At 43.5% G+C, this 72,089-nt stretch overlaps 1 protein-coding gene and 1 pseudogene across 2 annotated transcripts; one reads left to right on the top strand and one right to left on the bottom strand.

Annotated features, from left to right (window-relative positions):
• Window positions 1-30,311: 30,311 nt before the first annotated feature.
• LOC110288578 (secretoglobin family 2B member 20-like) lies at window positions 30,312-32,090 on the bottom strand (annotated as a pseudogene).
• A 299-nt stretch (window positions 32,091-32,389) lies between these two features.
• Window positions 32,390-39,306, top strand: LOC110288579 (major allergen I polypeptide chain 1). 2 transcript variants are annotated; one of them, XM_021154892.3, is made up of 3 exons: window positions 38,122-38,182; window positions 38,304-38,491; window positions 39,277-39,306. In XM_021154892.3, exons 1-3 carry the CDS (start codon window positions 38,122-38,124, stop codon window positions 39,304-39,306), a joined length of 279 nt encoding a protein of 92 aa, XP_021010551.1. The 2 variants fall into 2 exon arrangements, 1 of the variants encoding a protein (XP_021010551.1); XR_015047757.1 differs by lacking the exons at window positions 38,122-38,182; window positions 39,277-39,306 and adding an exon at window positions 32,390-32,471 and having other exon boundaries at window positions 38,304-38,355.
• The last annotated feature ends 32,783 nt before the right edge of the window (window positions 39,307-72,089 follow it).

Raw genomic sequence — 72,089 nt, 5'->3', positions numbered from 1 at the left:
AGTATGTGTCATCCTCATGGGACAGGGTCCACAGAGCAAATATATGACCTCTCCAAGTGAACTCCCCAGCACCATGGAACTGAGTAAAGCCAGTGACACCAAGGGACTCTTGAGGACCACACAGGCTCTAAATTGCAGAATCTGGCCCTGCTTCCCTCTGTTTCACACATGAGCCATTTGGGCAGTGTCTGTGTATTACAGTGTGTCAAATCTAGAAGACAAAAATAGAAGTACCATTTTCGAAGGCTGTCTTTTGGTTCACATCACTCACAGTGAACAGAATTTCAGCCTGGAAATCAGTGTGGCACGTGGTCAGAACAAAAACTCAGTTTATCCTAATATCAACTACCCAGTTCTAAACCCAGTTACTTCCCCACTTGGTGTACACAGAGTGGGGATCCAGAGTCCTTTAGGACCTTTAGGTCCTGTCCTGTAGCTTTGCTCTGTGAACATGGCAAAAACGTCCTTTCCCACACCAGTCACCAAATAGTTGCCCTGTGGCCAGTCCTAAGGCCCTGTGCCTCAGATCCACCAATGAGCCATGTCCTCGAATGGGTCCCAGGCTCACACCATGAAGCATACCCAGAAGAATATATATAGGTTCCTCATGATGCAGAGGATGTTGGAAGACCCAGCAGGTGCACGTTCTCTCATTAGAGAGTATGCTCTGAAAAGAGTAAAGGGTGTTGTTGGGGCTGGCCTACGGCTCCCATGTCCGGGATCGAGCCTGGGAGGCAGCCTGGAGCTAAAAGAGAAGAGCAGACCTAGGCGGGTCGAGAAATAATGGAACCAAGACAACTAGTCTGCTCAAGGTTCAAATGTTTAATGGCAGACTCGCTTTATAAAGGAGGAGGGAGGCCCATTTCTGCCAATTCATCCTTGGAGTCCAGCTGCAAGTGACCACATGTAGTCTCCGGAATAGCTAGACCAACTTCCCAGCAGGTAGCAGCGACAGTGGCTGAACATTAGAGTGATCTAGGGAGGCAGGATCCACCCTAGGTAATCTCCTTAGTGGCAGCAAAGGCAAGGTCTGGTTCAGCAAGCTTCAGGTTGCAGGGGGAGGTTACAGGGTGTTATACTTTTTCATAAGGCTATGATAAAATAATGATGGCTGAGTATTTATAAAGAAAAACTAATCATTTCGAAGGCTCCAGGTCCAAAGTCCTGAAGCCTCATTTTTTACCCTCTGTTGAGGACCAACTCACCAGCATAGAGACAGAAAATACCATGAGTCATATGGCCAAGTCAGTGTGTGGGTTGTCTCCACCACTCACCCAGTCTATAGCATTTGTCCCTTCCCATGACAACACCCCAGAGATCTAATCACCTTTCCAGTTGTCTCCTGCTTCTCCATCACATCATATCTTGAGACCCTATCATGGGAACTAAATTTTGAGCACAGGAACTCTCAGGGGACACAAGGAACCAGATTCAAACCAAACAGCACATTAGGAGGCCATCTTGCATAGACTAAGACCTGATATCTGTGATCCAGGCCTCCAACTCACCATTGTCTTGCCAGAGCTTGTTTCTGAGTCAGGTCTCCTGCCTTCTGAGAGCTAAGGGTGGTCTAGAGACTATGAATGCTGTGACCTAATTCTCCTCACTACACATGTAAGTCAGAGAAAGCTATTCTACCATCCTTCTCTCTGCAGATTAAAAACACCAGAGCTTCTCCATCTAGTGCATGGCTCTATTTGGTTAGCTAGGATTTTGTAAAATGCTAATGGATTTTGATGAATACTTTGATGTAGGGTATTCATCTGCCAAAAAGTTTATTGTTGGGTAAGGTAACTTGTGGCCTCCCTTCCCCCCAGCCTGGAACCTGCCTGCTCAAGGGTGGAGCTACTGGCTCATTCGTCCTGCCACGCCTACCTACTGCTGGAACCTGCCTTTGCCGTCTGAAGGCACACACGTGTTCGTCCTGCTACTGGACCCCGAGTTACTTGGCGGGAAATTGGGTTCCCTCCCCCTTCCTTTATAAACTGGGTGTCTGGAAATATTAAATTGAGCCTTGATCAGAGTCTTGTCTTGACTTCATTCTTTTCTTCCGCCCGTCTAGTTACCTCTCTTTCAGCCTGAACTGCCTTTCTCAGTGTACCGTTCGTGTTGTGGACCGCGGGCGGGCCGCAACAGTTGGCGCCAGAACTGGGACCTGAAGAATGGCAGAGGGACGCTAAGAGAAACGACTGCTGTGTGGAGCTCCACAAGTAAGGAAAGAATCTTCGTATCGGAGGAGCATCGGAGCAACGGACAGGTACACATGCTAGCGCTAGCCTAAAAAATTTCAGTTTTGTAAAGTGTTGCTGAGGATGCGGTAGGATACGAATCAAGTTTGAACCAGTGCTGACCCAACACTGCTTCTGCTTGGGGTCAGCAGTTCATAAATTGGAACTAGATACGGAGACAGGCGGTGTGCCGCAGTTTTTTAGAAAACTGCTTAGGTGGAAGAAGGAAGGGTTCAAAGTCAGAAATCCTTTAGATAAGATAGATAGCTGTTGTCCATGGTTCAAAGAAGAAGAAACGATAGATTGTGGAACCTGGGAAAAAGTTGGTGAGGCCCTGAAGCGAGTTAAAGTTTGAGATTAAGCTTCAGAGGCTGAGTCTCTTAAGATATTTCTAGTTTAGATAATGATTAATGTGGTTCCTATCCTAAATAGTAAAATTTAAGATAAGATATAAAGCAATGCCTCTTTATTAAAGCGTTAAAACTTGCTTTAATAGGTATTCATTGGTATTAATTGATATCCAAACTTCGTAATATGATAGTAATGCTTCTAATATTGATTTTAACAGTGATAAATTGTTTTAAACATAGGTTTTGCTTTCCCAAAGTTGTAGGTATTATCCTAACCTTGCACAAAAACTTAAAAATTATGGTTAAAACTGCCATTGTTCCATTGACTGCAGCTTGCAGTTTGATTGAAATTTAAGATTAATGCTCAGATTAAAAAGTATTTTACCTTTGAGTCAATACAGGGCTCTGGGCAGTCCCAGAGCGGCTTGTGGCCCTTTCTTTTGTTTTGCAAACAATGCCTAAAAAAGTTTTTCCCTGTGTTCAAGAAAATTTCTTTTTAACAGTGTTACAGATCTATTCAGATGTTTAAAATAATGCTTAAATTCAAAGATTTTTGCTTCTAGTAAACTAGTAATCACTAAAAATTTTTGCCTCTATGTATGGCTAATATAGCTTTACATTATGTAAAAAAAATGTTTATTGTTTCTGCTTCTTTACAAGAAGCCAAAAGTTTTAATCTTTCAGTATATATTGTTTCCTAAGTGGAAAGTATTTTATTAACTAATGCTTCTCAAGGGAAGTTTACCTTAAATCCTTGCTCTCACCCAAAAGATTCAGAGACAGTATCCTTTTATTATTTAGTGTTTTAGTTTATTACAAAAGGTTTTACAAAAAATAAAGAAAGCTTTTATAATTGTTGTTAATTGGTAATTAAAAATTAGTTGTGCCCAAGACAATTCTTTGGCCAGAAAAAACATTATTGTAAAGTCATTTTTCTCATCCTCCCAGCCGATCGTTAGCCCACGTGGGCCCAACTAGCTGCTGTGGAGCAGAGTCTTAAGACACACAGTTGCCCCTATTCCAGCACAAATAATCTGGTTGTGTGCTGTAGATGGTGTTTTAAAATGCTGAACAATCAAACCTTAATTTATATATTAATAGTCAATTCTATATCTCTGAGCTCATAATTACTTAAAATTGTTCGTCCCTCAGATACTATTAATTCTCAAATTTACAATTGCTTATACATATTTCTAGTTAATAAATAAATAAATTATGCACGTGTGACTCTTAATAACTTTTCTAGCCTTCTAGTTACAACCGTTCCTTAAGAAAAATGATTGAAAGTACAATTAGTCACTGCCCCTTTACAGCCAAATATTTAAAATGTTTTGTCCAAAAAGTTATTAATTCAAAAGGTTAGATATTGTAAAATTTTAAACTTTAACCTCTTAAAAGACAAAAGAGAGAAATTGTATCCCCATATATACTATTTAGTGCATTTCCATGCACACTATTTAAAACATACCTTTATTTTCAAAATTTGAGATTAAAATGTCAAATTTAATAAATGCTTTTTAGTATCTTAAAAGGATCTACTTATTGGCTTATAAATTGATCCTAAAACAGCTACCTTATTAAGAAAGAGAAAAACAGGTTCTCTCCACAGAACTCTACAGAAGCATATTGGTAATTCGTGTGCTGAGCTGACAGGTAAGTTAACTCAGTGTCCTGATTAAAAGGACTAAAAGATTAAATTCATGTTTTAGATCCATCCTTGCTTGTCATTTTTCCAGTTTAGACTAGCTTCTAGCCTTTTAACTTTATGGCAATAGTACATCAGAGACTGTATATTCAGACTTAGTAAAATTAGTCATTTAATAGAGTCATAATGATTTTTCACTCTTCTTCAGTGTGACCAGCCATTCTAACTCAATCTTAGACTGGTCTAATATTCAGTTCAATTATTAGAGATTCCTATATTCTAAATTACCTAGCAAAGTTAATTCAGAGCATTTCCCCAAGGTCACCAAAGGCTCATCTTGCCTTTACCTTATTTGTCCTAAACTTTTTGCAAACTGACATTAAAGGTCAGTCTGCAGCGGAACGCCACTGGCACCCAGTTACTTCTAATTCTTATGCATTGGTAAAATGGAAGGACGTCCTGACTAATAAATGGAAGGGTCCAGATCCAGTTCTAATCTGGGGAAGAGGCTCAGTTTGTGTTTTTTCACAAGATGAAGATGAAGCACGGTGGCTACCAGAGAGATTAATTCGTCAGGTAAACACAGATTCTGTCTCTCCTCGTAAGTATCATTCTAAAGACTAAAATTCCTCTTGTGCTGGGAGTGGAAGCTCTCAGAAAAAATTGTTTTCCTCTGTTTCCCAATTCCCCTACAAGAGGCCGGAGATTAACTTTAGCTTTACAATTTGCATCTAAATAAAGTACCTTGACTTCTCCAAACAGAAAATTTACATTGCTACACTCTCATTGTTTAGAATTCTTCCTTCTCTCAAGCAGGTCAATCTACATTCTCCGGTTCTCCTCCCCTACGAGCAAAAAGGTGGTATTGCTAATCTCCCTTCCAGAGACATCCCAGCATGTGGCTTTTCAGTCTAAGATAGGATTTGGATTTAACAGGAGAGCTAGGGAAGTAGAAATTTCATATATATTTACAAAGATTAGTTCTTATTTTGATAGATATAGGCTTAGTCCCTTAGCTGGCCTCTGGCTTTTCACCCTTGCTGTTACTGCAAGGTGTCCTTAGTTCCTCAGGCTACTGGGATTAACAGGGATGAAGAGGAAAGACTTTCAGCTCCTATTTTAACCAAAATTAATGGTGTTAATACTGACATAATTCTTGTCTAGGCCTTACTAAATCTGAGGTTGACAAGTCTCATATAGAGACCTCGCAATAACTCAGAATTGCGCTACTGATTCATAATCATATGAATACGGTATGGGTACCGCTTGGCGCAGAAGATTACTGCGGAGGGAAGGTCCAGTTTGACCGTTTCTGAGTTCCCTGTGCGACACACCTGATTTGAAAGAGGTTGGTATCCGATTCCAGCTAAAAACGAAAAATACTTAAGGCTCTGCCTCCCCTCCCCAAAAGATACCAAGAGCCACAGATGTGAGTTGTTACAATGCTCACGGGAGGAATCAGGCCAATGTCCACCCAAGTCAAGGTTAAAGGCCCACTCATCTACGGATGAGAAAATCATTTGATCACCTCTGTTAAGCATTGCCTATTTAAACTTAATTAATAGGGGGGGGGAGAGATTGGAGACCTTGCTGTTGTAAGAGCAGGCCCTTCACTGCCTCCCACCCAAATAATAAAAAAGCCAATTGGCCTTGTACTAAAGAGCTGGTCTTAACCCCTTCTCACTGTTCCCCTGCCTTTTACCCAAAATTGCAGAGGATTATCAGTTCAGTGTTATTCTAAAATTGTTTAGTTAAACTCAGCCAGGGTTCCAACGCCCTACTTAAAATGTAAACAGGTAGCTACCTATTCAGTACTAATTAGCATTATAAAGTCAGAGCCTACAGCCCAGCGCTGCTATTCAGTCAGTGCCTTAAGACAGTCTTAGCCAGATACAGTTTACCATTAGAATAGTTAGGGAATCCCACGGAAATAGGTTTTTTTTCTTTAGCCCTAGGAACTCAGGCAGAACTATTGAACATAGATAATTTTTCTGCCACAGGCCACCCCCTTTTTTATTTTTGTTTTGTTATCTAATGGGGGGAAATGTGGCCTCCCTTCCCCCCAGCCTGGAACCTGCCTGCTCAAGGGTGGAGCTACCGGCTCATTCGTCCTGCCACGCCTACCTACTGCTGGAACCTGCCTTTGCCGTCTGAAGGCACACACGTGTTCGTCCTGCTACTGGACCCCGAGTTACTTGGCGGGAAATTGGGTTCCCTCCCCCTTCCTTTATAAACTGGGTGTCTGGAAATATTAAATTGAGTCTTGATCAGAGTCTTGTCTTAACTTCATTCTTTTCTTCCGCCCGTCTAGTGACCTCTCTTTCAGCCTGAACTGCCATTTTCAGTTGAACCGTTCATGTTGTGGACCGCGGGCGGGCCGCAACAGTAACTCTTGTACCCCTGAGACAGTTAAGAAGAAAGCTTCCTTACTCCATTCATTGAAAGAATTTAACATTTGTGAATCATTGTCCTAACACACTTGATTGGCCAGTGTTCATTTTCATCACAGAAAAATGTTTATCCTCACTTGTTATTCTTTGACTATTGGGACTAAAGTGATGTTCTTGCCTTCTTTCCTGATGTTATTTGCTATTTCCCATTTTAATCTTTGATTTGATTGAGACAGATATTCACTAAATATACTAGACTGTGCTCAAAAGTGGAGCAAACTGCCTGCTTCTGCCCCTTTGTTCTAAGATTTAAGAAATGTACCACTACAACCCACGCATTTAAACTTCTTCTTCTTCTTCTTCTTCTTCTTCTTCTTCTTCTTCTTCTTCTTCTTCTTCTTCTTCTTCTTCTTCTTCTTCTTCTTCTTCTTCTTCTTCTTCTTCCCCTCCTCCTCCTCCTCCTCCACTTCCTCCTCTTGCTCCTACTCCTTCTCATCCTCTTACTTTGTCCTCTTACTCTTACTCCTCTGCCTCCTGTTACTCCTCTTTGCTTCCATCTATTTTTCACTCCTTTTCTTTCTTCTTTTGAGTTATTTTCACTATTTATTCCTGGATAGCTGAAACTTGCTGTGTAGATCATGCTGGCCTCGAACTCACTAGGATTCACATGTATTTGCCCCATGAGTGCTTGGATTAAAGGCATTCACTCTCTTCTTAAGCATCTCTTTTAATATCTTGAGCAAACTCACTACAGTTTTATCAGTGTTATGAACCTAGTATCCACAAAGGATACTTACTTGGTACAAAAGAGAGTATAAGACCAGGAACTAGACACCCCCAATCAGCAGGAAGTAGACAAAATATATCATCCCATTTAAACCCCTGATTTTATTTGGGGATGTCTTCTTTCCTCTCACCTTTTTTTCCTCTTAACTAGTGTTATACCAAGAAGATGTTCCAACTGGTAATAAGAACACATGCTCCACTATGTTCATAGCATCCTTATTTATAATAGCCAGAAGCTGGAAAGAACCCAGATGTCCCTCAACAGAGGAATGGATACAGAAAAGGTGGTACATTTACACAATGGAGTGCTACTCAGCTATTAAAAACAATAAATTTATAAAATTCTTAGGCAAATGGATGGATCTGGAGGGTATTATCCTTAGTGAGGTAACCCAATCACAAAAGAACTCACATGATATGCACTCACTGATAACTGTATATTAGCCCAGAAACTTAGAATACCCAAGATACAATTTGCAAAACACAAGAAAATCAAGAAGAAGGAAGACCAAAGTGTGGATACTTCATCCCTCCTTAGAATGAGGAACAAAATACCCATATAAGGAGTTGATACAGAAGGAAGGACTATGCAGAGACTGTCCCATCTAGGGATCCATAACATAATCAACCACCAAACGCAGACACTATTGCATATGTAAGCAAGATTTTGCTGACATGACCCTAATATAGCTGTCTCTTGTGAGGCTATGCCAGTGCCTGGCAAATACAGCAGTAGATGCTCACAGTCATCTATTGGATAGAACACAGCGTTCCCAATGGAGGAGCTAGAGAAAGTACCCAAGAAGCTTAAGGGGTCTTTACCTCTATAGGAGGAACAGCAATATGATATAACCAGTACTCCCCAAGCTCATCTCTCTAGCTGCATATGTAGTGCAAGATGGCCTAATCAGCCATCATTGGGAGGAGAGGCCCTTGGTCTTGCAAAGATTATTTGCCCCCAATACAGGGGAATGCCAGGGCCAGAAAGCAGGACTGGGTGTGGGATGGAGCAGGGCAGGGAGAGGGTATAAGGGACTTTCCGGATAGCATTTGAATTGTAAATGAAGAAAATACCTAATAAAAAATTATTTAAATAAAAAAATAAGGGAAAAATAGTGTTATTGGATTGAACTGGTGGAAGAAGATAAGGGGAAAAGAGAATAAAGTAGAACACATAAAGTAGCAAAAGATGTGATGGAGCTAAGGCAGAATTGGAATGTGATTTCAAATGCAGTAAACAAAAAAAGCAGGGGATGAAAGATAGGATATTTTTTCAAGGCACCATTAAAAATTTATTGCAGCCACAATTACTGGAGAATCTCCCAATCTACTCCCAAATAGGATTTTCTGTTTGTTCTTTTTCTTCGTCATAAATCTACATCAAGAAGATTGAGGGAATGGTTGTGCTGGTGGAAATGGAGATCTAGGAAACAAAAAAAAAATGGCTGAAATGGGCAAACAAAAGATCCAATCTGCTCTTTACTTTCTAAAAGGGTAGTCTGTCCCTGGGCATAGACCAAATAGTGCTCTGTTAACTTTACATTTTATGAATGGTGATGAGAAAGGAACAACAGCATTCAAGAGACAATGAGTTATAGAAAAGACTGAGGAATAAAACCATCCTATATACATGAAGGATGTGTTAACATCTGAATGAAATTCCACAAAATCTTTGCACGGGGGACAGAGATTTGTTTATATTTTTTCAGGAAATGAAAAACTTAGGATGCCATCAAAACTCATAAAGATTTGAAAACCTTGGTCAGTAAACCAAAAAAAGCGCTTATTTCAGTGAAAATGTCTCTGTTTATAATTTCCTACTAAACACAGCACAATTCAAGACTTAAAACAGATACAGGGAAATGTGGTATGAATTTTGGAATTTTGGATTCTTTAAAAACCACAGAAATATTATGGGAATGTGGATTTGTTTTAATCCCAGGTGTAGGATATGGGGGTGTGGGGGGGCTCAGATTTTCCACAGTAGCTGACTATGATTTGCTTCATGCTCTAGCACAGGAATAATTTTGCCAGCTGTGTATAGTTTCTGTTATTTGTGATGTGTACAATTCTGGGGACCTTTTAGAGGCTATATAAATGTGATGGCCCTGAGAGGGGTGGTTGGTTGATTGTTGTTGATTATAACCTTTTAGTAAGGTGTAGAAACAGTAAAAAGAAATTTGATATCCTGACAGCAAAGATCAAACTTGTCTTAAGGAAATTAATGCCCAAATCAGCAGGAAGTAGTCTAGTGATAATGTTGCCCCTTTCTGACACATGACTTTATTCTAGGCCCTATTTCCTTCCAGTTCCCCTCTATGCTTTTTCAAAAAAACAAAAAAACAAAAAAAAAAAAACCCTCTCATCTTGTGTTAGGAGTTTGAAATGGTGGAAGAAAGAGGATGGAGAAGGGTGGAAGAAAGAAGAACCCACAAAGTAGCTAATGAAAGGTTAACTGGACCCGTCTCACATCCCAAAAGGCCCATCTCCTAATACTGCCCCATTAAGGTAACTTTGTATGGAAATTGTCAAGGAGTCATGAAACATTGAACTTACAGCTGGAAAAGGCCTGGTGTTCCACAATAGCTTCTTATTAGCCTAATTCAGTTCCTACTTTTCAGCCACATCCTACAAGATCATTATTTTTCTTGAATGTTTTGGAAGTTGCCTTAGAAGGATCAGATCTTTTTCCATTGACAAAATCCTGTGCTAGAGAGAATCCATTGCTGAAGCTCTACTTCTGTTCCTGTGTATTCTTTAGCCCTATGCATCCTCTGCCAGCTTTGCAAAAGCAGCCATGATAGTGAGCTATACAAATGGGTCAACATCCTCAGGAAGCAGAAGAAAATGGCAAATGCCACCTGTATATTGACAGATATTGAGATGAGTTGTTCTAGAACCCCCTGAATTGCTGGGTGACACTCAGAGAAAGGAAAGCCCTAAAATGTATATGGACATTCACGGTATTTTATGTTTTGGGGCAGATAATGCCTAAAGTTTTATGCATACAGAGAGAAAGAGAGAGAGAGAGAGAGAGAGAGAGAGAGAGAGAGATACATATATGAGGGCAGTGGACATGCAGCGATATTGGCCAGGGCCACTGTCAGGGGTGGGGGAGGTCTGTGCACAGCTACTCTGGTGCAGCGGGGAGCCAGGTGGTGCCAGAGCGGGCCCTGCGGGCGGGTGGGGATGTGCAGTGGCGGTGGTGGGGAGGGCACCGGTGGAGTGTTGCACACACCATCTCGCTTGTGGCACCCAGAGCCAGGCCGTTGGGGATGTGCACCCACACAGCTGGCCACCGAGGCCACACACCTACACAGCTGGCATCTGCCACCCCAGCGCCTGCAGATCCCAGAAGTGAACAGCAGACGATGGGAATGTTTGTGCACTGCTCCTCACCAAGCCCCAGCTGTGCTCAGCCACCTCCTCCGCCAAAGTCAGGAGTCCCCACTCTGACCTGTGGCCGCATCCCAGAGTGCCGCCAGCACTGCCAGGTCTGTGTGGGCCTGGAGACTGGGGAGCGTGCCCGCCTGTGGGAAAACCACGCCAAGTTGGTTTTCTTAACTATCACTGACAAATTTTGTCCTCTTGCTCTAACTAACATCAGTCCAATAGTCCACAGTCAGAGACAAAGGGGTTGACACTGTCTATCCCATAACAAAAATCAGAAAAAAAAAAAACAGGAACAAAACAAAGACACAAAACACTAGTATGTCTAAACACACGTGTCCGCAGAAGGGGTGGGATTCCACGTCCACTCTGGTAGAAGGAGCAATCCATCTCTTTGGTTCTGAGAGACAGCAGCCAGGCTCTCCTGACCTTTTTGACGGGGCGTGAGGTTCCACATCCACCCACCTCCACCCATGGAACGTCTTCCAGGGTTTCAGCCTGCAGCCCTAGGGCGCCTCCTTACGCAGCCACTGGGTCCTTATGATCCACAGTGGCAAGCTGTCAGCAGCATGCACTCAGACAACAGACAACATATAAGACTCACACAAACATACTTCCAAGGGGTCTTCGGGGTTCCTGGTGTCACGCACATCTCAGTGGGACCTCCAAATGAAATACCGCAGTGGGAATACCCCCACTCAAGATGGCATGCACACCCTAGGAATCACGAGAGACCATCTTGATGCAAACACACGAGGTAGTTTAATGACAGAGCTCCGGGCTGACACCTGTCTCACGCAGGAGACAGAGGAATCGACCACGAGGCTCAGAAGCTAGGGGGTTATATACAAAAAAGTTGGGGGCACAGGAAGAATTGGCACAGTTACACACAATTGGACAGTTTAAAAATCAGCAAATTGTACATGCAGAGTGAGGTAACAGCAATTCTGACTCAACTGAGATAGTCTGGACATCTTTGTATGCCTCTCTCCTATCTTTATGGCTAGCCAGTTCCTGGAATGACTTAACAGCAACAGCCTTTGTTCTTTGCCCTTGGCCCAAAAAGCCCTCCTAACTAGTAAGCCACATGAGTCATGAACCTTGAATTTAATTTTCTTTCAGATGAAGATACGATTGATGTGTTCCAGCAGGAGACTGGAGGTGTCAACTAGAAAGGAAGCCATGCTTCTTTATTCCAGAATTCTGATATAGACCAAGAATATATTCTCAATTAGAAAGCCACAACTTAGTCCTGCCACATCCTGACTACTACAGTATAGTTTTCTCTCTTCTTTCATTTCCCTGTCCCCAGTTCTTTATTACATAAAGTGACTGATGTACACAAGCATTTTGCTCTCTCTTTTTTTTTCTTTTCCTTTTTTAAACTAAGTGGCCAATGTTCTGTTCTGGTTGACATCAGATGGAGATGGTCTGGGGGAAAGTACTGGGTCTGTGAAAATACCCCATTCTCCATTAGTAGCCTGCTCATTCAGCTCTTATCTTTACATTCCAGTAAGTTATTTTGCTCTCATTGTTTTAACAAAAGAATCCAACAACACCAAATCCTTGCATACCTTGTTCAATTGGAGAATTTTAATGTTTTTCATTTATCATTGTAAAACCAAGGACAGTTTTAAAACTTTTTTGTATGTAGCTGTTACATGTAAGTCAATCTGTCTTGTAGTAGGGATAAATTACTCTAGAACAAAATGATCCTAGATAGTTTTCCCTTCAAGTCAAGCATCTTGTTGTTCAAATGAACTTCTTGTTTTAAAAAAAATTGGTCCAGAGAGCTGCCAATTGGAGTTAAGAGCAGCCCAGATGTAACATGAGTAAATAGTAAGTAATAACCTAGGGGCATCAGAAGGAAAGTAGATTCTAAAACCATGGAGGGTAGGCAGCTGCCCAACTAGTGTGGTGCTTAAGGTTTATTGTAAATATAAAGGGCATAAGAATGACTTTCATATGACAACTCAATGATCTAGGCAGTGTCAAAACACGGGATTTTGTTAATTTTTACTACCGATGAATCCACTTATTGTGTGGAAATGTTTTAGCCAAATACCCACCCTTAATCTGTATTAGAGAGTTCATACTGGGGGGAGGCCTTACAAAGGCAGTGAGTTCAGGAAATCCTTTAGCTTTATATTAACACTTGTTCAGCATTAATGGAGAGAAACCTCACAGGTACAATGTGTGTGAAATGCTCTTCACAGGCTCCAAAGCTAGCATCTTTGTTTGTTTGTTTGTTTGTTTGTTTGTTTGTTTGTTGTTATTGTTCTATTTGGTTTCTTTGTTTTATTAATTAATTTGTTTATTATTTATTCCCTTTAACTCCTCCACACTACCCTGTACCACAATCCTTCCTCTCATTCCTCCTCCCCTTCTTGTCTGAGCAGGTGGTCCTCCCTGGGCTACCTCCTCCCTTCCACTACATCATCTCTGCAAGGCTAGGTGCATCTTCTCCCACTGAGGCCAGACAAGGCAGCCCAGCTAGAAGAACATAGCCCACAGATAGGCAACAGTTTTGAGAAAGCCACCACTACAGTTGTTCCAGACATTCATAAAGACCAAGCTGCACATCTGCTACATATGTACATGGAGGCCTACGTCCATTTTCTGTGCTTTTTGATTTGTGATTTAGACTCTGTGAGCCTAACAGGTCCAGGTTAGTTGACTCTGTTGGTCTTACTATAGAGTTCCTATCCCCTTTGGGGCCAGCATTCCTTACCCCTCTTCTATAGGAGTACCCAAGCAGGGTCCACTGTTTTGCTGTGGGTGTCTTCATCTGTCTGAGTCAAAGGCTCTTTGGAACTTCTCAGAGGACAGCCAGACTAGGATTGTTTATGCAAGCATAATAGAGTATCATTAATAGAGTGAATGATTGGTTCTTGCCCATGGGATGGTTCTCAAGTTTGACTGGTTATTGGTTGGCCATTCCCCACAGTGTCTGCTCTATCTCTGTATCCTAGCCATGTCTCTGTTTTAAAAGGTGTCTTAGTTAGGGACTTACTGCTGTGAACAAACACCATGGACAAGCAACTCTTATAAGGACAGCATTAAATTGGGGATGGCTTACAGGTTCAGAGGTTCATTATCATCAAAACAGGAACATTGCAGCATCCAGGCAGACATGGTGCAAGATGAGCTGAGAGTTGTACATCTTAATCTAAAGGCTGCTAGAAAATTCTGGCTTCCAGGCCTACTCCAGGACCACACTTACCACAACAGGGCCATTGTTTCTAATAGTGCCACTCCCTGGGCCAAGCATATAAAAAACATCACAAAAAGACAGCTGCTTAATAAAACAAAGATCTCACACTGAAGGAGACCTTCAGCTACTGGCTCTACCTCCTTTGATGTGAGAAGATTTGCTTTGGACTAGGACCTTGGAGTTCATGGAGTGTGCGACCTGTTCACAAAGCTTAATGACAGACAGCAGAAATGACTCCCAAAGTGGCCTTTGTGATACATCCATCACCATATGTTGACTCATGCCTAGACATGTGCAGGGAGACATGAGCTATGAGGGACAGGTATGTGGGGGGTGTCAATAGCCCCATTGCTCTTGTAGTCTGCGTAAATTCCTTTCCAGAGACTATCACTATTGGTCCGTGGGGCTGAAGCTGGTTCATCTCTGGCAGCTGGTATGTATCATGTCACACAGGGCTCGAAGCCTAACATGTACAACTTCATGTATAATCCTTCAAGGATATCAGGTATACAATAAGCCCATTACATTTTACCACAAATATATCCATACACCAGGTTTGATTAGTAAAATTTGAGGGCAGCAAACCCAAGAAGGCTGTTAGAATTATACTGTGAGAGATGAAGGCACAGAGAGGCTCTCTGGCCTTCTCTGGTTATTTCTCTGTAGGAAAATATTCAAACGGTTCTGGTAACATGGACCAGAAAGTGAAGAAAGAAAAAAGAGATGATAGTCCCTTGACCAGGAACTCAAAGCCAGTCTTTACTGTTCATGACGCCTTACTTCGATCAAAGTAGATATCTCTTCCAAAAACTGTGGGACCCGAGGGCATTTGTCAAACTCTGGTTTTCCAATACACAGAATAAATCAGATTTTTCTGATGGTTTTAAAAATAATTTCTTTTGTACTTAACCATTTCTTTTATTAAAGATTTGTTGAGGGTTCCGGGACTCCACCGAACTTAGGAACTTAGTTTGCACAGGTGAGAGTGTGCACCACAGAAGCTGACAGCTTCTGGGATAGGCGGGAGCCACAGAGCTACTGAGGCAGCGCCCTTTTCGGGCCCCAGACATCTGGCCACCATCCTGGCCAGAGGACAGGTGTCCACCCAGCCCGGGAGGCTTTTGCCTCTAGATTGGCAGAAGCCATCTTGGTTCCAGGACAACACCGAACATAGTCTGCACAGGTGAGAGTATGCACCACACAAGCTGACAGCTTCTGTGACCCACCAAAGCAACACAGCTTCTGGGAAAGGTCCTGTTTTTGGGCCTTCATCTTAGGCAAGGAGGAGGTCCAAACGCCAGATATCTGTGCACCTTCCCTATAAGAGGAGAGCTTGCCTACAGAGAGTGCTCTGACCACTGAAACCCAGAGGAGAGAGCCTGTCTCCCAGGTCTGCTGATAGAGGCTAACAGAATCACCAGAAGAACAATCTCTAAACAGAGACAACTATAACAACTAACTCCAGAGATTACCAGATGGCGAAAGGTAAACGTAATAATCTTACTAACAGAAACCAAGACCACTCACCATCATCAGAACCCAGCACTCCCACTTCGCCCAGTCCAGGGCACCCCAACACACCAGAGAAGCTAGACCCGGATCTAAAAACATATCTCATGATGAGATATAGAGGACATCAAGAAGGACTTTAATAACACACTTAAAGAAATACAGCGCGGCAGGGTCTGCTGACACTCGCCAACTGCCCACAACACCCGCCACAGGATCTTAAGACTTCTGGTGAGGGGAGCACAGCTTCTGCTCCAATCCAATTGCGCGGGACCTGAGACTGCATTAGTTAGGGAAGCAGAAACCGGCCTGAGTAGGGCCACAGGCCTCACCCGGCCGGATCAGCGCCAGGGTAGCGGGAGCGCAGGGTTGCCTGACACCCGCCAGCTACCCACGACCCCCGCCGCAGGATTTTGGGACTGCTGGTGAGTGGAACACAGCTTCTGCTCCAGTCCAATCACGCGGGACCTGAGACTGCTCTGGTTGGGGAGAGAGAAATCCGGCCCACACAGGGCCACAAGCCTCTTCCGGTCAGAAAAGCACCTGAGCAGCTGGGGCGCAGGGTCTGCTGACACTCGCCAACTGCCCACAACACCTGCCACAGGATCTTAAGACTTCTGGTGAGGGGAGCACAGCTTCTGCTCCAATCCAATTGCGCGGGACCTGAGACTGCATTAGTTAGGGAAGCAGAAACCAGCCTGAGTAGGGCCACAGGCCTCACCCGGCCGGATCAGCGCCAGGGTAGCGGGAGCGCAGGGTTGCCTGACACCCGCCAGCTACCCACGACCCCCGCCGCAGGATTTTGGGACTGCTGGTGAGTGGAACACAGCTTCTGCTCCAATCTTTAAATAGTGACAACGATAACAACTAACCCCAGAGATTACCAGATGGCGAAAGGTAAACGTAATAATCTTACTAACAGAAACCAAGACCACTCACCATCATCAGAACCCAGCACCCCCACTTCACCCAGTCCAGGGCACCCCAACACACCGGAAAAGCTAGACACGGATTTAAAAGCATATCTCCTGATGATGATAGAGGACTTCAAGAAGGACGTTAATAACACACTTAAAGAAATGCAGGAGAACACTGCTAAAAAGGAAGAAGACAATAAAGAGGAAGCACAAAAATCCCTTAAAGAATTGCAGGAGAACACTGCTAAAGAGTTACAAATCCTTAAAGAAAAACATGATAACATAATCAAACAGGTAGAAGTCCTTACAGAAAAACAGGAAAACACATCCAAACAGATGATGGAAATGAACAAAACCATACTAGACCTAAAAAGGGAAGTAGACACAATAAAGAAAACCCAAAATGAGGCAACACTGGAGATAGAAACCCTAGGAAAGAAATCTGGAACCATAGATGCAAGCATCAGCAACAGAATACAAGAGATGGAAGAGAGAATCTCAGGTGCAGAAGATTCCATAGAGAACATCGGCACAACAATCAAGGAAAATGTAAAATGCAAAAAGATCCTAACTCAAAACATCCAAGAAATCCAGGACGCAATGAGAAGACCAAACCTACGGATAATAGGAGTGGATGAGAATGAAGATTCTCAACTCAAAGGACCAGCGAACATCTTCAACAAAATTATAGAAGAAAACTTCCCAAATCTAAAGAAAGAGATGCCCATGAACATACAAGAAGCCTACAGAACTCCAAATAGACTGGATCAGAAAAGAAATACCTCCCGACACATAATAATCAGAGCAACAAATGCTCTAAATAAAGATAGAATACTAAAAGCAGTAAGAGAAAAAGGCCAAGTAACATATAAAGGCAAGCCTATCAGAATTACACCAGATTTTTCACCAGAGACTATGAAAGCCAGAAGATCCTGGACAGATGTTATACAGACACTAAAAGAACACAAATTCCAGCCCAGGCTACTATACCCAGCCAAACTCTCAATTAACATAGATGGAGAAACCAAAGTATTCCACGACAAAACCAAATTCACACATTATCTCTCCACGAATCCAGCCCTTCAAAGGATAATAACAGAAAAAAACCAATACAAGGACAGGAACCACGCCCTAGAAACAACAAGAAGGTAATCCCTCAACAAACCTAAAAGAAGACAGCCACAAGAACAAAATGCCAACTTTAACATCAAAAATAACAGGAAACACCAATTTCTTTTCCTTAATATCTCTTAATATCAATGGACTCAACTCCCCGATAAAAAGACATAGACTAACAAACTGGCTACACAAACAAGACCCAACATTTTGCTGCTTACAGGAAACTCATCTCAGAGAAAAGGATAAACACTACCTCAGAATGAAAGGCTGGAAAACAATTCTCCAAGCAAATGGCATGAAGAAACAAGCTGGAGTAGCCATTCTAATATCTGATAAGATTGACTTCCAACCCAAAGTCATTAAAAAAGACAGGGAGGGACACTTCATACTCATCAAAGGTAAAATCCTCCAAGAGGAACTATCAATCCTGAATATCTATGCTCCAAATACAAAGGCAGCCACATTCATTAAAGAAACTTTAGTAAATCTCAAAGCACACATTGCACCTCATACAATAATAGTGGGAGACTTCAACACACCACTTTCACCAATGGACAGATCATGGAAACAGAAACTAAACAGGGACACAGTGAAACTAAGAGAAATTATGAATCAAATGGATCTGGCAGATATCTACAGAACATTCTATCCTAAAACAAAAGGATATACCTTCTTCTCAGCACCTCATGGTACCTTCTCCAAAATTGACCACATAATTGGTCACAAAACAGGCCTCAACAGATATAAAAATATTGAAATTGTCCCATGCATCCTATCAGATCACCATGGACTAAGGCTGATCTTCAATAACAAAATAAATAATAGAAAGCCCACCTTCACGTGGAAACTGAACAACACTCTTCTCAATGATACCTTGGTCAAGGAAGGAATAAAGAAAGAAATTAAGGACTTTTTAGAGTTCAATGAAAATGAAGCCACAACATACCCAAACTTATGGGACGCAATGAAAGCATTTGTAAGAGGAAAACTCATAGCTCTGAGTGCCTCCAAAAGGAAACTAGAGAGAGCACACATTAGCAGCTTGACAACACACCTAAAAGCACTAGAACAAAAGGAAGCAAATTCACCCAAGAGGAGTAGACGGCAGGAAATAATCAAACTCAGGGGTGAAATCAACCAAGTGGAAACAAGAAAAACTATTCAAAGAATCAACCAATCAAGGAGCTGGTTCTTTGAGAAAATCAACAAGATAGATAAACCCTTAGCCAGACTCACTAGAGGGCACAGGGAAAGCATCCTAATTAACAAAATCAGAAATGAAAAAGGAGACATAACAACAGATCCTGAAGACATCCAAAACACCATCAGATCCTTCTACCAAAGGCTATACTCAACAAAACTGGAGAACCTGGATGAAATGGACAAGTTCCTAGACAGATACCAGGTACCAAAGTTGAATCAAGATCAGGTTAATGATCTAAACAGCCCTATATCCCCCAAAGAAATAGAAGCAGTCATTAATAGTCTCCCAACTAAAAAAAGCCCAGGACCAGATGGGTTTAGTGCAGAGTTCTATCAGACCTTCAAAGAAGATCTAATCCCAGTTCTTCACAAACTATTCCACAAAATAGAAACAGAAGGTACTCTACCCAACTCATTCTATGAAGCCACAATTACTCTGATACCTAAACCACAAAAAGACCCAACAAAGATAGAAAACTTCAGACCAATATCCCTTATGAATATTGATGCAAAAATCCTCAATAAAGTTCTTGCTAACCGAATCCAAGAACACATCAAAACAATCATCCATCCTGACCAAGTAGGTTTCATCCCAGGGATGCAGGGATGGTTCAATATACGGAAATCCATCAACGTAATCCAGTATATAAACAAACTCAAAGATAAAAACCACATGGTCATCTCCTTAGATGCGGAAAAAGCATTTGACAAGATCCAACACCCATTCATGATAAAAGTCTTGGAAAGATCAGGAATTCAAGGCCCATACCTAAACATGATAAAAGCAATCTACAGCAAACCAGTAGCCAACATCAAAGTAAATGGTGAGAAGCTTGAAGCAATCCCTCTAAAATCAGGGACTAGACAAGGCTGTCCACTTTCTCCATACCTATTCAACATTGTACTTGAAGTCCTAGCCAGAGCAATTCGACAACAAAAGGAGATCAAAGGGATACAAATTGGAAAAGAGGAAGTCAAAATATCACTTTTTGCAGATGATATGATAGTATATATAAGTGACCCTAAAAATTCCACCAGGGAACTCCTAAGCCTGATAAACAGCTTCGGTGAAGTAGCTGGATATAAAATTAACTCAAACAAATCAATGGCCTTTCTCTACACAAAGAATAAACAGGCTGAGAAAGAAATTAGGGAAACAACACCCTTCTCAATAGTCACAAATAATATAAAATATCTTGGCGTGACTCTAACTAAGGAAGTGAAAGATCTGTATAATAAAAACTTCAAGTCTCTGAAGAAAGAAATTATAGAAGATCTCAGAAGATGGAAAGATCTCCCATGCTCATGGATTGGCAGGATCAACATTGTAAAAATGGCTATCTTGCCAAAAGCAATCTACAGATTCAATGCAATCCCCATCAAAATTCCAAATCAATTCTTCAACGAATTAGAAAGTGCAATCTGCAAATTCATCTGGAATAACAAAAAACCTAGGATAGCAAAAACTCTTCTCAAGGATAAAAGAACCTCTGGTGGAATCACCATGCCGGACCTAAAGCTCTACTACAGAGCAATTGTGATAAAAACTGCATGGTACTGGTATAGTGACAGACAAATAGACCAATGGAATAGAATTGAAGACCCAGAAATGAACCCACACACCTATGGTCACTTGATCTTCGACAAGGGAGCTAAAAACATCCAGTGGAAGAAAGACAGCATTTTCAACAAATGGTGCTGGCACAACTGGTTGTTAACATGTAGAAGAATGCGAATCGATCCATTCCTATCTCCTTGTACTAAGGTCAAGTCTAAGTGGATCAAGGAACTTCACATAAAACCAGAGACACTGAAACTTATAGAGGAGAAAGTGGGGAAAAGCCTTGAAGATATGGGCACAGGGGAAAAATTCCTGAATAGAACAGTAATGGCTTGTGCTGTAAGATCGAGAATTGACAAGTGGGACCTCATGAAACTACAAAGCTTCTGCAAGGCTAAAGACACCATCAATAAGACAAAAAAACCACCAACAGATTGGGAAAGGATCTTCACCTATCCTAAATCAGATAAGGGACTAATATCCAATATATATAAAGAACTCAAGAAGGTGGACTCCAGAAAGTCAAATAACCCCATTAAAAAATGGGGCTCAGAACTGAACAAAGAATTCTCACCTGAGGAATACCGAATGGCAGAGAAGCACCTGAAAAAATGTTCAACATCCTTAATCATCAGGGAAATGCAAATCAAAACAACCCTGAGATTCCACCTCACACCAGTCAGAATGGCTAAGATCAAAAATTCAGGTGACAGCAGATGCTGGCGAGGATGTGGAGAAAGAGGAACACTCCTCCATTGTTGGTGGGATTGCAAGCTTGTACAACCACTCTGGAAATCAGTCTGGCGGTTCCTCAGAAAATTGGACATAGTACTACCGGAGGATCCAGCAATACCTCTCCTGGGCATATATCCAGAAGATGTCCCAACCGGTAAAAAGGACACATGCTCCACTATGTTCATAGCAGCCCTATTTATAATAGCCAGAAGCTGGAAAGAACCCAGATGTCCCTCAACAGAGGAATGGATACAGAAATTATGGTACATTTACACAATGGAGTACTACTCAGCTATTAAAAAGAATGAATTTATGAAATTCCTAGCCAAATGGATGGACCTGGAGGGCATCATCTTGAGTGAAGTAACACAATCACAAAAGAACTCACACAATATGTATTCATTGATAAGTGGATATTAGCCCAAAACTTAGGATACCCAAGATATAAGATACAATTTGCTAAACGCATGAAACTCAAGAAGAATGAAGACCAAAGTGTGGACACTGTGCACCTTCTTAGAATTGGGAACAAAACACCCAGGGAAGGAGCTACAGAGACAAAGTTCGTAGCTGTGATGAAAGGATGGACCATTTAGAGACTGCTGTATCCAGGGATCCGTCCCATAATCAGCTTCTAAACGCTGACACCATTGCATACACTAGCAAGATCTTGCTGAAAGGACCCAAATATAGCTGTCTCTTGTGAGACGATGCCGGGGCCTAGCAAACACAGGAGTGGATGTTCACAGTCAGCTATTGGATGTATCACAGGGCTCCCAATGGAGAAGCTAGAGAAAGTACCCAAGGAGCTAAAGGGATCTGCAACCCTATTGTTGGAACAACATGATGTACTAACCGGAACCCTGGAGCTCTTGTCTCTAGCTGCATATGTATCGAAAGATGGCCTAGTCGGCCATCAATGGAAAGAGAGGCCCATTGGACTTGCAAACTTTATATGCCCCAATATAGGGGAATGCCAGGGCCAAAAGAATGGGAATGGGTGGGTAGGGAAGTGGGGGGCGCTATGGGGGACTTTTGGGATAGTATTGGAAATGTAATTGAGGAAATTATGTAATAAAAATATAAAAAAAAAAAAAAAAAAAAAAAAAAAAAAAAAAAAAAAAAAAAAGAAATACAGCGCACAAGTCCCTTCTGGTCTACTGCAGCATTGGAGTTCCTGGCCCGGGGAGTCTCTGGACACCGGCAAGGACCCACACAGGATTCCCCCACGGGATCCTAAGACCTTTGGTGAGTGGAACACAGTGTCTGCTCCAATCCAATCACGCGGGACCTGAGACTGCATTAACCAGGGAAGCAGATAACCCGGCCTGATCGGGGCACAAGTCCCTTCCGGTCCACTGCAGCACCAGAGTTCCTGGACTGGGGAGTCTCTGGACACCTGCAAGGACCACACAAGATCCCCCACAGGATCCTAAGACCTCTGGTGAGTGGAACACAACTTCTCCCAGGAGGCAGGTTTGAACACCAGATATCTGGGCACCTTCCCTGCAAGAGGAGAGTTTACCTGCACAGAGTACTCTGACCACTGAAACTAAGGAGAGACTAGTCTGATAGAGGTTAACATAATCACTTGAGGAACAAGCTCTAACCAGAGACAACTATAACAACTAGCTCCAGAGATTACCAGATGGTGAAAGGCAAACGTAAAAATCCTACTAACAGAAATCAAGACCACTCACCATCATCAGAATGCAGCACTCCCACCCCACCTAGGGCACTCTAACACAACCGAAAAGCTAGACCTGGATTTAAAAGTATATGTCATGATGATGGTAGAGGACATCAAGAAGGACTTTAATAACTCAGTTAAAGAAATACAGGAGAATACTGCTAAAGAGTTACAAGTCCTTAAAGAAAAACAGGAAAACACAACCAAACAGATAGAGTTCCTTAAAGAAAAACAGAAAAACACATCCAAACAGGTGATGGAAATGAACAAAACCATACTAGACCTAAAAAGGGAAGTAGACAGAATAAAGAAAACCCAGGCAACGCTGGAGATAGAAACCCTAGGAAATAAATCTGGAACCATAGATGCGAGCATCAGCAACAGAATACAAGAGATGGAAGAGAGAATCTCATGTGCAGAAGACTCCATAGAGAACATCGGCACAACAATCAAAGAAAATACAAAACGCAAAAGGATCCTAACTCAAAACATCCAGGAAATTCAGGACACAATGAGAAGACCAAACCTACAGATAATAGGGGTAGATGAGAATGAAGATTTTCAACTTAAAGGGCCAGCAAATATCTTCAACAAAATTATCAAAGTAAACTTCACAAACCTAAAGAATGACATGCCCATGAACATACAAGAAGCCTACAGAACTCCAAATAGACTGGACCAGAAAAGAAATTCCTCCCGACACATAATAATCAGAACAACAAATGCACTAAATAAAGATAGAATATTAAAAGCAGTAAGGGAGAAAGGTCAAGTAACATATAAAGGCAGGCCTATCAGAATTACACCAGACTTTTCACCAGAGACTATGAAAGCCAGAAGAGCCTGGACAGATGTTATACAGACCCTAAGAGAACACAAATGCCAGCCCAGGCTACTATACCCAGACAAACTCTCAATTACCATAGATGGAGAAACCAAAGTATTCCATGACAAAACCAAATTCACACTTTATCTTTCCACGAATCCAGCCCTTCAAAGGATAATAACAGAAAAAAAACAATACAAGGACGGAAATCACGCCCTAGAAAAAGCAAGAAAGTAATCCCTCAACAAGCCAAATAGAAGACAGCCACAAGAACAGAATGCCAACTCTAACAACAAAAATAAAAGGAAGAACGATTACTTTTCCTTAATATCTCTTAATATCAATGGACTCAATTCCCCAATAAAAAAGACATAGACTAACAGACTGGCTACACAAACAGGACCCAACATTCTGCTGCTTACAGGAAACCCATCTCAGGGAAAAAGACAGACACTACCTCAGAGTGAAAGGCTGGAATACAATTTTCCAAACAAATGGCCTGAAGAACGAAGCTGGAGTAGCCATTCTAATATCGAATAAAATCGACTTCCAACCCAAAGTTATCAAAAAAGACAAGGAGGAACACTTCATACTCATCAAAGGTAAAATCCTCCAAGAGGAACTCTCAATTCTGAATATCTATGCTCCAAATGCAAGGGCAGCCACATTCATTAAAGATACTTTAGTAAAGCTCAAAGCACACATTGCACCTTACACAATAATAGTGGGAGACTTTAACACACCACTTTCATCAATGAACAGATCGCTGAAACAGAAACTAAACAGGGACACAATGAAACTAACAGAAGTTTTGAAACAAATGGACTTAACAGATATCTACAGAACATTTTATCCTAAAACGAAGGATATACCTTCTTCTCAGCACCTCACAGGACCTTCTCCAAAATTGACCATATAATTGGTCACAAAACAGGCCTCAACAGGTACAAAAATATTGAAATTGTCCCATGCATCATATCACACCACCATGGACTAAGGCGGATCTTCAATAACAACATAAATAATGGAAAGCCAACATTCACGTGGAAAGTGAACAACACTCTTCTCAATGATACCTTGGTCAAGGAAGGAATAAAGAAAGAAATTAAGACTTTTTAGAGTTTTATGAAAAGGAAGCCACACCACATACCCAAACCTATGGGACACAATGAAAGCATTTCTAAGGGGGAAAGTCATAGCTCTGAGTACCTCCAAGAAGAAACTGGAGAGAGCACACACTAGCAGCTTGACAACACATCTAAAAGCTCTAGAAAAAAAGGAAGAAAATTCGCCCAAGAGGAGTAGACGGCAAGAAATAATCAAACTCAGGGGTGAAATCAACCAAGTGGAAACAAGAAGAACTATTCAAAGAATTAACCATACTCGGAGTTGGTTCTTTGAGAAAATCAACAAGATAGATAAACCCTTAGCTAGACTCAGCAGAGGGCACAGGGACAACATCCTAATTAACAAAATCAGAAATGAAAAGGGAGACATAACAACAGATCCTGAAGAAATCCAAAACACCATCAGATCCTTCTACAAAAGGCTATACTCAACAAAACTGGAAAACCTGGACGAAATGGACAAATTTCTAGACAGATACCAGGTACCAAAGTTAAATCAGGATCAAGTTAATGATCTAAACAGTCCCATATCCACTAAAGAAATAGAAGCAGTCATTAATAGTCTCCCAACGAAAAAAAGCCCAGGACCACATGGGTTTAATGCAGAGTTCTACCACACCTTCAAAGAAGATCTAATTCCAGTTCTGCACAAACTATTCCACAAAATAGAAGTAGAGGTAACTCTACCCAACTCATTCTATGAAGCCACAGTTACTTTGATACCTAAACCACAGAAAGATCCAACAAAGATAGAGAACTTCAGACCAATTTCCCTTATGAATATAGATGCAAAAATCCTCAATAAATTTCTCGTTAACCAAATCCAAGAACACATTAAAGAAATCATCCATCCTGACCAAGTAGGTTTTATTCCAGGGATGCAAGGATGGTTTAATATAAGGAAATCCATCAACATAATCCAATATATAAACAAACTCAAAGACAAAAACCACATGATCATCTGGTTAGATGCGGAAAAAGCATTTGACAAGATCCAACACCCATTCATGATAAAAGTCTTGGAAAGATCAGGAACTCAAGGCCCATACCTAAACATGATAAAAGCAATCTACAGCAAACCAGTAGCCAACATCAAACTAAATGGTGAGAAGTTTGAAGCAATCCTACTAAAATCAGGGCCTAGACAAGGCTGTCCACTCTCTCCATACCTATTCAACATTGTACTTGAAGTCCTAGCCAGAGCAATTATACAACAAAAGGAGATCAAGAGGATACAAATTGGAAAAGAAGTCAAAATATCACTTTTTGCAGATGATATGATAGTATATATAAGTGACCCTAAAAATTCCACCAGAGAACCCCTAAACCTGATAAACAGCTTCAATGAAGTAGCTGGATATAAAATAAACTCATACAAGTCAATGGCCTTTCTCTACACAAAGAATAAACAGGCTGAGAAAGAAATTAGGGAAACAATACCCTTCTCAATAGTCACAAATAATATAAAATATCTTGGCGTGACTCTAACTAAGTGAAAGATCTGTATAATAAAAACTTCAAGTCTCTGAAGAAAGAAATTAAAGAAGATCTCAGAAGATGGAAAGATCTCCCATGCTCATGGATTGGCAGGATCAACATTGTTAAAATGGGTATCTTGACAAAAACAATCTACAGATTCAATGCAATCCCCATCAAAATTCCAACTCAATTCTTCAACGAATTAGAAAGGGCAATCTGCAAATTCATCTGGAACAACAAAAAACCTAGGATATCAAAACCTCTTCTCAAGGATAAAAGAACCTCTGGTGGAATCACCATGCCTGACCTAAAGCTGTACTCCAGAGCAATTGTGATAAAAAAAATAAAAAAAAAAAAAAAAACTGCATGGTACTGGTATAACGACAGACAAGTAGACCAGTGGAACAGAATTGAAGACCCTGAGATGAGCCCACACACCTATGGTCACTTGATCTTTGACAAGGGAGCTAAAACCATCCAGTGGAAGAAAGACAGCATTTTCAACAAATGGTGCTGGCACAACTGGTTGTTATCATGTAGAAGAATGTGAATCGATCCATTCCTATCTCCTTGTATTAAGATCAAATCTAAGTGGATCAAGGAACTTCACACAAAACCAGAGACACTGAAACTTATAGAGTAGAAATTGGGGAAAGCCTTGAAGATATGGGCCCATGGAAGAAATTCCTGAATATAACAGCAATGGCTTGCGTTGGTGAGGATGTGGAAAAAGAGGAACACTCCTTCATTGTTGGTGGGATTGCAAGCTTGTACAACCACTTTGGAAATCAGTCTTGCAGTTCCTCAGAAGACTGGAGATAGTACTACCAGAGGATCCAGCAACACCTCTCCTGGGCATATATCCACAAGATGTCCCAACCGGTAAGAGGACACATGCTCCACCCAAATATAAGATACAATTTGCTAAACACATGAAACTCTGGAAGAATGAAGACCAAAGTTTGGACACTGTGCCCCTTCTTAGAACTGGGAACAAAACACCCATGGAAGGAGTTACAGAGACAAAGTTTGGAGCTGTGACGAAAGGATGGACCATCTAGAGACTGCCATATCCAGGGATCCACCCCATAATCAGCTTCCAAACGCTGACACCATTGCCTACACTAGCAAGATTTTGCTGAAAGGACCCAGATATAGCTGTCTCTTGTGAGACTATGCCGGGGCCTAGCAAACACAGAAGTGAATGCTCACAGTCAGCTAGTGGATGGATCATAGGGCCCCCAATGGAGGAGCTAGAGAAAGTACCCAAGGAGCTAAAGGGATCTGCAACCCTATAGGTGGAACAACATTATGAACTAACCAGTACCCCGGAGCTCTTGTCTCTAGCTGCATATGTATCAAAAGATGGCCTAGTCGACCATCACTGGAAAGAGAGGTCCATTGGACTTGCAAACGTTATATGCCCCCCCCCCAGTACAGGGGAACGCCAGGGACAAAAAGGGGGAGTGGGTGGGTAGGGTAGGGGGGAGCGTATGGGGGACTTTTGGGATAGCATTGGAAATGTAAATGAGGAAAATACCTAATAAAAATATTAAAAAAAAAATTTGTTGAAGCAGAATTGCTATGCCCTCTACTGTGCATAAATTATAAAATGTGAGAGGTTTGTTGTTGATGTTGGTGGTGGTAGTTTTGTATTGTGAAGCAGGGTGTATATGTGTAGCCCTGGCTGCTCTGAAAGTCACTCTGATGACCAGGTTGTACTCCAACTCAGAGATATTTCTGCTTTCATTGCCAAGCACTGCAATTAAAGGCCTGCTCCAACACTGCCTAGCACTGTAGGTGTTATTTAATGTAAAAACCAAAAATTCACTGTACTCATGATAATGAACACTTTCACTGCTCCTAATGTCACCCCTTTATCGTCACCCCTTTTCTAACTGCCCATCCTGGTGTTCACTGATTTAGTTTCTTCATTCAGAAGTTCCTGTAAATAAAATAAATGTCTTTGATTCCTCTAGGACCATGAAGATTTTCCATTAAAATATGAGTGTGGGATTGTGGGTTATAAGGCAGTTGCTCCTGTGTCATTAGTCCAAGGATTTTAGCTGCCTTCTGGATGGGACCATTGCAAATAAACCTGATCAAAACATTCACCTGTTCCTCTCTTCTGTGTGTCGATATCCAGACATCAAGGTCTGCATTTCTCATTTCTACATGTGAGACTTTACCTACTAGACACGATGACACAAGAAGGTCACCAGTGAAGAGCATAGTACTTATATGTCTAAAGAGAAGGCACACAGGGAATGACACACAGAGCTATGTCACACAGACCATTGTTGAGCAAGATACAGAAGAAGCCTCACCCATTTCTTGGGGATTCCATGAGCACAGGAAACAGTTCTTGGATTTACTGGTTTGAATAATCTCAACAGGTTTCAGATTCAGGGCCATGCCTGATCCTGAGATGGTATTTTGGAAAAATACTGGATAGGGTGTTAAAAGGTGAATATGGTCTGTTTTCTCAGAGTCAATGGTTTGCCTGTGAGAGCTTTCTCCCTGGGAAGGCCATTTGGTCTTCCTTAGGACCAGCCAGCCTAACTTAGGAAACCTTAGGAGTTGTCATGTCAAATCAGGAAACAGATGAACAGACCAATAGCTCCATGATTATCAGTCTTACACACTGACCAATGTGACCTGTTTGTATGACTTTCAGTCCCTCAGCCTGCTCATCAACACTTGCTCTGTTCAATGAGTCTTCTCAATTTTTGCCACTATTATACAGAATAAGAGTTATGCTATTATGCTATCTATATGTCCATTATAACTAATTGAGTTCATCATTTTAATTTACACTGCTTGCAGTTCTCCCTACCTTTTACTTCTTAGATTGCTGTTTTGTGTTTGAGTGTATAAGGGAGAGCAGGCATGCACATACCACAGCATGCATGTGGAGATCAGAGGGAAATCCACAGCCACTGTTTAGGACAGGCTTCTGGCTGTCTGACATTGTGGAATGCCAGGGTAGCTAGTCTACAAAATTTTGGGCATTCACCTGTATCCTCCAATCTCTCAACAGGATCAGTAGAATAATAGACACATGCTAACAAGTCTGGCTTTCCATGGGTTCTGGGAGTAGAACTCAGGTCCCCAATAACACACAGGAGCACTCTACCCATTGAACCTTCTTTCCAGACCTTAGCTCTTTTTACTTTTCTTGGGCATCAAGTCCTATCTCTTTCCCCATTGAAGTGTTTCATTTATTATTAAGTTTTGGGTTTCTTTTAGAGAATTATTTATTTATTTTATGAATATGAGTACACTGTTTCTGTCTTCAGACATACCTGAAGAGGTTCACAGATGGTTTTGAGCCACCATGTGGTTGCTGGGAATTCCACTTAGGACCTCTGGAAGGACAGTCAGTGCTCTTTACCTCTGAGACATATCTCGAGCCCCTTGGTTTTGTTTTTGAAGCAGGGTCTCAGTGTGTACCCCTGGCTGTCTTGGAACCTGCTATAATGGCCAGGCTATGACAAATAGTAACTGTCACTAGTAAACCAAGAGAATCGGAGCACACCCAAGTCATCATCCCTGAGTTACTCCCCTGTTATTACTGGACACAAGGAACCCACAGTCCTGTGAGAAAGCCCAGAGGCAACACATGAGGTGAGTGTCTCCGAACCTCCTCTCTGTCCTGCCAGTCTGGTGAACCCTGTGGCTGCTTACATGCTATTTACCCTAAGACAACCCCAGTCTCCACAATCTCACACAGCTGCTGTAAATTGAGTGGGGGCTCACACCTATAATCCCAGCACTCAGGAGGAAGAGACACATGGAACTCTGTGAGTTTCAGGCCAGCAACAACAAAAAAAGGAGGGCTGCAATGGCTCTCCCAAGATCACCTGGCTAGTCAGGGGCATCACCCTTATCTCAGTGACCTCACAAGTCATTTCTCTCACTGTTCCCCAGATTATCTGAAGACCTCATATGATTCCCATTCAGCACATAGACACAGGGCACAGAACAGAGCTGCAGGCATTTATTAGAATCAGCCTAAGAGACTGCAGGATGAGGGCACAGGTATCAGGAATCCAACGTCAGGATAGAAAGAGGACAGGTCAGCAAGATGGCACTCGTATCAAATGCGTTGCAAAGATGGGTTGTCTATAAACCATTAACTTCTAATTAATTTAATTCAGTTTAAACATATCCATCATTTTGTTTATAGTATCTTCGGTATAGTATGCCTTGCATTCTGGGCTCAAGAATAGAGCTATCTGAAAAACAGAGAGACAGACAGGGAGAGAGCTGGCTACAGGCAAGGTGCAGGAGCTCAGCAGGCTCCCCAAGCACACACATAGAGACTGCTCCTCATCCACAGGAAAGAAAATCCATGCAGTGATTCAGGTCTCCAGCAACAGACTCTGCCTCAAGGGAACTGGAGCCCATCCACAGCTTGAAAGCTGCCATAGCCAGGCAGGGAAGATGGGGAGAAGGTTCTGGAAGGCATGATGGGGGCTAGGTCTAGAGTGGGACAAGTTAGCTGAGTATGAGTTTGGTGATATCTCCCATACCTGAGGACATCTCCCCAGGCACATTGGCTGTGTGACCATGTTAAAAATACATCCCCCATGTGGGTTTGTTAGAAGAAATTCTGTTTTGCATAGCACTGTGCTTTCGCAGGCCCTGAAACTCAACTAGAATACTTTGGGAAACACAGTGAGAGCTACAGTGTTCAAAATATACATCTCTGCAACCCCGTTGTGCTTGAAAGAAGAGACATCAGGTGACAGCTGTGGTGAACAGCTGCAGGCACTCCCTGGGGTGGGCATGACATTTCAAACATTAAGGGAGGTTCAGGCTGTACCTCAGATAATACCAGTGGAAGGGGGGCTGATCTGAGGCAGGGAAGTAGAGTCAAGGGAGGTTCCAAAGAAGTCACTGTCCAGCCAGTAGACAAAAGTTTCAGGCATCTTACTATAGACCTGTGGGTACCATACCTGTGCAGAGGCCAGACCAAGGACTCCCCTGTTCCTATTATGGGTGAGAATCCCATGTTTACCTAGCATGTGGCAGTGAATGGCAGGAACAAGCATGGAACTGGCTGGATGTGTACCTGGCATGCTGCTTTGACATGTGCTAGGGTGGGCAAGGGTTTGACTACTCGATTACATGTCACCTGACATTGTATTAATGGTCGCATTGATCATTTCTACACAGCCTTCCACCATTTGCTGCATGGTCGAGTGGGATTAGGGAGGACGTTACCATCATTTGGGGATTCATCAATAGGGTGGTTGCTGGTTCCTCACTGAAGCAGTCCTGCATTTTTTCAAAGACCACCCTTTGCGCTGCAGTAGCTTGAAACAACGAAAGGTAGGAATTCAGAGTTAGCCTATTTCCACCCAGTACTGTAACATAGGCTCCGACAAAAGGAACACATGCTTCCGCTGCAAACACAGAAAGAAAAGCATCATTAAAATATCACAGACTGGCAGAAACAGAGGTTCAAGATTCCTTGACACATCCATAAATTCCTTAACTGACCTTTCCCATAGTCCTACCCTCCCAAAGGCTTTAGCCTCACAGATACAACATAGTTTCCATGAGACACACACTTCACACGAGTGGACAGACCTGCATATCTGAACTTCAGGAAGCCCCACACTTGCCTCTGCTTCAACTGTGATTCTAAGGGCCCTTCATCATGAGACTCATCACCAGCACACCTGTCTCCCCAAAGTACCTGACCCAACTGTTGTAACCTGGAGCAGAAAGCATCAACCCTCTTCTGCAGTTCCTTGCCAGTGGCCTCCAATGGACCCCTACGTCTGTCTCACGACCCCACTTAGAGATCTACATGGGACTGAGATGGGGTAAGCAAGGGTTACACTCTCACTTGTCTGGAAGCCCAACTCTCCAATCACCAGCAAGGCCAGCAGAAGAAGTGTCCCCTTCATGGTGAATTCTAAATGCTCTTCTCAGAGCAAATCCTCTTCCTTATAAACCATTATCACCCTGAGCCCAGCAAACTCCACCCCCCCAAACCTCCAGGAGCTTTGAGCAAGAATCTAGAACCTGTTAATGCCCTGCCTTGCATACAGGAGGGAGAAGGGATCCCTTCACGCTCTGACAAACAGGCTGAGACAGCCTGATGTCATCAGTTTCTGGAGAAAAGTTGTTTGTTCCTTGCCAAAGAGGGGTTAGAGCTGACCTTTGTAAGCAGCCCAAGTGCTGAGCCAAATGCCCTGTGGTCCTGTTCCACCTGTCAACTCTGCTTCCTGGTCACACTCCTCACCTCTCCTGGCTAAAGCATGTCCTCTGCAAGTTTGGACAGGAAGGTACAGGGGAGAAGGAGGGTTTCTGTCTCTGTGGGGAGCCAACAATCCAAAACACTGGATGTGCCTGAGGTCAAGGCCTAAGCAGAAGTGTGTATGTCTAGGTTCTTGTGGGGCTGCTTAAACATCTTAGCTGTTGAGGCCTTTGAACTGGATCAGTGAGGACATGAAAGGAACATCTAGGTCTCAGTGACTCTCAGCCAGGATAGTTCCCAGATGTTGGGCCATGTGGGTATCCTCAGGGTCTAGTGGTGATTTTCTACCAAAAAGTCTGCTTCACTCCACAGTAGCTCATTCCTGTTGTCCTCCTCACCTTGTCCCCTCTTAGCTCTGTCAGGAACCATGTCTCAAAGAATCCATGTGGTGAGAGCAGGGAGATGTATTGTGCTTCATCCCAGTACATGGACTCTCAGTGGTCCACAACCCCACAGACTACTGTGGACTGCCTGGCTGTAAACTACACGGTTCTAAGGGCCACAGGAAGTGTTCTGTGTATAAGCTGTCTCATGTTCAGATCAACCTACTTACCCTAAGGAAGATACTTTCAGCACCAATGAGATTGTCCTCTGGGTGTGTTATATTCATTTCTTGAGACAGGAAGCTCTTAAATTCAAGCTCAGCCTGCTTGAGGTGTGTGATGGTTATTGTTGATGATAATCCATGATCATCCTGACTGGGTTGAGAGTTGCCATAAAAACAAGGCTCTGTGAGGAAATTTTTATACTTGGTCAATTTATGTGAATAGAGTGACTTTCTTATGGCAGCGTGGACTCTGGTCATGGACAACGTGGAAAGGGAAAAACAAACTGAGCACAAACATTTGTGCCTCCTGATTGTAGATGTGACAAACCACCCAAGTTCCTTCACTGTGTCTAGCTCACCATGATGGACTGGGTCTCTTCAAACTGGGAGCAGAATGGTGCTTCTCTCCTGGCATTTTGTCACTAGTTCTCTAAGACAGTGCTAGAGTATTGTTTTTAGCATGTACAAAGCCCTTGGGTCATTCCACAGCACCACACACATAAACAGGGGCAACCAAAAAGATGGATAAATGTGCAAAGTGCTTATTATGCAAGTGTAAAGGCCTGGGTTCAGATCCCCAGGACTCATGGGAGTGGTGGTATGCACGTCTAATCTCATGTGAGCTCCAGGTTCAATAAGAGACCTGGTTTCAAAAAGTAAGGTGAAAGGCTGTTGAGATAGCTCAGTGATTAAAGGGGGAGTGATTGAAGGTGAAGATCTGAGTTCAAATCCCAGAACCCACCTGGTAGAAGGAGAGAATTAACTCCTCCAAATTGTTGTCTGACCTTCACATGCACACACACACACACACACACACACACACACACACATCTTGGCACCTCTGCCCATACATAGGCACACAAACACAAGCACAGGAACACATGAATACACAGGCAAACATCTGTTGAAATTGGCATGAGGAAGACCAAACAAGTTCCTAATGAATGAATATCAAACAATTTGAACAACAACCTGAATAACACGATACAGGATTGTACTACAATTGGGAAATAACCTATAAACGCATGTTGATGTGAATGGTTACATGGTATATTATTGAGTATGGATGAAAGTCGGAGTTCTTACATCTCACAGAAGAATTCCTGAGAATCTGTAGATGCTTCTCCTGGGAGTTGACCTCCCTTACAGTGGGTTGAATTACAAGTTGTAATGTTCTACATGGTGGCTCAGTTGGAAAGCACTTGCTGCAAACACTTGAAACCTTGAGTTTCACCCTTAGAACCTGTGAGGACAGCATGGCAAAAAGTGCACCCTGGTAACCTCAGCACCAGAAAGTCCACTTGTGGCCTACTGACCAACCCATCTAGCAAAATTAGCAAGCTATAATAAGAGGCCTTGTCTCAAAATTATAAGGTGGTCTCAGATGTAAAGAGGACCCAGATTCACTTCCCAACACCCACATGGCAGCTAACAACCATCTGTAACTCCAGTTCCAGAGGATCCAGTGCTCTCCTTGACCTCCACAGGGAATGCATACATGACTGCATAAGACACTCATGCAGACACAATCCCCATACACATAAAAGAAAAATAAATAAAATGTCAAAAAAATCACAGACATATACCCATATATACTTATATGTGTATGTATATATATATATATATATATATATATATATATATATATATATATATATATATATTTGTATATAAAATGCATACACATAATATCTACATGGTGGAGAACAACTGAATGCACCTCAATGTCTTTCCTTGGCAACCTTGTGCCTACACATGTTTGCCATGAGTCTTAGTTAAGATTACTGCTGCTGTGAGAAGACACCATAAACAAAAGCAGAGTAGTGTTACCTGGCAGTAGACACTTGCTTAGCCAGGCTATGCCCTTATCTCCATTCCCAACCCTGTACAGAAGAGAAAAGACCCCGGTGGAACCATCCTACAGGGCTCTGCAGCTCTTTGGACATGCAAGGTCATAATAACAAAGACCAGTGGACTCAGCAGACAGCTTACAAGTAGATCTGAGTACTTGGCACCTAATTTTCAAAACAGTTACCGGATGTGAATCCTGTTTGGCTCAGCTAACCAGTAAGTCTTCAGCAAACTTCATTCTGTCACCAACTGATATACAGAAAGAGACAGTCAAGTACCTTTAGAACAAACTACTTAATTCTGACTTATCAAGACACGTACAATCTTTATTTTTATATGAGCCAAATTTCATAAACACAAACACTTATATAACAGAGGCATAAGGGGCTGGGGTGTCTGAGCCCAAGCCTGAGTTAAATGAGAAAATAGTGTTGCACATTTTAACAAGGGTCTTGTTTATAGACTTGAAAGAAGTGAGATAGCCCTTCAGCCAATCTAACCATCATTTGTAAAGACTTCCTATGTGTGTTGACACTGGGAGAGAGGAAAGCCTTGCTCTCTGGAGCCTTCAGACATCTAAACAGGAGAGAAATGCAGCCAAGGAAAAAGGAGCTAGGGAAGAGGAAGTTGGCCATATACCCTTTGCTATGGTGGAGGTCAGGTGTGTTCTTATACACAAAGGATACATGCATACTGCAGGGTTGTAATCTGTGTTGTGTTACTATGACAAAGTTCTAAGACTAGGCAATGGATATGGGAAAGACATTTGGTATATGTGAGAATTTGCTTACCAGATTACCAAAGAATTGGGGGGTGGGGTGAGTCCAAATCAAGGGGTGGAGTACTTAGCATTTGAATACACAACAGCAAGGGTCCAACCCCAACAGCTGGCAGGTGGTAGAGGCAGAAGGGATGCCCTTTGGTGAGCAGTCCTCAAACTTGCATGGAACCCAGAGGCCTAGTGTGATGAAGCCTCCTCCACAGCATGGACAGGAAACCAGGCCTCCTGGGCACTCAACAGTGGATGCCTCTAGAGCCTGGTGGATTCTCCAAAGAATACACAGCTCCCTAGACTTCTTCTGGCAAACAAGGTCTAAAGTTTCTGTCCTCTGGATCCCTTTTATCCTTCCTCAGAGTCTGTCCTCTATCCACTCTTCATTCCATGACCCTTCAGTCTCCTGCCCTGCAGCCCTGTCAAATGTTTCAGCTACCAAATGGAAGCAGCCTGGAAGGGCTGGGCCTGTTGCACAGCTAAGCCTGCTAACCACTCAGCCTCACACCCCTGCCTCAGCCTTTGCTGTCTGCTGCCTCCTCCACTGCAGTCTGTTTAGTCTATACTCCTGATGGCAGGACTAGAAAAAGACTGCTCAACAGAAGCCTTTCATGATGCCAAAATGGCAATACCAAAGGAATCATCTTGAGTGTGTCTCCTGGCTGAGTGAATGGGCCTAAGCAGTCTGCCTACATAGATGGGAGGGGCATGGAGCCTACCACAGTCTTGCGCCTTAGCATTCCTCACAACAATCCCTTTGCTAGAGGTGCTTCCACTCTGGCCCAGGTAAAGATGGAATTCTGTGGTAGCAAAACTCCTCTAGACACACTGGCACAGATGGACTGATGCTGAACCTTCAGGAGCTGGAGAAACCAGCTGAGATTGGACTCTAGTTTTTCCAGAGGGATGTAGGATATTCAAAATGGGCATCATGCTGGCTTTTTGACCAATAGTCAGAGTAGCTAGAGCAGTAACATAGACTGGCAGTGGCCAGTTAGGGGGCCAGGTCGCTCCAAACTGAAATATCCTTGTTTAGTTATGAGGCAATGACCATGAGGCACTTGCAGTGTGAACTTAATGAACATACTAATGATGGTTATTAACAGGATCTCTATGTGTAATTCTGGCTGGCCTGGAACTCTCTGTGTAGACCAGGATGACCTCTAACTCACAGAGATCAGCCTGCCTCTGCCTCCTGTGAGCTGGAAGCAAAGGTGTGAATCACAGTAGCTAACAGATTTTGACAATGTTTACCGCCATCTACAAGGAAAGCTGGATTCACTATACATACACACACAAACACACACACACACACACACACATTTCTCAGGAGGGTTATGGGCTCAAGATTAATCCTGTCTCAAAAAAAGAAAAAGGAAAAAAAAGAGGCCTTGAGATATGGCTCCGTCGGTAGGAGCAAAGACTGCCCTTCCGAAGGTCCTGAGTTCAAATCCCAGCAAGCACATGGTGGCTCACAACTGCATGTAATGAGATCTGAAACCCTTTTTTGGCACATCTGAAGACAGCTACAGTGTACTTGTGTAGAATAATAAATAAATCTTGAGGCCAAAGAGAGCAGGAACTGAGCGAGCAGAGTTGACCAGAGCAAGAAGTCCTAAAAATTAAATTCCCAACAATAACTTGAAGGCTCATAACCATCTGTACAGCTACAGTGTATTCACTTACATAATGAATGAGTGAATAAATGAATAAACAAATAAATACATACATACATACATACATACATACATACATAATAAATACATCTTAAAAGAACAGAAAGAAACCCCAAAAACACCAAACATAAACCTTAACCAGGGGTTGAAGAGGTCAAGTTTAAGCAGATGTGCCAGAACTTGCCTTTGATTTCAGCATTCACATGGGAGAGATGCACAAAGACCTCTGTGAGGTCAAGGCTAACCAGATCTACATAGTTCCAGGACAGCCTGGGCTATGTAGACAGACCCTATCTCAAAAAACCACTGAACAACAGCAAAAAGGTCAAGTTGAAGATTGCCTACAATAGCAGGAAACGTTTGGGTTGATGAGACTGGTTCAAGGGAAGACAGGAAGGAAATGGAAGATAGGGGCAGCACAAAGACAGGGCAGGGGTCACATGGCCAGTGGTCTGAGGTCTGCCATGTCTAGACACTGACAGTGAGGTCCCCAGTGTAACAGGGTAACATGGGCCTCACTACTGGTGGTCTGATTGAGAGACCATTTGACCTTTTCCCTAGTCATACCTTCCTTTGGCCTTTACATGACATGTGACCTTAAGAAGATCACTGCTAATGGGACCAGGCAGAGCCAGGTTGTTGACCAGGATCTTATTGTATTGCCAAAATACACTCCTCCCCATGCCACAAACTCACAGCCCCAGGAAGTTCCAAGACATATCCTGGGAGTGGCCTGGAAGGACTCAGACATGGGTCCCTCCCTGCCCACTCTGCAGGCCCCGGCAGTTATAAAAGGGGACCAAGCTGAGTAGGAGCATGTGCCGCCATTACCATGAAGGTCGCTGGTGCTCTCTTGCTACTCGGGGCTGCCCTGCTCCTGACTTCAGAGGGCGGTGGGTATTGTGTGTGGGTGTCAGGGATGTGGGCTCTCCAGACTCTCACACCATCTATCCCCTGGGGTGTGCTGATGCCTGTCTTTCAAGGGGAGGTGGTCACCTTGTCTTTGTGTTACAGATTGTGGCCTTTGCCCAGCTATACAGAAAAAAGTTGATTTATTTTTTTATGGGACCACTGAAGAGTACGTTGAGTACCTGAAACAATACAATAACAACCGTTTCGTACTGGAAAATGCTGAAAATATCAAGAAGTGTTCTGATAGGACCTTGACCGAGGAAGACAAGGAACAGGCAACCAATCTCATTGTGAGTCTCTATGTGTCTTGCTAAGGGCAGTACTTATATTTCTCCCCCACTTGAGGTCTTCTCTGTGAATCCAGAACAGTGACAGACCTGATTGAGGATTTCAGGAGGATGGGGAAGGAAGGGACTCTCAGGCTTCCTGAGCTTGGCCTGGCTGCTCAACTCAGCCAAGCCACGCTAGATCTCTGCACAAGTTTGGCCTCTATCAACCTTCCTGACACAGCCTCCCAAGTCTAGTTGCACAAGCTTGTGGCCTGGCACCATTCTCCGACCTGGGTCTTTTATCCTAACTTTTCAAGCCTACCACTCCAGCCCCAAAACACTCATCTGTTTTCCTGTTCTATGCACTTCCAAGGTCACTGTGTGGTCTCCAGGCCTGGGACATTCAAGGGTAGAATTAAATCGAACCCATTCTTGTCCCTAGAACTGGTTGAATAAGTTATTGTGTCAGCTGCAGATATCTGAGGGTCATCATCATGTGACAAGAGTCAGTGCCCTTAAGGGGTCCCAGTTGCCCACAGGATCACATGGAACCCTGTCAGCTCCTCTCCATTCTATCTCACTTGTACCTACGGTGACCCACAAGGTTGCTTCTCCCATCTGCCTGGATTGGAGGCTCTTTGCAGAGCTTGTCTCAACAGGTGGGAGACAAGGCTCCTTAGCCCTAATCGAATTCAAAAGCTACTGCAAACAGGATGCAGTTCCTCCCAAGACGTGTATCTGTATGTAGTCAGTGGGGCAAGAAGTTGTCTTTACCTCTGACGCCTTGCTTGGCTTTCTCTTTGCAGAATAAAATAACAGCCAGCCGGACATGTTGACGGGTACATCCTTGCTCTCAAGGAAGCCACTTGCCTGCTCACCAACATAGATGCAGCAAGCCCTACCCCTTCCTCCCAGGTGTCTAAGAACAGGGATCCAACAATAAAAGCCTTGCAATTCACAGGGAAGCCTGGATTTTTGGATTCAAGGTTGGGGATGATTGGGGTAAAGGATACTGCAGGGACAACCAGTGGGACTTTGAAGTGCCACCAATCAATTGTGGTGCACCCAAATGTCCTGCAGAATTCATTAGAGAATGCTAAGAGACCATAGTCACTACACCAGAGTATCTGTCACCCTCATGGGACAAGGTCCACACGGCACATACATACCCTTCCAGACTGAACTCCCCAGGAACGAGGAACTGAGTAGGACTAGGAATACCAAGGGTCTGTTGAGGACCACACAGGCTTTAAATAGCAAAATCTGTCCCTGCTCCCCTGTGTTGGGGGCATGAACCAGTTGTGCATTGTGTGTGAGTCACAGTGTATCCCATTTAGAAAACAAAAAGAAAAAACTTACCAATCTCTAAGACTTCCTGCCCATTACAGTGAACAGAAATTCTGCCTGGAAATCAGTGTGTGACCTGGCCAAAACCAGAACTCAGTTTATCCTAATGTCAACTACCCAGTTCTGAATCCAGTTACTTCCCCTTTGGGTGTTACACCGAGTGGGGACCCAGGGTCCTACAGCTTTAGAACCTGTCATGTGGCTCTGCTCCATGGACATGGCAGGAAGTCCTTTCCCACACCAGTCTCCAAATAGTTGCCCTGTGGACAATCCTAAAGCCATGTGCTTCAGATCCGCCAATGAGCCATGTCCTCCCATGGGTCCCAGGCTCACACAACCAGGCATACCCAGAAGAATATATATATATATATATATATATATATATAAGAAACTAATCATTTTGAAGGCTTCAGGTCCACAGTCCTGCAGCCTCAGTTTTTTAGCCTTTATGGAGGACCTGGTCACCAGCAAATACTCAGAAAATAGAATTAATCACATGGCTAAGTCAGTTTGTGGTTGTCTCCAGCATTCACCTAGTCTATAGCATGTGTCCCTTCCCATGGCCACACTCCAGAGTCCTAATCACATTTCCACTTGTCTCATGCTTCTCCATCACATCATATCTTGAGACCCTATGATGGGAACTAAGTTTCCAGTGCAGGACCTCTTAGAGAACACAAGGAACCAGATTTAAACCAAACAGCACATTAGGAGGGCATCTTGCACAGACTGAGCCTGATGCCTGTGACGCAGGCCTACAACTCACAGTTCTGCCAGTGTCTAACCAGAACTTGGTTCTTAAGGAAGCCTCCTGCCTTCTGGGAGCTACACATTGCCCCAGACCCTCTGGGTTCCTTTGTCTGCATGGACAGGTCTCTGGGTGCACATGAGCAGAAATGACAGACAGATACACAAAGGAGATTGTATAAAATCTGAATGTATTTTGTCAGGTCAAGCATCAAAATTTTATACAGCAGAATACCAAGAAACCAGAAGAGATACAATCTACCAAGTTACAGTGACACAATACAAAAGCAATGTATACATCAAAAGAAGGCGGGGGACCAGGCTGCTGCCACTAAGAAGGGAGCCAGGTGTAAAGCTAGTCTATTGTTAAGCCCACCACCAGGGGTTCTACTTTAGGAGACCTTCTCATGAATACTGCAATACCAAGACTCCCCTATTTCCTGGGCCCTGATAATTTCTAGTATGAGTGTAACTTTTAAGTATCTGTGGAGAATCTCCATTTGTCAGAAGAATTCACCAACTTTCTTCTAATATGCAATGTAGCCTGTACTGAAGATTTCTATCTCAGTGGGATTCCCTGGCTCTTTCATGGTATTTCCTTGTTTGTGTGAGATTGGCTACTGTCCTTAGTAAATACTCTGCAGACCAGCCCTGAGCTGCTGGCTCTGTCTTTTGTAATGCTTAATTAGTTACTGAATAGGTAACTTCCTTACTGCATTCCTACCAGATTCCAAGGTCGTTGGCTTCTGGAACATTGGAACACTAGTGGGAGGCTTAACTGTATCAGAATTCAATCTTAACAGGCACTTATAATAAAATAATGCTAAAAGAGAACACATGGATCCATACACCAGACTAACTCAGGGATAGGGTATGAGTATACGGGCTAATGAGAACGCCAAACCTCTAGGAGGTGAGTTTCCGAGAAACTCTTTGCCTCATGAGTGCTTCCAGGCCTCTTTGCCTGCCAAGCAAACTTCACTGGAGTGTGCGTAGCAATGTGTGTGGCATTGGGCTATGCACAGAGAGCCTTGTTTCCAGTTGAGGCTACATGGTGAACCCCGGGACCTGGTGGTAATAATGCACCTACATGGAACAGAAGGAGTTCTCTCATGTCTCCTGTAACTCTGGCTCCTGTCGAAGTTACCGACCCTAAGCCCCCACAAGGGAAGCATGGTTAGTAGAAATGTAGGTGATGTCCCAAGCTCCTGACCTTCAGGCTAGACTCCTCCCCAGTTACCTAGAAACAGTAAAGATTACAGCACACAATAAGAGGGGCTGCTTGACCCACCTCACTCTCTTACTCCTCTTGCTCTTACTCCCCTTACTCCCCTTACTCTCCTCTCTCCTTTCCTCTCTCCTTTCCTTTTTCCTCTAGATCTCTTCAGCTCTCTCCCTCCTACACTCTAGCCTTTCTTCTCTCTTTCTCTTTCCCCCTTCTTTCCTCTTGGCCATGGCTGGTCTCTCTCTTTTACCTTTTCTCTTTCTCCATGCCTTTCTATAATAAAGCTCTTAATCAAGGCCTGCTGCACAGACTCTTGCCTGTGTGAGAATCTCTCTCCCTCAGTCCACTGTCCCATAACCCATGGGCTACAGGGTGTCGCGTCAGGGTCCCAGGTCAGGAGCTGCCCCTTGTCCACCACCATTGAGTGGGGTCAGTGGCTTAGATGCCCACCCAGCGCTGAGTAGAAAGTGTCTCGCAGCCCTCAAACTTTTGCCTGCCCAGAGCATAGGAGGAACTCTGGCCATATGTGGGCTATACTCTCTACCCCTTCTTTCCACTGCCCCCTTTAGGCTTCCAAATCACCAGTGTCTAAACAGTGCTTGCTTGTGAAGTGTCCTCCTGACTACTGGAAGCTAAGGGTGGTCTAGGGACTATGAAGATGCTGTGACATAACACATGTGGGTGACAGGAAGCTATTCTACCATGCTTCTGACTACAGATTTAAAACAAAAGACAAAAAAAGAACAAAAACAAAAACTAACAAACAAAAAAGCAGAGGTTCTCCATCTGGTGCACTGCTCAGCACACAGCTTGTGCAAGCTCTGGACTTAATCAAAGCACTACTAAAACTAAGACTTCTGAGCTTCCTGGGAGATTGGTGCCAGATGGATTTGGTAGGCCTGGTCATAAGCAGAGAGTTTCATAGCCCACCATGAGCCTGCAGGTGTCATATGTGAGAGCTCAAAGTCTGAGCAGGATATGAGTGACAGTTTATGCCCGCTAGAGCACAGGTGCTCCCCTTCTACTCAGTTCTTTGGGGACATGCTCCAGAGAGACAGAGTGACATAAGCTACTGTCCCTTCCACTTCTTGGTTGCTTTCATAGGCTTTTAGAGTCAGAACCACCCACCTGGAGTCAGAAGGAATCAGGATTATATGACCTTCCAGAGCTTTCTCTCTCTGACATCCAAGCCAACACACGGAGCTCCATGCAGGCTATGTGGTGTGCTCCAGGCTCCCAGCTTTGTGAGCTGTCACCCATGCTGGGGTAAGTGTTAGTGTTGCACCTGTCTTTGACTTATCTCTGCTCCTGTCAGTAAACCCTCTCACTTATTCCTGTGAGTAACCCCAGAACTCACGGGGTCACCAATTGGACTTCTGTGGTATCCATACTTTTGCCATGGAATTCTATCTGTGGTGAATAAATCCTTGTTTACTTCCACCCAGGCATAGTGCCACCTAACAGCCAGTGAGATTGCTTGGTGGGTATACTGGATAGTTTTGTGTCAGCTTGAATCAGGATGGAGTTATCACAGAGAAAGTAGCTTCACTTGGGAAATGCCTCCATGAGATCCAGCTGTAAGGCATTTTCTCAATTAGTGATCAAGCCGGGAGGTCCCCTTGTGGGTGGTGCCATCTCTGAGCTGGTAGTCTTGGTTCTATAAGAGAGCAGGCTGAGCAAGCCAGGAGAAGCAAGACAGTGAAGACCATCCCTCCATGGCTTCTACATCAGCTCCTGCTTTCTGACCTGCTTGAGTTTCAGTCCTGACTTACTTTCGTGATGAACAGCTGTATTAAAATGTAAGCTGAATAAACCCTTTCCTCCCCAATTTGCTTCTTGGTTGTGATGATTGTGCAGGAATAGAAACCCCGACAAAGAAAAATTGGTACCAGCATAGTGCAGTATTCCTGTGAAAACCTGACCATGTTTAGGGGAGGACTGTGGAAGGACATTGGAACATTAGGCTAGAAGATCCATTTGGTGTTAAGAGCTTTGTGGGATGTTGTGTAGGATCTTGGAAGATAATGTTAGGAACAGTTCAGAAGATGGAGGCCTGGCTTGTATAATTTCAGAGGGAAGATTAAAGACTCTTTTCAGGGCTATGGCTATTTTGATTGTGAAGATTCTGTGGTTCTGGTTAGCTGGGGCTGAAGAATAAGCTGTGATTAACAAGATACCAGAACTACTAAAGTGAAAAGTTTGCATTACTGGGACTATTGATTGCTAGTTAGCTAGAGCTAAGAAAATAGCTGTGACTAACAAGAGACCAGCATCATTGAGATGACATCTTCAGGGAAGTGTTTTCTGAAAGCACAGAGAGGCCATGTTCCAGAGAAAGCCAAAGTTGTACCTCGTGCAGCAGCAGGACTTGGAAATGTGTAAGAGTCACCCAGGTGGTACTGGTTTTTAAAGCATGAAGGGGTCATGTAGAGCAACTGAGGCTTGGCACTGCTGCTTCTCCCCAGAAAAGGTTTTGTCACACACCAACTACACACTGACATTTCTGACTCAATAAGTAGATAGATAGATAGATAGATAGATAGATAGATAGATAGATAGATAGATAGATAAGTGAGGTCTCATAGAGACAGTTTGCATATCCATGTTCATAGCAAAACTGTTTATAGGCACAAAAATATAGCAATAAATTAACCCAACGATCTTGCAGAAGACAGAGTTTCTGTTACCAGCACCCACAAGGCAGATCACAGGCATGCTGGTCACACACATACATAAAGTAAAACAAAGACAAAAAACTGAATATGAATGAATTTTTTAAATGGAGAAAGAAGCATTGTTTGCCACTCACAGGGCATCGGGCTAAGTGCAATGGATCAGCTGGAGACTTGGCTTCTTCAGCTCCTGTGAGTGAGATCACTGTGTATCAAATACCTGACAGAGACCACCTAGAGGGAAAAGGCTCATCTGGCCTCAGCCTCCAGAAGTGTCAGTCCAACATAGCAAGGGATGGCATAGTGGGATGGCAGTTGGGGTGATGGTAGATCAGGGAGCAGAAAAAAAGGGCATGTTGGTACTTTCTGGGTCTCGGTCTTTTCCCCTTCAAGCTCCTAGCCCACAGGATGGTGTCTCCTACTCTACAATGGGCCTTCTCTGCCTCAGCTAATCCTCTTGGAAAATGTCTTTGCAGATGCATTCAGAATTGTGCATCCTCCTAAGTGTCTCTAAATCTAGTCAAGGTGACACCTGAAGTCCAGCCATCAGGCATGGAGGAGGCAATGAGGAATTTTCAAGAATCTAAAACTTCCACTGTGCAAATGAAAAAGTCTCTAGAGGTCTGGAATGTTGTCTCTGTGGTTCAGAGCACTTTCTGCTCTCTCAGAAGACACAGGATTGATTCCCAGCACCCAGGAGTATCTAATGCAGTTCCTGGGGACCTGACACCCTATTCTGACCTCCATGGGATTCATGCATGAATGTAACTTACAGGCACACGTGCAGGCAAAAGATAGCTATATACATAAAATAAAATTAATAAATATTTTTATACAATGTGTAGGGGGCACATATTTTAATCCTAGAAGAAGTAGGAGGATGTCCTTGAACATGGGTGAAAGCTCACAGAAGCTGAGGCCCTGGAGTACACTGCACAGCCCTTTGTCTTTGGTGCAAATATCCTGCTTTTCACACTTCAGTTAGGAAGAAAAACTGCAGAAGCCAGAAAACATTGGTGAACTTTCCTGAAATCATGGATCAGGTCTTTGATGAATTAGCTCTTAGTTCCCAGTTTTGTGGGTGCTTGGGCCCGTGTACTGGGTTTGAAGGTCAAAATGGTGTCTCTAACATGTCTTATGTTGTGCTAAGGTCTGAGACTTGTTTCAATGAATTCTAGAAACCAAATTCAGATCCTCTACAATGGCACTACATGTTCTTTTGCTGTTGTTGTTTTGTTGTTGTTGTTTTTCCTTTTCAAGTTATGATTTCTCTGTGTAGTGCTGACTGTCCTGGAACTCACTCTGTAGGTGGAGATACCCTCAAATCAAGAGCTCTGCCTGCCTCTGCCTCCCAAATGCTATGATTAAAGGCATGTGCCAACACGGCCCAGTGAATAGTGGGTCTCTGAAAATGGGAACCCCTTAGATTGCTGTGGGTGACAGTATGGAGGTTTGACTCTGTCCATGCCACCACATGGGACCTCATGTACTCTCTCCACTATGCAGGACCTTGTCCTCTGACTTCAGTATGCCCCTAGGTTGTATGACATCCATGGGATGTGTGATCCTGGTCTAGAAACTATCTGCTTCAAAGTCACTTTCAGAATCAAGCTATGCCTGAATTCTCCAGAACTTGTGTGCAAGAACTTGCTCAGATTTTGGAGAAGAATTGCAAACAATGCATAAATGTTAACTCTGATCTGTGTGCAGACACCAATCCTTGCTCCAGGCCGACTGCTTCTGAGCCACTGATGGCACAGTCACAGATCTGTAACTCCCAAACAAACATGAAGTTAAAGACTTAAGAACTCTCAACCCTCCTTCCTCAGTATGTCCTGCCACTCTGGAGTCAGTCAAGGACTCACGCTTTTCTCATTCCCCTCTCCCACTCACCCACCACTGGACTATAGCTGTGGTGGTTAGAATATGCTTGGCCCAGGGAGTGGCACTCTTAGGAGGTGTGGCCTTGTTGGAGGAAGTGTGTCACTGTGGGGCTGGGCTTTGAGACCCTCCTTCTAGTTACCTGCAACTCAGTCCTGTCCCAGCTGCCCTCAGATCAAGATGTAGAACTCTCAGCTCTTTCCCCAGAACATGTCTGCCTGCACTGTGCCAAACTTTCAACTATAATAATGGACTGAACCTCTGAACCTGTAAGCCAGCCCCAGTTAAATACTTTCCTTTTTAGAAGTTGCCTCTGTCTTGGTGTCTGTTCATGGCAATAAAACCCAAACTAAGGCAGAAGTAGGTACTTGGAGTAGTGTATTCTTGTGATAGGCCTGATCATTATTTGGTTTGGAGGAATGTGGATTTGGGGGCTTTGGATTTGGAAAGCCATGGAATGCTTTGAGTGGGACTTAATGGGCCATCCTAGTAGGAATATGAAAGACATTAGAGCTGAGGGGGATTTGAACTCTGGAGATCATTCTTATGATGATTTTGTGAATAATGTTGCTGCTTTTGCCTTTGTTGAAAGAAGCTGCCTGAGGCTAAGGTAAATAGATTTATATTAATTTCATTGACAAAGCAAGTCTCAAAAAAGCCCAGCATAGACTTTGTTCTCTGGTTTACTCTCATGAAAAGTATTTTGATCAAGCATAGCAAGCTTAGAAAGAATAAAATATAAAACAATGGTACAAAGAGTAAAGAGGCAACAGGAAATGTTAAATCCTGTGTTTAAGGATAGGAAATGGAATTAAGGGGGCAGTGATATCAGAGCAAGCTCCCCACCAGCAGCACTATTGCTGACAGAGGATTCAGACAACATTACTCATACAAGACAGGTGCAGATGGTATACCTGGCCAGGGCCATACAGGAGGAACAAGTTCAAAGTCACCACTGACCAGCTGCCAACTCTCTTCAGTACTTCCAGTGCTCAGAGAGTATTTCCTCTCCAAAGAAAATCTAATTTACATCTGCCCTGTCTGTTCCCATAACTCTTGACGCACAAGTCCACACTGAAATCTGAAGAAAATACAGACACATTCTACAATTTATGCAAAAATAGATAAAACTACAAAGTTCTTACCACTTAAACTTAGATGAGAAGTGATTCAGCTAGGCTCCTCCCAGGAACCCACCTCCAGGTGCAGCCTATAAAAGGTTTGCCAGACACCCAAGCACTTGCTGGCTCTCTCTCTCTCTCTCTCTCTCTCTCTCTCTCTCTCTCTCTCTCTCTCTCTCTCTCTCTCTCTCTCTCTCTCTCTCACACACACACACACACACACACACACACACACACACACACACACAAACATACACACAAACTTTAAAATCTTTAATAATGTTTAGAAAATGAAAATGAACAAAGCAACAGCTAACAGCTAGCTACAGCTAATGGTTCCTACCAGTCGCTCCCTTTCTATCCTTCTCTGCCCTCATGGATTTGTTCCCATCTATCTGCCTGACCTATCTGCCTGTCTACATGTTCACTCCTCTGCTTGTACCCCTTCTACAGTCTCTCACTCCCCTCCCTTCCCCTGAATAAACCCCTTTATACCACATCTATTACCTGGTGTGATTTCTCAGGTGCCCCTTGGCTTGGCCCTCCAGACACTCTACCCACCCCACTCCCTGCCAATTATATTTCATAACACTAACTACATGGTATACAAGTGTGTTTACATGAGCAAATCTGCTGTGAATGAGAAATAAACAACATGGTCCAAGTTTTTAGAAGAAAACAATATTCTTTTTAAAAAATGCAAACATCCTCCAGAAGGGGAAAAAAACTTAATTTAAGTCAAATCATATGCTTTGGTAGTGTAGCCTGATACAGTGCTCACAGGTGTTCCCTGGCAGGATCTGGAAGGGAGCCTCCTCATGAGCCCCATTCACCTTTGCTCCTGGGTCTTCTGAGACTGTGGATGCTGGAAAAGCACCCCAAGCCAGAATCCTCAGAGGCGGAGAACTGCAGCTGAATATACCCATCAAGGCCAAATCGTGGTATTTCCCAGGTTGTTGATGTACCCTGGCTCTGTGGTCGCACACAAATAAGGCACTTGTCCCCCACTGGCTCCAAGGCCCTCCAATTACTACCATGGGGGCTGAGACCAGTCAGAGGAAGGTAGACCATCTTGAAGGTCTATCCAGCCCCTTTCTTCCTTACTCCTTTTCATTCCAGTTATGATGTAAGCGGCTTTGGTGCACCATAGTGCCAGATCAAGGTAGCCAATCCAACATCGTGGGATAAACCCTAAAACTGAGCTAAATGAACCTTTACTTGTTAAGTTGGTGACTTCAGGATTTGTTACAGTAAAAGGAACTGACAGCATGTCATCTTCTGTAGAATTTGATGGACACATTTCATTTCCCTATACTGCTACAACCGATCACCTACCAAAGTCATCCCCATTCCCACTGTCCTCCACATTCAACCTGTTTCCTCATGGGTGCCTCGCTGTAACTTCCCCTCTTCCCCAATTACAAGTGATTTTGTTTGGTAAGCCAGGGTTGATATGTAGCCTACCCGGCTTTGAACTTGCAATATTACAGTGTCAGCATCTTGAATGGTGGGATTATTGGCAAGCTGGTATGGAGGCATATACCTGTGAATCCAGCACTCAGGAAGCTAAGGTAGTTAAGAGTACAAGTAATAGGGCTGTGCACCTTTAACCCTGGCACTCAAGAGGCAGAGGCAGGTAGACCTCCCAGTTTGAGGCCAGCCTGATCCACATATCAAAGTCTAGGGCAGCCAGAGCTACACAGTGAAACCCTGTCTTGAAAAACTAGAGACAAGTTCTGGGCCAGCCTGAGCAATTCAACCAAATTCTGATCCAGCTTAGGCTATACAGAGTTTCTGTCTCAAAACAAAACAAAAAATCCAGTAGAACCTTTCCATGTTTTCTCCCCCTGCTGCCCTAGGAAGGCAGCACTCTGTAGCCTCCATGGTCTCTATCACAACCTCTGGCAGCTTCACTGGCAATAAAAAATCACACAGACACACAGACACACACACACTTAATATTCACTACCTCAATCTGATAATTCCTTTTTATTTTTTATTTTTTGAGGCAGAGTTTCTCTGTGTAGCCCTAACTGTACTAGGATTCACTCTGTAGACCAGGCCTACCTTGAAATCAGAAATTTGCCTGCCTATGCCTCCTCCCAAGTGCTGGGATTAAAGAGGTGTGCCACCACACCCAGAAATCTGCTAATTCTTATTCACTGTTCAAATCTTAGCCTGGATGTTACCTCCTCCAAGAAATCTGATTTTCCAAGCTTCTGACAACCCCCTTCAACAGCACACACTGCCTCATGTGGACACTGCCAAGTCTATTTTCCCATCCATTCTACAAAATAATCCCATCTTGTAAAAATGTGACTATCTGAAAGAGAAAGGGATACAGGCAGAGCATGTGTCCACAAGAAAGGGAAGGCTTCTGGAGCAGTATGGAACAGAAGCCACAAGAGAGAGTCCATGGACACCCAGGGTGAAATGGGCAACAGTGTGTGGGACAGGCTGAGTTACCTGGGTATGGGAGCCTGGGGCTTACCTCACAGTGGTAACACTCCACATGGTAGTCTCTGTCTATGGACACCACACGAATGGTTGTCTCACAGTCCTGGAGGAAAAGGCAAGGTTCACAGGCATTCTTCCTGGACCTGGAGCACTATGACCTGTCCATTGAGACAAAGCACTTTATAATGTGCTGCTGTCAGTGGACACGGTATGCTGGCAGATGTCCAAGAATGAATATGCATGAACACTGGGCATCTTCCCAAACTGGCATGTAACAATAAGAAAGTCACATTGGGCGCTGGCTCACACACACTATCTTCTCTTCTTCAGAGACAGGGACTCCCACTAGCAGCCCTATTTCCCCTGGAAACTGACTTGAACACATATAGTTCATGCAGAAAGACCAAAAATTAAGAAGTACACAGGCCAAAGCCTCTCATCTGTTCCTCTGACCCTTGGCCAGCCAACATCCACTGCAGGACCAAACGAGCCAGACATGTAGCCCTTTCCCTATTATAGGTAATGGAATACTGCAGTGGGACTAGCTAGAAGTAGGCAGCTACTTCCTTAATTCACCCAGGACACACCTGTCCCACCCCCTGCCCAAACACCCTACTATTGTAAAATATTGGGGTTCCTTAAGGTCTGTGTGATAAGGCTTGCTGGAGTTCCAGTTTCTCCAGAACCTGAAGCAAGAGGCTTGCTGAAACCAACAAGTTTGACATCATGCTAGGCAGCATAATGATCCCTCCTCAAAAACAATAGTGTTTGTAATTATAATTGCTAAACTTGAGGTTTCTAAGGTTTGCCATATAGACAGAGTATGCAGCATCTACCAGGAGTGCATCCCATCCCATAAGAGTCAAGGGTCAAGCAGAACAGGAAGCACGTGTGAAGACTCTGACCCAGAAGTATGTGTCTTCTGCCAGCAACATGAAGAATGAGGGGTCACCTGCCAGTGGGCTGCAGGATAAAATTCTAGACCCTTCCAAGCTCACAACTGCTGTGTTCACTTTCAAATGCTACCCAATCTAGGCATCGTTTCTTTTTGTAGAAATTGATTTTTTATTTTATTTTATTAGATATTTTATTTATTTACATTTCAAATGCTATCCTGGAAGTTCCCTATACCCTACCCCCGCAATGCTCTCCTACATACCGACTCCAACTTCTTGGCCCAGGCATTATGCTGTACTGGGGCACATAAAGTTTGCATTACCTAGGGGTCTCTCTTCCCAATGATGGCCGACTAGGCAATCTTCTGTTACAAATGCAGCTAGAAATCTGAGCTCTGGGGGGTACTGGTTAGTTCATATTGCTGTTCCACCTATAGGGTTGCAGACCCCTTTAGCTCCTTGGGTACTTTCTCTAGCTTCTCCATTGGGAGCCCTGTGATACATCCAATAGCTGACTGTGAACATCCACTCCTGTGTTTGCTAGGCCCCGGCATCGTCTCACAAGAGACAGCTATATTTGGGTCCTTTCAGCAAAATCTTGCTAGTGTATGCAATGGTGTCAGCGTTTAGAAGCTGATTATGGGATGGATCCCTGGATACGGCAGTCTCTAAATGGTCCATCCTTTCATCACAGCTACGAACTTTGTCTCTGTAACTCCTTCCCTGGGTGTTTTGTTCACAATTCTAAGAAGGTGCACAGTGTCCACACTTTGGTCTTCATTCTTCTTGAGTTTCATGCGTTTAGCAAATTGTATCTTATATCTTGGGTATCCTAAGTTTTGGGCTAATATCCACTTATCAGTGAATACATATTGTGTGAGTTCTTTTGTGATTGTGTTACTTCACTCAAGATGATGCCCTCCAGGTCCATCCATTTGGCTAGGAATTTCATAAATTCATTCTTTTTAATAGCTGAGTAGTACTCCATTGTGTAAATGTACCATAATTTCTGTATCCATTCCTCTGTTGAGGGACATCTGGGTTCTTTCCAGCTTCTGGCTATTATAAATAGGGCTGCTATGAACATAGTGGAGCATGTGTCCTTTTTACCGGTTAGGACATCTTCTGGATATATGCCCAGGAGAGGTATTGCTGGATCCTCCGGTAGTACTATGTCCAATTTTCTGAGGAACCGCCAGACTGATTTCCAGAGTGGTTGTACAAGCTTGCAATCCCACCAACAATGGAGGAGTGTTCCTCTTTCTCCACATCCTCGCCAGCATCTGCTGTCACCTGAATTTTTGATCTTAGCCATTCTGACTGGTGTGAGGTGGAATCTCAGGGTTGTTTTGATTTGCATTTCCCTGATGATTAAGGATGTTGAACATTTTTTCAGGTGTTTCTCTGCCTTTCGGTACCACGCCATTTTTATCACAATTGCTCTGTAGGAAAGCTTTAGGTCAGGCATGGTGATTCCACCTGATGTTCTTTTATCCTTGAGAAGAGGTTTTACTATTCTAGGTTTTTTGTTATTCCAGATGAATTTGCAGATTGCTCTTTCTAATTCGTTGAAGAATTGAGTTGGAATTTTGATGGGGATTGCATTGAATCTGTAGATTGCTTTTGGAAAGATAGCCATTTTTACAATGTTGACCCTGCAAATCCATGAGCATGGGAGATCTTTCCATCTTCTGAGATCTTCTTTAATTTCTTTCTTCAGAGACTTGAAGTTTTTATTATACAGATCTTTCACTTCTTTGTTAGAGTCACGCCAAGATATTTTATATTATTTGTGAATATTGAGAAGGGTGTTGTTTCCCTAATTTCTTTCTCAGCCTGTTTATTCTTGGTGTAGAGAAAGGCTATTGACTTGTTTGAGTTAATTTTATATCCAGCTAATTCACCGAAGCTGTTTATCAGGTTTAGGAGTTCTCTGGTGGAATTTTTAGGGTCACTTATATATACTATCATATCATCTGCAAAAAGTGATATTTTGACTTCATCTTTTCCTACTTGTATCCCTTTGATCTCCTTTTGTTGTCGAATTGCTCTGGCGAGGACTTCAAGTATAATGTTGAATAGGTATGGATAGAGTAGACAGCCTTGTCTAGTCCCTGATTTTAGTGGGATTGCTTCAAGCTTCTCACCATTTACTTTGATGTTGGCTACTGGTTTGCTGTAGATTTCTTTTATCATGTTTAGGTATGGGCCTTGAATTCCTGATCTTTCCAAGACTTTTATCATGAATGGGTGTTGGATCTTATCAAATGCTTTTTCCGCATCTAACGAGATGATCATGTGGTTTTTGTCTTTGAGTTTGTTTATATACTGGATTACATTGATGGATTTCCTTATATTGAACCATCCCTGCATCCCTGGGAAGAAACCTACTTGGTCAGGATGGATGATTGTTTTGATGTGTTCTTGGATTCAGTTAGCAAGAACTTTATTGAGGATTTTTACATCAATATTCATAAGGGATATTGGTCTGAAGTTTTCTATCTTTGTTGGGTCTTTTTGTGGTTTAGGTATCAGAGTAATTGTGGCTTCATAGAATGAGTAGGTAGAGTACCTTCTGTTTCTATTTTGTGGAATAGTTTGTGAAGAACTGGGATTAGATCTTCTTTGAAGGTCAGATAGAATTCTGCACTAAACCCATCTGGTCCTGGGCTTTTTTTTTTTTTTTTTTTTTTTTTGGTTGGGAAACTATTAATGACTGCTTCTATTTCTTTTGGGGATATAGGGCTGTTTAGATCATTAACCTGATCTTGATTCAACATTGGTACCTGGTATCTGTCTAGAAACTTCTCCATTTCATCCAGGTTCTCCAGTTTTGTTGAGAATAGCCTTTTGTAGAAGGATCTGATGGTGTTTTGTATTTCTTCAGGATCTGTTATTATGTCTCCTTTTTCATTTCTGATTTTGTTAATTAGAATGCTTTCCCTGTGCCCTCTAATGAGTCTGGCTAAGGGTTTATCTATCTTGTTGATTTTCTCAAAGAACCAGCTCCTTGATTGGTTAATCCTTTGAATAGTTCTTCTTATTTCCACTTGGTTGATTTTGCCCCTGAGTTTGATTATTTCCTGCCGTCTACTCCTCTTGGGTGAATTTGCTTCCTTTTGTTCTAGAGCTTTTAGGTGTGTTGTCAAGCTGCTAATGTGTGCTCTCTCTAGTTTCTTTTTGGAGGCACTCAGAGCTATGAGTTTTCCTCTTAGAAACGCTTTCATTGCGTCCCATAAGTTTGGGTATGTTGTGGCTTCATTTTCTTTGAACTCTAAAAAGTCCTTAATTTCTTTCTTTATTCCTTCCTTGACCAAGGTATCATTGAGAAGAGTGTTATTCAGTTTTCACGTGAATGTTGGCTTTCTATTATTTATTTTATTATTGAAGATCAGCCTTAGTCCATGGTGATCTGATAGGATGCATGGGACAATTTCAATATTTTTGTATCTGTTGAGGCCTGTTTTGTGACCAATTATGTGGTCAATTTTGGAGAAGGTACCGTGAGGTTCTGAGAAGAAGGTATATCCTTTTGTTTTAGGATAGAAAGTTCTGTAGATATCTGCCAGATCCATATGATTCATAACTTCTGTTAGTTTCACTGTGTCCCTGTTTAGTTTCTGTTTCCAAGATCTGTCCATTGGTGAAAGTGGTGTGTTGAAGTCTCCCACTATTATTGTGTGAGGTGCAATTTGTGCTTTGAGCTTTACTAAAGGTTCTTTAATGAATGTGGCTGCCTTTGTATTTGGAGCATAGATATTCAGAATTGATAGTTCCTCTTGGATGATTTTACCTTTGATGAGTATGAAGTGCCCTTCCCTGTCTTTTTTGATGACTTTGAGTTGGAAGTCAATCTTATCAGATATTAGAATGGCCACTCCAGCCTGTTTCTTCATACCATTTCCTTGGAAAACTGTCTTTCACCCCTTCACTCTGAGGTAGTGTCTATCTTTTTCTCTGAGATGAGTTTCCTGCAAGCAGCAAAATGCTGGGTCCTTTTTGTGTAGCCAGTTTGTTAGTCTTTGTCTTTTTATTCTGGAGTTGAGTCCATTGATATTAAGAGATATTAAGGAAAAGTAATTGTTCCTTCCTGTTATTTTTGTTGTTAAGGTTGGCATTCTGTTCTTGTGGCTGTCTTCTTTTAGGTTTGTTGAGGGATTACCTTCTTGTTGTTTCTAGGGCGTGGTTCCTGTCCTTGTATTGGTTTTTTTCTGTTATTATCCTTTGAAGGGCTGGATTCGTGGAAAGATAATGTGTGAATTTGGCTTTGTCGTGGAACACTTTGGTTTCTCCATCTATGTTAATTGAGAGTTTTGCTGGGTATAGTAGCCTGGGCTGGAATTTGTGTTCTTTTAGTGTCTGTATAACATCTGTCCAGGATCTTCTGGCTTTCATAGTCTCTGGTGAAAAATCTGGTGTAATTCTGATAGGCTTGCCTTTATATGTTACTTGGCCTTTTTCTCTTACTGCTTTTAGTATTCTATCTTTATTTAGTGCATTTGTTGTTCTGATTATTATGTGTCGGGAGGTATTTCTTTTCTGGTCCAGTCTATTTGGAGTTCTGTAGGCATCTTGTATGTTCATGGGCATCTCTTTCTTTAGGTTTGGGAAGTTTTCTTCTATAATTTTGTTGAAGATGTTTGCTGGTCCTTTGAGTTGAAAATCTTCATTCTCATCCACTCCTATTATCCGTAGGTTTGGTCTTCTCATTGTGTCCTGGATTTCCTGGATGTTTTGGGTTAGGATCTTTTTGCGTTTTCCATTTTCTTTGATTGTTGTGCCGATGTTCTCTATGGAATCTTCTGCACCTGAGATTCTCTCTTCCATCTCTTGTATTCTGTTGCTGATGCTTGAATCTATGGTTCCAGATTTCTTTCCTAGGGTTTCTATCTCCAGTGTTGCCTCATTTTGGGTTTTCTTTATTGTGTCTACTTCCCTTTTTAGGTCTAGTATGGTTTTGTTCATTTCCATCACCTGTTTGGATGTGTTTTCCTGTTTTTCTTTAAGGACTTCTACCTGTTTGGTTGTCTTTTCCTGTTTTTCTTTAAGGACTTCTACCTGTTTGATTGTGTTATCCTGTTTTTCTTTAAGGACTTGTAACTCTTTAGCAATGTTCTCCTGTAATTCTTTAAGTGAGTTATTAAAGATGTCCTTCTTGATGTCCTCTACCATCATCATGAGATATGCTTTTAAATCCAGGTCTAGCTTTTCGGGTGTGTTGGAGTGCCCTGGACTGGGCGAAGTGGGAGTGCTGGGTTCTGATGATGGTGAGTGGTCTTGGTTTCTGTTAGAAAGATTCTTACGTTTACCTTTCACCATCTGGTAATCTCTGGACTTGTTATAGTTGTCTCTGTTTAGAGATTGTTCTTCTGGTGATTCTGATTATTGTCTATCAGCAGACCTGGGAGACAGGCTCTCTCCTCTGTGTTTCAGTGGTTAGAGCACTCTCTGCTGGCAAGCTCTCCTCTTACAGGGAAGGTGCACAGATATCTGGTGTTTGGACCTCCTCCTGGCCGAAGAAGAAGGCCCAAAACAGGACCTTTCCCAGGTGCTGTGTTGCTTTGGCAGGTCACAGAAGCTGTCAGCTTCGGTGGTGCACACTCTCACCTGTGCAGACTAAGTTCCTAAGTTTGGCGGAGTCCCGGAACCAAGATGGCGCTCCCTGCTCCTGAGCCAGAGGGCTCCCATACAAGGCATCCGCCCCAGCTGGGAGGGTGGCCGGATGTCTGCAGCCTGAAAAGGGTGCTGCCTCAGCGGCTCTGTGGCTCCCGCCTGTCCCAGAAGCTATCCGCTTCTGTGGTGCACACTCTCACCTGTGCAGACTAAGTTTCTAAGTTCTACGGAGTCCAGAAACGATGATGGCGCTCCCTGCTCCTGAGACAGAGGGCTCCCGTGCGCAGATTTCTTTCCTAGGGTTTTTATCTCCAACATTGTCTCATTTTGGGTTTTCTTTATTGATTCTACTTCCCTTTTTATGTCTTGGATGGTTTTGTTCAATTCCATCACCTGTTTGTTTATGTTTTCCTGTATTTCTTTAAGGACTTGTAACTCTTTAGCAGTGTTTTCCTGTATTTCTTTAAGTGAGTTATTAAAGCCCTTCTTGATGTGCTCTGCCAGCATCATGAGATATGATTTTACATCTGAATCTTGCTTTTCGGGTGTGTTGGGGTATCCAGGACTGGCTGAGGTTGGAGTGCTGGGTTCTGGTGTTGGTGAGTGGTCTTGATTTCTGTTAGTGAGACTCTTACGTTAACCTTTCACCATCCGGTAATCTCTGGAGTTAGTTGTTATAGTTGTCTCTGGTTGGAGCTTGTTCCTCCTGTGATTCTGTTAGCCTCTGTCAGCAGTCCTGGGAGTCTAGCTTCTCTCCTGAGTCTCAGTGGTCAGAGTACTCTCTGTAGGTAAGCTCTCATCTTTCAGGTAAGGTGCACAGATATCTGGCGTTCAGACCTGCCTCCTGGCTGAAGATGAAGTCCCGAAACAGGGCCTGTCCCAAAAGATGTGTTGCCTCTGCAGTCAGCATGCTCTTCTGCACAGACTGGTCTTTGAGGGACCCAGAACACAAGATGACTCTATCACCTGCTCCAAAACAGCCCTCCCAGGCTGATGCCTCTCCTCTGTTTGGGAAGGTGCCCAGATGTTGGAGCATGAAACAGGATCTGTCCCAAAAGCTGTGTCACTTCTGCCTGTCCCAGAACCTGTGTCACTTCTACAGTCTGCACTCTCACCTGTGCAGACTGGTCTCTAATGACCCGGGACCCAAAAAAGGAGTATCATTTTTTAAAGAATGAAGTCATAGAGCATAAGCATGTAAGCTCTGCTGTGTGTTGTTGCCGAGAATGATGTCAACTCTGAGTTACTTCTTTTAAGTTAATCTTTTGTTGCAGATGCTATATGTTGCAGATTTTTAACCATACCCAATAATTTGCAAGCTAATTAATCTATAATCAAGACGTGTAGAACATAATAAAGATACATTTGAGATCAGCAAAAATAAACGTGCTACAACCACATACATTTATGCATTTAGAATAGAAAGATAAAAAAATGTTCTTACTCCAAACGCTGACACCATTGCATACAAGATTTTGCTGAAAGGACCCAGATATAGCTGTCTCTTGTGAGACAATGCCGGGGCCTAGCAAACACAGAAGTGGATGCTCACAGTCAGCTATTGGATGGATCATAGGGCCCCCAATGGAGGAGCTAGAGAAAGTACCCAAGGAGCTAAAGGGAACTGCAACCCCATAGGTGGAACATTATTATGAACTAACCAGTACCCCAGAGCTCTTGACTCTAGCTGCATTTGTATCAAAAGATGGCCTAGTCGGCCATCACTGGAAAGAGAGGCCCATTGGACTTGCCAACTTTATATGCCCCAGTACAGGGGAATTCCAGGGCCAAGGGGTGAGGGTGGGTGGGTGGGGGACTGGGGGGAGGGAGTGTATTGGGGACTTTTTGGATAGCATTGGAAATGTAATTGAGGAAAATACCTATTTAAAAAAAAAAGAAAAAAATGTTCTTACTTTTTTTAACCTGTAATTTCAAGGGAGGAGCGCTTTGCCACCTGTCAGATCCAATTCTCATAGCCATCAGCTTTCTTACCAGAGAAGTTGGGAAGCTGATGGCCCCTTTAAGAGCAACACGTATAATCAAGTAGCCCCTAGAAAGACATTCCCAGAAGTGATGGACTCCAAGGGCAAAACTTCTATCGAGTTTTGTTGTCCCAATTCAGCTCCTTTTTTCCTTCTAAAAATTCTTGAAATGAGAAAAACTAATTCTAAGGGTAATTGGCCAGCAGATAAGTTTTAAACATTTTTCCTCTGAGTAGAAATCGCACAGCAACAATCAGGGATGAAACAAAACTACAAATATAAACTAACAGACATGGACAGACCAGAGCACCAAGGACAATCAACATAGATGGAGAGGGAAGGGGTGAGGCTGGGTGTCCCACCATAGGGGCCCAGGTGTCCCACCAAAGGGACCCAGATGACCTACCAAATGGGTCCAGATGTCCCACCAAAGGGACCCAGATGTCCCACCAAAGGGACCCAGATGAACCACTAATGGGACTCAGATGGCACAACAATGGGACTCAGATATCCCATAGTGAAAGACTTAAAGACAGAAGAGAGTGAAATTGGGAAACAAAAACAAACACAACCAAGTTTCAATGCAGCGCTGCACATGGGCTCTTGCATGAAAGTCTTAAGCAAGTACAAGTCCAAAGGTTTGGCATGTATTCCAAACCCTTAGTCAGGAGAAATCAGACCGATCCCCTTACCCCCAGCCCCAAACTCAAGGAATTCTGCATCCAGATTTGTATTCTTGAGTCTCTTTAGTAGGTACCACAAACAAGACCAAACAAAAAGAAAAATAAAAAAAAGAGCTACACAGGTACAGAAGGTCCCTCCTTAAAATGGTCCAGGTGTTTTGATGGCATTTACTGGCAGTAACTGAGGTGTGTTCTAGGGTAGAAAGCTTCCTTCCTGGACAATGCACCAAATGTTGTGGTCTAAGTATCACTCCACAAACCACATGAACACTGATCTCAGTCAGACAAGGATTGTTTCTTGAATGAATACACTAATACTAGTAAGACCAGGAATACAATTCAGGATTATCTGAACTATAACTGTAGATACCTTTTTCTTTCAGCTTTTAAAGGAAAAACACACACACACAATGAGCTTATATGCAGGTGCAGGAAGTGCTGCCTGGTGGTCAGATCTGACTGATATTTTAAACGTAATAGTTCATATTGATATAATGGTTCCTACATAAAGCTTTGTGGAATTTCTTAAGATTAACAAACCTCAGAACATTCAGAACATAACAGGGGATGTGGTTAGCATGATCCTACTCTGAGCCAAGTCACTTCTCTGTGTCAATAACTGGCAGGCATGTTACTGCAACAAAATGAAATAGCTGGCAGGCATGGACCAGGATGGCTACAGCTATGCTGGGGGCTGAGGGGGTCAGAGCACAGCAGGTTATGAATGCAGAGGACCAGGGTTCTGTTCCCAACATCCACAGCAGCCATCTTATCACCACCTTCAACTCCAACTCCAGGATCTTCAGTCTGTTTTCCTGTGAGCAAGCCCCAGGGACCTTTCTCCCAGTAACCTGAATGGAACCAGGGTGCCCAGAATCTAAGCTCAGGTCTCTATTTAAGGCCAGCCTGGACTATAGAGCAAGTTCTAGGACAACCATGACTCAGAGAAACCCTGTCTTAAAAATCAAACAAACAACAAAAGGAGAGACTAGCAATGAACTTAGAAATTTGGTTATGAAATGTTTAATAATTTAAAGAATAATGGCTATGTATTTATTTAAGCATAGCCAACATAACTTGAGGAAACATCTGTATATTGTGAAAAAAATGTTCAAAGCTCAGAATTTTAATCAGTAGGCAGTCATCCTGAGAAAGAAGGGAGATTGACTTTTCACATTTGTCTCAAAGAAGAGACCCTCCACTGAGGCTGTAAAAAAATGAAGCACACATTAACTTGTCAAAGTAAGAGCTTCACAGAGACTGGAACAGGTGCCCAGGGCAGGGCTGAGTATCAGCATAATGGCTTCTAGCTGTGTATTTTTTATGAGGTGGTGTGTTAATAGGTTGATGGGGCCAATTTTTCCTTCCAAATCATGCTGACTGGATCTCCATTTTAGGAAATTCCACAATCCTCTGAAAAAGCCAACAGTAGGTAAGAGAAGTCAGACATCTTGTTAGTGTACATGAAAGAACCTAGTGGGGAAACCCCCACTCAACTCCCGATTCTGCGTGCACCCAAGAATCACAAACAAACAGACCATCTTGATGTAAAAACACTAGGTAGTTTAATGGTGGAGCTCCGGGTCAAAACGCATCTCACACAGGAGACAGTGGATTCGACCATGAGGCTTGGAAGCTAGGGTTTTTTATAGAAAAGGGGCTGGGGCTGGGGGGAGTAATTAGCACAGTTTCACATGATTGGTTCATTTAAACATCAGCAGACTGTACATACAGATAACATTTAACTTAGGTCAGAAGGGCGGGAGACAGGGAGGCACTGAACCAGTCCGGACACGTCATTCTCTTTATCTTTATTGCCAAGCAGCCTCAGGAATGTCTTAACAATGGGCCTACCCGGGCATGTCCTGCCCTGTTCTGCTATGTTCTCAGCCCCAGGTTTCAAAGCTCACAAACAACTCTTTGGTCTATTTGACATAAATTACATGAATCACAGGTCTCAAGTTTTATTTTCTATCATACATCTGTAGGAAAATGTGATAGTGCCTTGGTGTGGGCTGTTTTTTAAGTTATTTTGTGTGTATGGGTGCCTCACCCATGTGTATGTCGTTGCCTCACATTGGTGTCAGATCCCCTAGAAGTAGAGGAGCAGGTTTTGAGTAAGCAAGTGTATTCTCAGAATCAAACCCAGGTTCTGGTGCCATCATTCTGAGCTAAGAGACTCCTTCCTAGACAGTATTAGGAAATTTGCCTAGACATAGCTCAGAGGGAAAAAAGGCTTGGAGTCGTGTATCCTCCCTTAGCCCTGAAGTAGGCTGATCCAGACTTTGACCTTGCTGCCACTGTGAAGGAAATTACCTAAGGTGGAGCCTTCTGACCTAGATGGCTCTTTTGTTCTGCCACCTGCCACTGCTCTCTCCAAGACACTGCTACCTGCTGAGAAGCCCCTGATACATTCTGGAGGAACATCCTATTCTGCACATCACCTACAGGCTGACTCCAGACACCAAGAATGGACTTGCAGGGGATGGGCCTTCCCCCCTTTTATAAGCACACTCTCTTAGTAAATGGAGAGCCTTGAACAGAATCATGTCTTGGCTCCATTAATCTCTCACCATCTATGTTTCTTTCAGCCCCAGCCTGCCTCCCAGGGGTACCCGGTCCTTGTAAGCTGCAGGCCGGCATACAACAGAGTTGAGTGCAAGGGAGGGCTCCACTGTGGAAGAAGTTTCATGACATTTACTGTTACATTTTATTATAATTATTGTATGTATGAGAATTTTTATGGGTGTACATGTTTTGTTCCTAGTGGGAACCCTAAGTGGGTCATAGAGATCTGCACTTGGGCTGGTAGATAAGTTGATGGGTAAATAAGGGAATTACTGAAGAATGTGGGACCAAGGAAGATGGGTTTTTGGTACTGCAATTTTAAAATTAGCTGTTTCATGTTTACATTGGCTATCTTCCATATGTCTAGGCACATGTTCAGTGGCCCTTGGGGACCAGAAAAGAGCTTCAGTCCCCAGAGACTGGAGTTTAGATGATTGTGAGCTTTGATATGGGTGCTGGGAATCGAACTGGGCCCCCCAGAAGAGTAGCCAATCCCTTAACTACTGAGCCACCTCTCTAGTATTTTATACTTACAAACCAGAAGAGAGTTGTGAGTTGATGGTTTTGCCAAAGTACATGGAAGAGAAGATGTATGGGATGCAGCATCAGGGGGCAAATGTTACCTCCTTAGCATCAGGATTAAGGGAAGCTAGTGATCTGAAACACAGCACATTCTAGAAGTTACAAATATATTAAGGCACATACAGATAAGGTTGGTAGTAAATGATCATCCAAGGGATTAAAGACAGTTGAGATAGCTATCACAAAGACAGATGAAGTTAAGTCATGTTCATGGGTTAGAACTGTGTTTGGAAGCTGACCAAGGCTGCCATGAGACACTGGCCATGGGATGGGTATGAAATCAGAACAATGGAAAAGGTCAGTGACAGAGAGGCAGGTGACAGTGATGTTAGGCAGGTGACTAACTGTGAGGCAGGTGACTGTGAGAAATGTTATGGTGACAGTGAGGCAGGTGACAGTGACAATGAAGCAGGTGACTAACTGTGAGGCAGGTGACTGAGAGGCAGGACCCTATACTTGCTAACATTCCCAAATTGTTGTTGTAACCCTAAGTGGGTCATAGAGATCTGCACTTGGGCTGGTAGATAAGTTGATGGGTAAATAAGGGAATTACTGAAGAATGTGGGACCAAGGAAGATGGGTTTTTGGTACTGCAATTTTAAAATTAGCTGTTTCTTGTTTACATTGGCTATCTTCCAAATAAATGCAAGAGAGATTATTCTATTTATTTAATCAAGCATTATAGCAGAAAAAGTGGGCAGACATTGATCTGATCTAATCCTCTATGCTAACCTGTCTACCTCCCTGTCTATGACAATCTCCAAGATACTGACATTTTACTATTGATCTAGCTGTCTCTGTTCCAGGTGTTTTCCCATGGTGTCTTCTTAAGACCCTCTCCTAGTGGATGAATTCTCTTTTCTTCTCTTCTTCCCTACCCTGGCCAGTGGAAGTGCAACCCTGTTTTTTCTTCTGTCCAGCCATTGGTGTATCAGTTTTTATTAACAAATCAGAGAATAGATGGGGACCAATGTTTATACAACATTGAAACAGAAGATACTTGGAATAAGCATTACAATGCCAAATCTGGATTACAACCAGAAAAGGGAGCAGAGAATCAGCACTTGAATAACACTAGGTCAAGCTTTATAGAGTGCAAAAAACCTTATGCCTACAGGCTTTGAGGCTGTGATATTAACAGATAGCCTGTGTAACAAAGATGGAAAAGACAAAGGTACCTGCTACAAGTGCATATAGATGGCTGAATGTGACGCTAGGAATAAGGCAAGGCTTCCCCAAGTACTGTAAGCCAGAACATGATGGCCTACATGGCTACATGTCCTAAGAACTCAGGATGCATTTGCTGTGAAATATGAATTGCTATGGCATGGGAGGAGAAAAAAAACAGGAGAGAGTTAGTCTATGAGTGATGTTCTTGTAGGAGTGTAAACTGATATTCTCAGAACCAAGAGAAAAAAGCAAGCCAGTGTCTGTGTGAGAACAGGGGAAGCAGATTGGGAGTGAGTTTAGGTCGAGGAGGGGAATGGGGACTTCAGGCCAGGCCCAGTGCTTAAAATGGCATTTATCTGCTCATGTTACATCCTGCATGTTGGCAACAGGATGACTAATAGAATAAAGAGTAAAGGAGTATCTCACCAGCCTCATACTGTTCTGTGAAGTAAGCCAGAACATGGCAGGGGTAGGGTGGCAGGTGCCTGCTTTGGGACATTCTGGATAGACTTGGGAGTGAAGAGTTTGCTGAAGGACAGTGGTTATTTTTGCTCCTGGTAGGGCAGTTTGACCTTTCAGTTTGTGGTTGTGAACTTTTGGAGGCTTATAAATGATAGATAGAGACACAGTACCACGTTGTGAGCTGGAGGACTCTGCCCTGATGTCCCACCTTGCTTCTCCTGCCTCCTGGGCTGAGGTCTTTCCCTTTTTTCTAGGAGCTACTCTGCTTCTCGAGGTCATACATTGATTTTGTTTTCCAGAATAAGTGCTGTGGGTCGCGGGCTGCCTGAGCACCTCCCTTTATCATCCTGTAGCCTCTCAGCCTAGGACTCAGAAGTCTGCCAGGGAATGAGGCAGGATAGGAGTCTTCCCACAAGCTAGAGATCTTACCAGGCAAAGCTTCATCCTGGCAGGAACACAGCCTGGAATTGTCCTTCTGCCACATGCTGCCAACCCCCTCCCACGGACAGTTTTCTCATGCCTGGTTTCAGAAAGCATTAAGCTATCTGTCTTTCTCTCTCTGTTCAGTATGTCCTAAGCAAGCATTCTCTTCTTGAGATGCACCCTGAACCATTTAAGCTCCTTTGTCATTACTACTGTCTTGTCCTATGCACTGTTGGCGTGGGGAAGGGTCAACTTGTGCTGTTGCATTGTCTTCTGGGTAGGTCTTGTACTTTCCAAGAATCACCTACTTTTCCAGGTGAAGCTGAAGGAACAATCATGAGTGACTGACAGGGCAGATATGACATTGGGGAACTAGCTCATGCAAGAGAAGAGTGGGGGTGGCTCCATGTCAGGGATTGGTTTTGATTGGCCCCAGGAACCTCTCTGAGGCCCACTAGTGTGTTCTGTCCAAGGGAAGGGAAGCCTCTCTTTCTTCATCTCCCTTTAGGTACGTTTTGTTGTCTTGCCCTTCCATCTCTGACTTTTGACTTTTCTGTAGATTCTGGTTATGGGACAAGGGACTGATATTTTACATATCAAATCAGACCTGTCCTCCAGGTTGTCCCAGCATACCTCCCTGGAATGCCCTGCCCTCCAACCCTAAACTTTCCAGCTGTGCTGTCCAGCCACAAAAGCTCCTCCCTAAATAACTCAGGCAGTTTGGTCTCCTCCCTGCTTCTCTCTCTTCTTCTCTGTCTCTCTGCCTTCTTCTCTTTCTTCTTCTTCTTCTTCTTCTTCTTCTTCTTCTTCTTCTTCTTCTTCTTCTTCTTCTTCTTCTTCTTCTTCTTCTTCTTCCTCTTCCTCTTCCTCTTCCTCTTCCTCTTCCTCTTCCTCTTCCTCTTCCTCTTCCTCTTCCTCTTCTTCTTCTTCTTCTTCTTCTTCTTCTCCTCCTCCTCCTCCTCCTCCTCCTCCTTCTTCTTCTTCTTCCTCTTCATCTTCCTCTTCCTCTTCCTCTTCCTCTTCTTCTTCTTCTTCTCCTCCTCCTCCTCCTCCTCCTCCTCCTCCTCCTCCTCCTCCTCCTCCTCCTCCTCCTTCTTCTTCTTCTTCTTCTTCTTCTTCTTCTTCTTCTTCTTCTTCTTCTTCTTCTTCTTCTTCTTCTTCCTCTTCTTCTTCATTTCTTTTCTTTTTTCTCTCTCTCTTTGCACATACAAGAGCCCTTACTCTCTTCCTCTCCTGCTCCCTCTCCATGGTGACTTCCCTGGTTTCAGTCCTTGGGGACAGTGAGCTTACCTGAGAGCAGCTTCCCAATAAACCTGCATTTAATATAATCTAATGTGGCTTGAATTGGCTGGCTTCACCAGCAGACAAATAACTTATCAGCTTTGGCTAATCAAATGTCTCTGGATCATTCCTTTCCAGCACTCCCTCATTTGCAATGCAACCATTACAAATAAAACTGCTCTGAGTATTCACCAGTTCCTGACTTCTGTTTGTCAATATCCAGGCATCAAAGGCCTGACTGCATATCTGATTTCTAAATGTGAGACTGTACCTTCTAGACAGGATGACACAGAAAGATTGACGATGAAGGACCTTCATACTTACATGTCCCAATAAGACACACATGTCATGCCACACAGAGATATATAAGAGAAATTAATGTTGATCATAATACAGAAAAACATGAGGAGGAGGCCTCAATCTTTACTTGGGGATTCCATGGGCACAGCCAACAATTCTAAAATTCACTGGTTTGAGTAATACCAACAGGTTTCAGATTCAGGATCATGCCTGGTCCTCAGATGGTATTTGGGAAAAATACTGGTTTGTGTATTAGAAGGTGGAGATGGTGTATTTGCTCAGGGGTCATTGGCTTGCCTGTGAGAGCTTTGTCTCTGGGGATTTCATTTGACCTTCCTAAGGACCAGCCAGCAAGCCATACGAAGCCCTAGGGGTTGTCATGTCACATCAGGAAACAGATGAACAGAGCAATGGCTCCATGCTTGTCAATCTTACACACTGACCAATGTGTCCTGTTTGTATGACTTTCAGTCCCTCAGCTGCTCATCATCACTTGCTCTGGTCAGAGTCTTCTCAATTTTTACCACTATACAGAATAAGAGTTGTGCTATTATGCTATATGTCCATTATAACGGATGGAGTTCATCATTTTAATTTAAACTGCTTGCCATTCCTTTCCATTTTAGCTGTGTGTCGCTGTTGTGAGTTTGAGTGTATGATCAAGAGTGGGCATGCACATACACCAGCATGCATGTGGAGATCAGAGGACAATCCTCAGTCATCATTTAAGACAGGCCTCTGGCACTCTGACATTGTGGACTGCCAGAAAGGCTGGCCTACAAACTTATTGGAATTCGCCTCTCTCCTCTCATCTCTCAACAGGAGCACTAGGACTATAGACACATGCTAACAAGGCATGATTTACACGGGTTCTGGGAGTCAAACTCAGGTCCCCAATAACATACAGGAGCACTCTACCCATTGAAACTTCATCCCAACCCTTCACTCTTTTTCCTTTCCTTGGGCATCCACTCTTTCCCCACTGAAGTGTTTTGATTTTTATTAAGGTTCAGGTTTCATTAAAGGTTTATTATTTATTTACTTCATGAATATGAGTATACTGTTACTGTCTTCCAACACACAAAAGAGGGCATCCGTGATAGTTGTGAGCCACCATGTGGTTGCTGGGAATTGAACGTGGAAACTCTGGAAGAGCCGCCATCTCTTAAATGCTGAGCCATCTCTCCAGCCCCTGGGGTTTGTTTTTCATGAGTATCTCTATGTAGACATGGCTGTACTGGAGCTTGCTATGACAATCAGGCTGTGACAAATGGTAACTCTGAGAGAGGAGAAAGGAGAGAGGAGAGAGGAGAGAGAGAGGGAGAGGGAGAGGGAGAGGGAGAGGGAGAGGGAGAGGGAGAGAGAGAGAGAGAGAGAGAGAGAGAGAGAGAGAGAGAGAGAGAGAGAGCTTTGTCTCATCTACAAGTGTCTTAACTGACCTTGCCCACAGACCCACCCTCCCAAAGGCTGCAGCCTCCCAGATACAACATGATTTCCATGAGACACACACTTCTAGCAGAAAAATATACATGAGTGGATAGGCCCATATATGACCTTCACATAAGCCCCATATTTGCCTCTGCTTCAACTGTGCATCTAAGGTTCCTACATCACCAGTATCATCAATAGCACACCTCAGTCTCCCTGTCCCACCCACTTCAACTGTTCTAACCCAGAGCAGAAAGCATCAACCATCTTCTGCAGCTCCTTGCTAGTGGACTCCCAAGGACCTTTAGGTCTGTCTCATGCCCCACTTAGAGATCTACATGGGACTGAGATGGGGTAAGTGAGGGTCCCACTCTCACTTGTCTGGAAGCCCAGCTCTCCAGTTACCAGCAAAGCCAGCAGAAGAACTGTCCCCTTCATGGTGGAGAGGGCTAAATGCTCTCTTCAGAGCAGATCCTCTTCCATATAAACCATTATAGCCTTGAATCCAGCCACGCTCAACCCCAACCATGGCTGCAGGAGCTCCAAATACCTTTTGTGCAAGAACCTAGCACCTGTGAATACCCATCCAAATTGCATAGGGGACGGAGTATGAGAGCCCCTCCCACTCTGAAGAACAAACACCCTGAGATGGCCTGATATTATCAGTTTCTGTACCTGTGCCAAAGATTTAGAACTGACCTTTGTAAGCAGCAGGAGTACTGAGCCAAATGCCCTGTGGTCCTGTTCCACTTGTCACCTCTGCTTCCTGGTCACACACCTCACCACTCCTTGCTCCAATTGTTCATGCAGCTGAGGCCTTTGTAGTGGAAGGCTGAGAACATGGAGCCACAATCTACCCATCAGTGACTGTCAGCCAGGGTAGTTCCCAGCTCTTTGGCTGTGTGGGTATCCTCGGGGGCTGATGAAGGTTTTGTACTACAAATTCTGCTTCACTCCAAGGTAGCTCATTCCTGTTGTCCTGCACAGCTTCTCCTCTCTCAGCTCTGTCAGTAACCATGTCTCAAAGAGATTTGAACAGTACAGTCCATGTGGTAAGAGCAGTGAGATGTAGAATGAGGGATTCACTCCAGTACATGAATTCTGCTGTCCACAATTCCACATGCTACTGTGAACTGCCTGGCTGTAAACTACACTGTTCAACAGGCCACAGGCAGTGTTGTATGTGGAGATGGTCACAAGTTCAGATCAACTTACTTACACTAAGGTAGAGATTTTTAACACAAACAAGAGTGTCAGCTGGATTTTGTACTACTTGTTTCTCCAGAAAGGAACAACTTAAATTCAAGTTCACCCTGCTTGAAGTGTGTGATGGTTAAACTAATGATCATCCTGACTAGGCTTTGGAGTTGCCATGGAAACAAAGCTCTGTGTGGAAGCTTTTAGGCTTGGTCAATGGATGTGGGTAGACTGACTTTCATGTGGCATTATGGACTATGGTCATAGAACAGGTGCAAAGAGGAAAACAAACTGAGCACAAGTATCTGTGCCTCTCTACTTCCTGATTGTATATGTGATCAACTATCCAAGTTCCTTCACTGTGCCTAGCTCACTGTGATGGACTCTGTCTCTTCAAAGTGTGGAGGGAAATGGGACTTCTTGTGGGGCATTCGGCTATGCACAGACAGGCTGGTCTCCAGTCGAGCTGAGAAATTGAACCCCGGGACCTGGTTGTGATGATTTACCTACATAGGATGGAAGGAGTTCTATCATGTCTCCTGGAACTCTGGCTCCTGTCTAAGTCACTGCCCCCTCCACAGCCCCCACTAGAGAAGCATGGTTAGCAGTCAAGTAGGCAATGTTCCAAGCTTCTGACCTTCAGGCTAAACTCCTCATCAGTTACCTAGCAACAGAAAAGATAGAGCATACTTTAAAAGGGGCTGTTTGGACCCTCCTCGCTCTCTTGCTCCTCACTCTCACCCTCTCACTCCTCTCTCTTTGTCTTCTCCTCTACTCTTTCCTCTCTCTTTGTATTCTCCTCTCCTCTCTCCTGTCTCTTCTTATTTTCTAGCCTTCTCTCTCTCTCTCTCTCTCTCTCTCTCTCTCTCTCTCTCTCTCTCTCTCTCTCTCTCTCTCTCCCTCCCTCCCTCCCTCCTTCCCTTCCTTCCTTCCTCCCTCTCTCTCTCTCTTTCTACCTTCTCTCTTTTCCCCTGCATTTCTAAAATAAAGCTCTAAAACCATACACTGTCTCTGTTCAGCTGCGCAGACTCTCGCCTGTATGGGAACCTCTCTTCCCTCAGCCCTCTCTCTCCCATAACCCTGGGCTACAGGGTTTAACCCCGGAACCCCTTTTGGTTTCAGGGGCTGCCCCTTGTCCACCCATGTTGAGTGGGTCAGAGGCTAGGATGCCCACCCAGGGCTGAGTGGAAGGCATCTGACAGCCCTCCTGAGTCCACCTGTCCAGAGTATAGGTGGACCTCTGGCCGGATGTGGGCTATCCTCCCTCCTCACGCTTCCCCAGGCCCCCTTTTAGTTCCCACAACTTCTAACCTGGCATTTTATCACTAGTTCCCTACAACAGTGGGAACTATTGTTTTTATCATGTGCAAAGTCCTTTGCATTATTCCATAGCATGAAACAGATAAACCGGGACAGCCAAAGAGATGGATAAGTGTGCAAATTGCTTATTATGCAACCATAAAGGCCTGAGTTCAAGTCACCAGGATCCATGAAAGTGCTGGTATGCACTTCTAATCTCATTTGTGCTTCAGATTCAATAAGATATCTGGTCTCAAAAAATAAGATGGAAGGCTGTTGAGATAGCTCAGTGATTAAAGGTGCAGTGATTAAAGGAGAAGACCTGAGTTCAAATCCCAAAACCGACCTGAAAGAAGAAGAGCAATATCTCCTCCAAATGGTCATAAGACTTTCACATGCTCACTCACCCACACACACACACACACACACACACACACACACACATCTTAGCATCTCTTCACATACACAGATACACACACACACAAGCACACAAAAACATGAACACATACCTACAAATGTCTGTGGAAACTGGCATGAGGAAGAATGAACAAGTTCAAAACAGACAAATATCGAAGAATTTGAACAGCAAATTAAATAACATGATATTGAATTGTACTATGATTATGAAATAACCTATAAACCCATACTGATGTGAACAGTTGCATGGCAGAAAAATGAACATGAATGAAAGTCAGTGTTCTTACATCTCACAGAAGAATTCCTGAGGATCCGTAGATGTTTCTCCTGGGAGATGGCCTCCCTTAGGTCCTTCACTGTGACCTACATGTTCTCAAGAAAACAGCAGGGTAGGGTTGGGGAAGTTAGGAGCTATTAAGACAACTCTATTGGCTTGATCTCCGAATTGGGCCTCTGCCCCCGAGAAGGAAAGGGGGCCAAAGCGGGCCACCGACGCACCACTCCAAGAACAACCACAGAATGTTCCAGCCCTAAGTCAGCGCCAGATGTCCTGACCACAAGATGTACCCTGATACCACCAAGTTCCTGCTTCCCCGTGTACCTGCCAGAAGAAAATTTTCCACTGCCCCACTCCTCCTGCTGAGAAGTACTTGTACTTCCCCTTTTGCTTGTGCATTTCCACTGCCCCACCCCTCCTGCTGAGAAGTACTTGTACTTCCCCTTTTGCTTGTGCATTTCCACTGCCCCACCCCTCCTGCTGAGAAGCACCTGTACTTCCCCTTTTGCTTGTGCATTAAAGCCTTGAGCTTGCTGAATACAGAGACACCTTGATGCTACTCAGACTGCTTCCATGTCGTTCATTGCACTTGGTGTCTGTCTTTCTCTCCCCCCATTTGGTTCTTAGGAAAAGGTCCCCTCGAGACCCTTGAATAACTGGACCTGCTGGATGGGTCAAATGGTGCCCGACGTGGGGCACGAGGTACGACCACCCTCCAGACAACAGATTTGAGAGGTACCGCACAGACAGTGAGACAGTTCCCCATCACGGACGTCGAGAGGTAAGCCTTGGCATTCAGTTGTTGTCCCATTCACCATGGGGAAGGTTCTGTCCAAAGAGACAATTTTTATTCAAGAGATGAAGCTACCAAAGATGTTATAAATCATTCATTGTATGCCTTTTCTGTCATGGGACAGCCCAAAATTATCAAAACAGACAACGGTCCTGGATATTGAAGTCTTAAGTTTAAACAGTTTTTCTTGCACGCCTGACTCGCCAGCAAGAACGACGCTGCAACAGGATCCTTCTGCACACGTTTATTGGGAGAACTTGATTGCAGAGGCGAAGAGACCCCATGCCCAGAACTGGTGCTGCTTATATAGGCCTAGGAGAGGCGTGTCTCACACCGAGATTGGTTGTGCTTGGGTTATGCTTACCACCTCATTTGCATGCCTACATCTGATTGGTTAACTTCTCTCTCATCTGATTGGTTAACTTCTCTCTCATCTGATTGGTTAATTTTGGTTAATTCTCAAAACCTCATCTTGGCAAAAAAAACTTTACTGCCTATGTATGCGTGGTGGCCAGCAATAGCCAACACCACCCTGCAACGGCACATGTGGCTTCCCACATCTCCCCCTTTTTGTTTTAATAAAATGAGGCTGGACTAGGCCTGTGCAATTATGTCCATCCACCGTGGCTCCTGTTTTAGGTCATTCCTCTAATGTCACAGCCTTGCCCGTCATAGGATAACCCTATTGCCACAGGGCCCCATGTCTTAGGTTGGTCTGTGCAAGAGGAAAGTTGCCTGTCTCTGGATACCGCAGTGCTGTGTGACAGTAACTGCTAAATGACCTAGGGCGAACTCTAC

This window comes from Mus caroli, unplaced genomic scaffold (genome assembly GCF_978045245.1).
Source record: "Mus caroli unplaced genomic scaffold, Mus_caroli_1 scaffold_8, whole genome shotgun sequence".
Classification (NCBI taxonomy): domain Eukaryota; kingdom Metazoa; phylum Chordata; class Mammalia; order Rodentia; family Muridae; genus Mus; species Mus caroli.
Note: the sequence above shows the minus strand (reverse complement) of the source record. Positions and strands in the feature narration are given on the sequence as shown.

Coding starts and splice junctions, on each gene's coding strand:
- LOC110288579 (XM_021154892.3), top strand. CDS start 38,122: ATGAAGGTCGCTGGTGCTCTCTTGCTACTCGGGGCTGCCCTGCTCCTG. Junction 38,183..38,303: donor GCTCCTGACTTCAGAGGGCG/GTGGGTATTGTG, acceptor TTTGTGTTACAG/ATTGTGGCCTTTGCCCAGCT. Junction 38,492..39,276: donor AACAGGCAACCAATCTCATT/GTGAGTCTCTAT, acceptor TTCTCTTTGCAG/AATAAAATAACAGCCAGCCG.